Genomic DNA, 70,635 nt, shown 5'->3' with positions numbered 1-70,635 from the left:
TGAAGCTGCTGACTGTGTCTGCACTTCTTTGTGCAATGATCGCTCTGACCACTGCTGCCAGTGAGTATTGTAGTATAATATAGATAACGTATATATGTGTGGAATCAATAATACAAACAACACTTATAATATCAATATTATAAATGGAAATTTACCACTAAAATTTATCAAAATTATAACTTTTTGTCATGCTGAAGAGCACATCTATGTCCTCACTTGTATGCTTGTATGTAATGTATGTATTCAAATGTTATGTTTTACCAGTGAGAAAATAAAATATTTATAATTTATGTATACATTATATACATTATATATATATATATATATATATATATATATATATATATATATATGTGTGTGTGTGTGTGTGTGTGTGTGTGTGTGTGTGTGTGTGTGCTTGTGTGTGTGTGTGTGTGTGTAAACACATTTACACATGGTTTGAAAGACAATTTGTCACGGGAGTGGAACGGACTCAGGCGCAGACTGAGGTAGCACAGTTCAACGACACTTTATTAATCACACTGGTGCACTATATACACGTGAAGGGGGGGGAAACACCAGGGTCCCGGGGATCACTTGGCTGGGGAGACACACTTCTTCGCACTCGCTCTGCTCCTCGTCCAAACAGTCTCCACACAAGCAGCTCAGCTCACTCTCCTACTCACGGGGTCCAGGGGTCACAAAAGGGCTGATCCAGGCAAACCTGTTTACACAGACGAGGGTAAGTCGAAGGCAAACACGGGAACAGTAGAATCACAAGGAAGCCAGGCAATACTAACGAGAGTTACTCAATATTCCAGCGACGAACAGCTCAGAGCCCCAGCCTTAAGAGCCAGAGAACTGCAATCCGCTCGAGATCAGCTGCAGGTGCGTGGGCCAAGGGCAGGAGCCCAATCAGAGCTCCGCCCAGGCAGACAGGTAGGAGAGACAGAGTGAGAGAAAAACAACAAACACTTGTGGCCACACTGGGCTGGCCGGGGAGGCACAGGGACCATGACACAATTACTTTTTTGTAAATAGCAAAGATAATTGATGTTTGAGTATCTAAGTAGTCTTTGCTTGTCCTCAGGAGAGCATCTTGTTGAGAAGAGATCTCCATGTTTTAGGAGCCTCTGGGGTTGGACTAGATATGGAAACCGATACTATCACTTCTTTCCCAATCAACTGACTTGGGCTCAGGCGCAGGTAAGAACAGTGATTTCGATTTAGCATTTCTCTCTGCTTTAATACTTTTCATATCAAACTTGGTTTAAACTAGACCTTTTGTCCTATAGAGACACTGTCAGTCCCTGAATGCAAATCTGGCGTCTGTGCGCAACCTCGGAGAGTACCAAGCGATTCAGAGGGTCATACTTAATGGTGCTCGTAATCATGTCCCTACATGGATTGGAGGCTCAGATGCTCAAGAGGTACACTACTCAATATTAGACATTAGTTCTGACACTAGAGGATATGCCTGCCTATCGACATTATTCTCTGTTATTTTTTTGTGTTTTCTAGGAGTGTTATTGGTTTTGGATCGATGGAACCCGTTTCACATATGCAAACTGGTGTCATGGAGAGCCTAACAATGTCGGGGGCAGAGAGAACTGCCTGCATATGAATTGGACAGGTAAAATTTAAAAGAAAGTGTATGAATTCATTTTGAGGGGAACAAAAACTGTTACAGTATCCACATTTTCTCAAAAAATGCTTATCATTTGGTGTGATAAATAGCAGTGACTTACAGGAAAATAATATGAATTCTAAATTTTATTTTTAACAGAGACAAACTTTGTGTTTTACCATAATGAATAAAATAGATTGCTGTATTTCACGTCTTTAAATTTAAAGTAAATTTACATAGTGCTGTGAAAGTAGAGTCAAAAATGAATATTGACAGGTGCTCCTGCTATTATGCAAACTAAATATTTGTGTCAGTATAGACGTCCATGTGAGCATGGCTTCACTTAATGTTCATTTTTGGTGCTTACAGGAAACCTCTGTATGAATGACATACCCTGTGACGCCAGATACCCATTTGTCTGCGCCAGGAAAGTCAGACGATCTCTGGAAGGAAGGCTTGGTTCACCGGTCTTTAGAGCAAATAATCTCATAAATCCAGCTTAAAATGTTTCTCTTCTTACATCTTTACTTCTTTTTAGTTCACCGCAACGCTACATAAGGAATGAGTTGAAAAATGATGCAACCTGTAGATGGATTGTCTCTTTTAATAAGAACAAACTGAGTGTGTAATGGAAAGAATGCTTTAAGCTTTCACTTTACTTCCCTGAATGAACATTATCTTCATTATTAAACCTTTAAGCATTGAATCAAACTGGTCTCTGAGTCTTTGTCACATTTTCATAGGAATGCTCCCAAAATTTCATCTTTTGTTTTTATGATGAGGTGATGGTAAAGGAAGAATTTGAAAAGAATAGATGTGTCATGGTGTACTGTGTGGCAGGCAGGATGGAGAACCCAAATGCAGGACTCTGAAACAGAAGGTTAAACTTAAAGCGGCAGCGTTTATTAGTGGGAGAATTTTCATAGAATTAAACCTCACAAAAAAACAAAACACAAAACCACAAACTGGAAAAATAGAAACCAAACACTCAGAAACTAACACAAGCACGACAGAAACACAAAGCATGAAGAGGATACAACACAACAGTGACTGAGAGAAACACAGGGCTTAAATACACTGAGGGAAAACGAGGTTTGAGACTCAGGAGGGAAGCACAGCTGGAAGAATCTAGACTTAATGAGACAAGGGTTATTAAAACTAGACTCAATGCACGTAGGACTGGGACTATCAAAATAAAACAGGAAACAAGAGACAAGTCACAAAGATGCAGACTTGACACAGAGAAACAGACTGAAAGAATGTGACACATGGAACACAAGGAAGACAGTGTCTGAAACTAGACGCCAGAAGAACAACTAATAATAATAAAGAGCACAAAACTGTGAATAACCAATAATCAAGAAAAAGAACTCAAACACAAAACACTGGTTAACACCCAGTTCCATGACAAGATGTAATATTTTATGAAGGGGTGCATTTTATTTAGGCCTTCATCAAGAGGCCTTTATTATTCATGGTGTTCAGTAACATTATTTAGTTATGTTTCCTTAGTTGTTGTTTTTTTGCCCATATAGAAAGTATTACACGTATTTTGGTCAAGTAACTAACAATTTCGAAATAATATGATGCCATATGATTCTTTTCTAGCAAATAGCTAAAAAAGAAAGTGCCACCACAACAATATAAAATGAGGTGGCCATGGTCTGATGTAATGCACTGCTTTTTATGCTAGGTGTGAGCCTGTTGTGTAAGAAGTGTGAAAAGCGTCTGGACTTCTTTAACTTGCTTGAAGACGTTTCACCTCTCATCCGAGAAGCTTCTTCAGTTCTAGGGTCAAATGGTGGCGAGTTCCAGATTTAAGCCCTGTGGGAGTTTCCCCAGAGAGAGACAATGGACCCCCTCATGATCCTCTACCTAATCACATGAGCTCATTGTGAAATTTAGCCCCACCCTATCATGTGATTTCCTGAGGTCAGATGGCCCAGGATGTGAGTGGGCGTTAAGGCGTCTGGGAAGGGATCTCAGAACTGGATTATAGATGGCAGACAGTTGGTGTCGTAAACCACCGCCTCTTTTCAAAGATGGTCGCTCACAGTGAACATAGATGGCTTATTTCACTCCTCTTTTAAACCATCTGTCTTCTCTGTCCAAAATTGGGAACATTGGGATCCTCAAAAGAGTGACCTTTGTCCTTTAGATGCCGATGGACCACTGAGTCTTGTGCCATTGAGCTGACTCTTCTATGTTGTACCATGTGCTTGTGAAGTGGCTTTTTGGTCTCTCCAATGTAGAGGAGTTCTGTCTTTGGGATGAACCATTTTTTTGTCTGAGTGTGTTGCTGGGTCCTTCACTGCTCACATTGACGCTGTGGATAAAAGCATCAAGTTCACCAGGGAAGACACAAAGGATAACAGCACGATGACCTGGATGACTAAGAGCCTTCACAGACACCTCATGTACATTGATGTCTTTTGTTTAGAAAACCTTAAGTTGTAAAACAGTTAGCTGCAGTCCATCTTACCAAAAAAGAGTAACCTCCCTGGCAGTTCACAGAGTTTTATATGAGCATCTATAAAACTTGTTGAAACTGGTGGGGAGAAGCTGCTTGTTTTGCAGGCCCTGAGCTAAGAGGTGGCCATGATGGATATCAGGCACCAGTTATCATATCTACTGCTGCTGCTGCACATTCCTTTATACTGATATATCTGAAGGTTTCTAAGTAATTATTCAATCAGTAAACTTAAGATTCTATTAATCCCAAATAAAAATAAAAGCCAACAAGCCCATCCAGACTGTAACCACCAGTCATTATCCCATATGTGAATCTTGGGTCAGCTGGAAGGAGATATTTACTTAATTTCCAGATGTGTAACAATGATATGTTAAGACCCTGTGGGTAAATCTTTAACTCTGTTCAACAGTTCAATTTAATTTTATTCATCAAGTGCCAAATCACAATTGTGCTGGGTTAAACTTTTAGATGTTTTTCTTGTGTGTTCACAGACTTTCCAAAAATATTTGCACTGAAGTATTTGGCCATATGATGGGGCTGTTGATGTCAAAATTATATACTCATCTGCACCACAACACAAAACATCCAATGCATGACACAATGATTACCACAATACTAGACATAAAAGTTTTAGTAACATTTGTCTACAAAGGTTTTCAGCTTTCAATGCTGCTTGTCACAGAATGAGAAGATAAATGGATTTGTAAATGTAGGTTTCTTTTTTTAAGTACAAAGACAAAAGGGTCGGAAAATTAGCAGTGATGGCGAAATGCATGAAGTGCCAAATAACTGAGGCTGAAACCACATGTCAGATGTAAAATTCACCAGTCATTGGGGCGACCGTGGCTCAGGGGGTTGCCGGTTTGATCCCTGGGTGCTCTGTCCTGGTCGTTGTGTCCTTGGGAAAGACACTTTACCCTACCGCCTACTGAGGGGCCGATGGCACGATGTGGCAGCCTTGCTTCTGTCAGTCGGCCCCAGGGCAGCTGTGGCTGCAACCGTAGCTTGCCTCCACCAGTGTGTGAGTGAATGAATAGTGGCATTGTAAAGCCCTTTGGGTGCCTTGAAAAGCGCTATATAAATCCAATCCATTATTATTATTTTTAGAGAGAATGTAGAAGTGAACGTTTACCACTTATCAAAGTGTTTGTACTGTGACTTGCTTGGCCTACTGGTACTCATCAACTGCCTGTCAAGTCCTACAAGCCAGTCAAGCTGTCTTCTTTTTCAGCTTGATGTCTCCCTTTGTATCTTTTTCCCACTGTTTGAGTTGACTCCATCCCCAATTGTGAGGTGTCATTTCATATCCCTAAAGCAAGTTTAACCATCAAGGGTTTGGAATGAATTAAAAAAACTGCACACAGTACAGTATGTGTCCATATGTGTTATTAGTGGGTGATCATGTGTCAGTGAGTGAAAGGGCTGTATCTGGGGCCTTACTGAGCTTTGGCCCCTGTGCTACATGGTCAAGAGGGTGGGGTACACTTCCTATTACTCTGCATGGACCCTGTTATCACTCCCTTGGATGTGGGTACTTGTTGGTTTGGGGAGTGTGGCTGGATGTTCTGGTGTGATCGTTGACCCCCTCTCTTGGGGGCCTCTTCTAAAATGTGTGCAGCTGTTATTGTTCTGAGAATTTATGGTAAATGTGATGTTATACACCCATGAAGAATGGATGGCATTGCAAAACTGGATTTGCTCTTATTCTGAATTCCCTCTTTATTCTGGTACAAAGATAACAGCACACAATTGTCATCAACTGCCTCGCCTCTGTCAGTGCGCCCCAGGGCGGCTGTGGCTGTAGCTTGCCATCACCAGTGTGTGAATGTGTGTGTGAATGGGTGGATGACAGGTTGTGTAAAGCGCTTTGGGGTCCTTAGGGACTAGAAAAGCGCTATACAAATACAGGCCATTTACCATTTACCATCAACAGTGTGTCATGCAACTGCTACATTCAGGTCTGTTAACTAGGATTAGAACACTTACAATCTAATGCAAAACATTAGAACTAGGGGCAACCAGAAAGCTAACCAAAAATGCTACTTGTGAGTGAAGTTACTGATCAACACATTCTCACTCCCAAATTTTAATATTTTATGCTAGGTGACAAATCGCCAACATATTACGCTTCCAACACCCTGAATGACGAGATTGGAAAAATTAGGAAACATGAGAACCCTTTGGGATCAATCTTCACATGTTCGTTCATTTTACTTAAATCGCTTTGAAAAACACTATTTAATGTCATCAAAGTGCTGGTTAAGGTTAAGGATAAGGTTATGGTCAGGGTTGGAAAACATGCCTGGAACACGCATTACCCTGGGACTGTAATTCCACTGGATTTCACCCATAACCCAGCGCGTAGCATAAGAACATGGAAGGTCACCTTTCACGTTCCTCAGGAACGCTGCGGGACGTGACAAATCGTCAAGATGGTACGCCTCGGGAGTGAGAACGGGCTGTACTGATAATGCACCAATATGCCTGTAACTTTCAGGGTACATGCCAGTACTGCTTGTAATAAAAAATACATATTAACAATTATGGCTCTCTTAAGATCTCACTGTTGGGTTACTCCTAAATTTTTATCTTGTTCAAAGAGAAGATATAAAACAAAGTTCTAAGCTAATCGACCTGTGTGTTCTCCTTTTTTAAAAACAAGAATTAATAGGAGAATCGATAAAGAATCGAATGGTTAAATAGAATTGAAAATGGAATCGGAATCGTGAAAATTTTATTAATTCCCATCCCTAGTCACAATGAGGCAGTTATTTTGGTGCTGGTTGAGAAATAAAAATGTGCAATGAATGTCTGGCTGACATAGGGCAGTCGATTTTTTTCAATGTCATTTCCTTAGTTTGAAATTTCAAAAACAGTATATAATCACTGATCTAGGAGCTGTTCAGCACCTTCTCACTGGAAGGCTAAAGCTAGTTTGTGCTGAAAATAAATAAAACAAGATATTCTGCAAAAGGTGGGCTTCAAGCTCAGATTATCTTCTGCCCTTTCTTTAATGAACTACATGTCACTTTGGGTCTTTTGTTTTTCACAGATACTAGACATCACCGTGAAGTTGCTAACTGTGTTTGCACTACTTTGTGCAATGCTGGGTCTGACCACTGCTGCTGGTGAGTATTGCAGTATGTATACTTTTAGTAATTGCAAATGACTAAATATTGCAATATACAGCATGTGTGGAAACATAATAAATAGAAAATTAAGTATCTGCCAACATCTGATGTTTTAATTTGTCTGCCTCATCCAGAAAGGGGCAGCAACTATGGCGTTATTTTTGTGCCACTATTCTGAGCGCATGTAAAAAAAAATTGAGCGCATGTAAAAAAAATTGCAGGTGCAAGTGTTGCATTTTGAGGAGAAATTTATTTTGCGCAAAGAAAAGCTAAATTTGAGTGAACAAAATGCATTGCTGCGTGTAAAAAATGTATTTCAGTGTTTGCTATTATCCACACACACGCACAATAGCAGCCCCTTTCGCTCAGTTTTTGAATTTGTGCTTGCTCGCAATGTGTTGCTCGCGCTCTCAACATTTCTGCCTGTGCGCGCTCAACTCTTTCTCTACACCGTCATATTTGTGCCACAAAACCAGCCAATCACAGACTTAGATGCAAAAAAAAATCTGATTGGCTGTTTTGGTTTCCAATCAGCTCGAAATGATGAAATGCAATATCCCAGAATCCATTTCGTCCAAAACTCAAACGAGGCAGTGGCGGAAGAACACAGAGTGGCGGAGTTTGAAATATTACTCTTTCTGGGTCACAAAATAAACTTTTAAGATATTTTCATGCGAGAATGGTGCTGTGTAAACTTCTAATATCTAATAAACTTCATCAAGACATCACATATTTGCATAAGTGCTCTAACGTTTTCGCAGATGCCTGTTACCCACCAGCTGACCGGGTGGTCACTCGGGTTAAACATAATATATAATGCTGAACTGACAAAAAAATCGTCCGACTACACCACCAGGTATTATAGGAAAAATCATAAAGCCTTTGAACTACAACAAACGCTGTTGTGACAGTGATGTACACTGTCTTGTTGGTATATATACAGGGAGTGCAGAATTATTAGGCAAATGAGTATTTTGTCCACATCATCCTCTCCATGCATGTTGTCTTACTCCAAGCTGTATAGGCTCGAAAGCCTACTACCAATTAAGCATATTAGGTGATGTGCATCTCTGTAATGAGAAGGGGTGTGGTCTAATGACATCAACACCCTATATCAGGTGTGCATAATTATTAGGCAACATCCTTTCCTTTGGCAAAATGGGTCAAAAGAAGGACTTGACAGGCTCAGAAAAGTCAAAAATAGTGAAATATCTTGCAGAGGGATGCAGCAGTCTCAAAATTGCAAAGCTTCTGAAGCGTGATCATCGAACAATCAAGCGTTTCATTCAAAATAGTCAACAGGCTCGCAAGAAGCGTGTGGAAAAACCAAGGCGCAAAATAACTGCCCATGAACTGAGAAAAGTCTAAGGTGCATTTAAAACCTAGGAGGGCTTGGAGCTACCTGCCAGAGAGCAGCAGGTAAGCGCATAGTCCCTCCTGCTAGCCCTCAATGTCTACGTGTATTTAAAATTGAGAGGTGGGCAACGACGCCAGGGGTGAGGTGTACACCCTGATGGTAACTTGGATTCCGTGTATCGTGCCCACCCCCAAGATCCTATATGTATGTGTAATGAGAGTGTGAGTAATGTGAATGTCCAAGTTGTGTGATAAAATTGAGGCAGAGGCAACCAGAAGGGGACGGGGGGGGGTAGCCTCCTCTGCACCCTGGTGACATACCCCTACTCCAAGGCCCTGCATGTGTGGGTGGTTGTGGTGGAGCGGGAAGAGGGAGGCAGCTGGAGATGGGGGGGGGGGAAGGAAGGGAGGGGCAAGTGACCCCTCCCTGGGGCCAGCTCCCCCGCTGACCCCAGTAGGCACCCCCATACTCCGCAACCCGCCAGGGAAAGGGGGCCCAGGCCCCTCCAGACCTCCAGATTTTTGCAAAGCTTTATGTGGAAGGAAACCGTGACCGAGGACAAGCTGATGGAATAAGATGTAAGTACAACTCCTCTGGTTTCATATGCAAAAAAAAAAATATTGCGCTAGCTTACACGGTTCAGGTTCTACAGGGATTTAAAAATAGTTACGCAAAACAGAGCGTGCTGCTCTGCCCGGCTTTAAAGGCTTAACAATAACAATGTGTTGAATAATGACTTTAAAAAATAATATAAAATAGTGTGCAAATACTGATAACAGTGCAAATGTTTGCAATATAAGAAATAAATGAAAAATGTAAACATCTATGTTTAGTGAACTTTGCAGTGTTGCTCTGTGGTGCAGCTACTACACCGTAGCAAAGTTTACACACTGTGTCTACTTGATCCACGTCTGACTCCGCAAACCCATAATGGAAGTTTTTTTTTTTTTTACCTCTTTTCAACCAACGGCAGTCACTCTCCTCTCTAAATAACATCTGCTTAGCTTTCCGAGCTTCCCTCGGGTCCTCTTAATTGTTGTGACGCGTGTTTGAAATGCAGAGAGGTGCGCTCGATTTGCTACACGGAGCAGCGCGAGAGTAAAGCATGAGGGAGGGGCTAATAATCGGCTCAGTCATTTTTAATGATCGTTGAAAGCCCAGATCTTAATCGTGATTAAAATTCGATTAATTGAGCAGCCCTACTTAAGGTTACATCAATTTGACGTCACTTTCATTGCATTGTTCGCTCTGGCTCTTTGTGTTTCAGCGCCCCAGGCAGTTCTGTCTGTACCTCCTAGTTTTCAGGTTACTCCACTGGCCAAAGTGTTACTTTTATTTAGGACTCATGGAAAACTGTTATTTTGGCTTGGGTGGTTTGAGTACAAGGTGACTACTGGGAAAGCAAGGATCTGTGAGACACTGTGATTTTTAAAGGTTTTGTGCCCAAATTGTATTGATGCTTCAAAACAAACTGAAACCCATGTCCACTGTGCCACCTTCTGGCTAATTTGGCTATTGCCACATCTTGATAGCTATTTCATAAAAAATGACAGATGTTTTGGGGAAATCCCAGAAAAGAAAAAAATCAATCAATCAACAAAAGAAAAATATTGAGACTGTTAAAGACCACAAAGCTTTGGCTGTCATGAAACGTGCTTCAGCGAAATGCACCCCTCTGTTAACATTCATGAGGTCCTTTGAGGCAACTCTTTAGTTGCTTCGTAACCCAGTGCAACACACAATAAACCAGTTTTGCAAAATACAATCTATTGAAAACAGACTGCTATCTTTATTGTGATAACCACACAAGTTCTCAGCTGTTTTTGGGCACAACCAGCTTTTTGCTTGCAGCTTTTGCCTGTCCTGGGGGAAAAGAGCCCTCAAAGTTCAAATGTGTTTTGTACATGGCAAGCTTCCTGGGAATTCGTGTCATCATGTTTATTCTACAAGCAAAACAAGAAGCTGGAGTAACTTAAGGTTTATCTTCATATAATTCAACAATAAATACATAAAATTAAAAAGGACTGAATCTGTGTCCCTTCTTTAAAAAAAAAAAAACATTTTCACACATCAGCACCTTTTTTAATTTATTACTAAATTTTTTATTGATAAAAAATAATAATAAAAATATCATGGATTTTATTTATTTATTTTTACAGTATGAAAACTGCTTCTGGCTGTGGCTTATGTAGCATTGGCATTATATAATGGTCTTGGGGGTCCAGGCTTCCCTTGTAAAGTCAGCATGCCCTGTCAGCTGAATTATACTGATACACTTCAATTACAAGTTGCACAAATTCATATACTTTGGTAATAAAAGAAACTTAAACAAGCATGTCACTGATAAGTTATTGGAGAATGAGCTCAGGTTCCCAGTAGTTTAACTTTCTTCTGCAGCAATTATGGTAACCGGAATGACTGATGAGCACAGTGACCTGATGGACCAGTGCAGGGCCATTGTTTCTTCAAAGGTCTGTGTGTGTCTTTGAAACTAAAAAAAGTTCATTTTAGTCCATCTGTGCAGTAAATTTTTAGCATGATGCTAATAGAAATTGCAAAACAAATGGAAAAAAGTGTTGAGGATTTGTACTTCGTCAGTCACCCTGGGAGTGGTGAGTTAAGTGATTAATTTCTGCATTGAGAGTAAATGTGTGTCCTGCTTTGACTCTGCTAATCTAATAACATAAAAATGGCTTCAACATTTTTATTTTAAGTAGGTTAATCATGATGCAATATTGATTCAGACATAAAGTTACAAAGTGTTGTATAACCCAAATAATAAAAATGAAGAATAATCAAATTGAAATGAAATAGAAAATTGAAAATAGTTAAAAACAATATAAGAATCAGTTCAAATACAGCATTAAAATATGAATAAAGAAAAACAAAATTTAAAACAGTTCATAAAAAGAATCTTAACGGAAAGCCTTATTAAACAAGAAAAGGTTTCAACTAAATGCTCAACCAATCAGAAATACCAAACTATGGTGTGGCTTCATTATGGAAAAACTAATTATATGGATTAAGTTTTTAGTTAACAGTAATGACTCTCAGCTGCCTATCTTAACATTAAGCTAGTGATATCAGTTAAGCTTACACCATTTAACACTGCCACCTTTAGCTGTGGTGGTTTCAAAGATGAAAGAAGTGTCACCAGGTTATTGTGTTAATGGTAGTTTCTATGAGTAATCTAATCAAATGACCAACAAAAGAACGCGCTCGCTGTTTAACATAATGAACCAACTACCCGTGCAGGTTTATTCACCCTGACTGGCCACTGCAGCAATTGTTCAGTTGTAAGGCTAATCTCAAAAGTGGAGAGGGTTTCTGTGAACTGGTGGCTGCTTCTACATTAAATCAAGGAATATGATGTCTGGGCACAAAATTGGAAATGCCAACAAATTCAAACAGGACAGCAGATAATAATAATAATAGGCTGTGTGTGAGAATATTGAAGTAACGTGGGAGGCTATCGGAAGCAACTTCAAATTATTGCTGCTAAAGGGGATTTTACAAGCTATTGAATCATGGCCTGAACTTTTTTTTTTTTTTTTTTCACAAACTTCATTTTGGCTTAGCCTTTGTTAACAAAATAATAATATGGTGTTATGTGTCATGCATTGTTGTTCATCTGAGGTTATATTTACCTCAGTTTAAGACTCAGTCCTGATACATAAAACCTTAGATATTAAAAAAAGGTGTACTTCTTTGCTTTTACCTGCGTCTTTAGGCCTTGTATGCCCAGTTTTCTTTCTCACACTCTTGTAATCATGATGAGTTTTAGGTTACATCACCTTCATTGCATTGTTTGCTGACACTCTTTGTGTTTCAGCTTCACAGCCACAGCCAGTTCTGTCTGGACCTTCTAAATTTCAGGTTACCCATAACTTCAACTTCAACTTCAAAAGCAATGTTTTTTAAAAAAAACAAAAAACAAAACTTTGTTAAAGCTCTTATTGTACAAATCTGGGTTGAAGATTCGTTGCATGGGTGGACAGGTGTGAACTATATCATGTTATCCTGCACAGTGTGGAATATTTTGTGCTTTTATCAAAATATCACACATAAAACTGAATCCCTCACCTGTTTTCCATACAACATTTTTGCATTGTTGTTGTTGTATTAATTACATCAGTATTGTTGCTAGTAGGTAGCTCCATGCCCTCCTGGGTTTTAAACGCACCTTAGAACACACATGCATCAACACTACATATGAGCGGGCGGAGGGAGGTTTAGAGTCTTCACACACCCCCGTTCTCTGCAGCCTGCTGGAGCGTGGGGGGGGGTCTGGGAGGAGGACTTGGCCATCTGATTGGGGTCTGGAGTGTGGGGCCTCCCTGCTGCTGCCGAGTCAGGGCAGTCTGCTTCTCTCCACCCCAGGGAAAAGGGTAACACTACCTGGGTCTGGGTGCAGTTTCCCCCTCCAGGGGCAAGGGTACCTAGACCTGGGGCTTAGAGTACGCTTGGGGAGTGTGATTGTGTGTACAGCGTCTCTTTGTGTCTGTCTCCACGTTGGGTGAGTGTTGAGTAATTGCATATGAGAGCATGAGGGTGGGAATGGATGTTTGTATCTGTGTGTTGTTTATTATGTTTCTCTTTTTTTTCCTTCTGCTTGTTTTCTCTTTTTTCTTTCTCAACAGGTGATCCTGTTGAGAAAAAAATATATGTATTTTTTTTTGTCTACTTATTTTGGTTTTTGCCTTTATCCCCGTCCCTCTTCCCCGCTGTTTTTCTTTCAGTCTTTCTTTCTCCCCTTTCTTTTCCCCAGTCAAATCTGTCCCATATTGGCAAAAAAAAAAAAGTATTGTTGCTAGTGAGGAACTGAGTCCACTCAGCTACAATTTTAAGTAAAACACAAATTAGGTTACGCTGAAATAAGAGTGATATAACAAAACTTTTTTTTTTTCATGGTGTTTAATAGCATTTATTGTGAAAAGATGTATTATACTGTGAAAAAACAGATTTGTTAGAATTAAATCTTTTTTCTCCCCAAATTTCAAGCCAGTTCTACCTTGAACCAAATACTACAGAATATTTTCAGGTACCAAAAACAGATACATGTGTAGCCTGGTCTCAAATATCTATTTTAGACCCTACAGGTTAAAAGGATATAAATATTGTCATGTAAAAACTTTATTGTAAATATTTCATATATGTGTTTAAAAAAACAAGAGTTCAAATGCATTAAAAACGTGTTTAAAATCACAATAAATGGAAGTCAATCATAATTTAAGTGTTCATGGAGTTAAAAGTTACAAGAAACCCAAAGGTTTGTTATCTAATGTGAAACAAGGAAAACTTTGTATTTGTTTCAAGTTGTTTTACAAGCTCATTTTGGGTTGTCAATCTTGTATTTGCTTTTATCCCATTGGTTGATGTAAACCTATTGTCCAATCAGACGTAAGGAAGGCGGGATCTGAGGCGAAAGGAAAAAAAAAAACTAAGCTAGTGAGAGTCTGAAGCAGCACGTTACTGGAGGAGGTTGTGTACCAGAGCTAACGGGAGAATAGTCAAAACAATAGCCGTGGATGCAGAGTCTACGTTCCTGTTATGGACTGTTTTACCCTGTGATGATGGACCGAGAGGAATTCTCTGGACCCTTCTGCTGTGGATAGGATTTCTGTGGGTTTGTCCCAGTGTACTCAGCAGCCCAAGTATGCCGCTAATTCCGACCACGTTGCCGAGTGGAGGCCGCATGGTCACAAACCGAGCCTGCCCCTCAGCTTGTCCTCGCACTTAGCCCAAAGGATTTGTGAGTAGCCATGAGCACGTGCGTTTTGTTTTCTGCTTGTTTATCAAGTGAAGCGGCCATTTGTGTGTTTTTCTGGCCCAACGAGCCCGAGCAACGATCAGGCCTGCAACAGTTTCAGTAAATGAGCTCTAAAAGGTTACAAATTTGAACTGAACTTAAAGGGGATATCCAAGATAAATGTGTTGTTTCTAAAACATTGACTGTGAATTGGGAAGAGGAAAAAAACATCCAATTGAATTGTAAAGAGACACTTCAGAACTTGGAATATTGTCTTTTTTGTATTTAAATCATACTTTGTTTTGACTAAATCTTACATTTTGAATTTAAAGTTGTGTTGTGTCATATTCATGATTTACAGAGTTTATAGGTGATAAGGGTTAGTAAAAAGGTAAGAGAGGTTTAACATGTTAGATAAATTCATTATTCTTAGTGAAGATTAAACAGAACTCATTATTTTCACTAAGTGGAGGCACCGCCAACATTAAGATTTCTAAGTACAAAGGTTAAAACTGGTTAGCTATTGTTTCTCCTGTTTACCAATAAAATAAGTAACGTACCCAGGGCCCCACTCAGAGCACTATCACCATCTTAACCGAGGGTTAATCCAGAGCTACTTGAGTTGGGTGCTACACATTAGAGGCACCGCTGGGATAGTTTTGTTGTATTATATAAATTTTAAGTTACCACTAAATCTGCTGTAACCTTAAAGTGACTAAGAGTCACACTGGTCCTAAAAAGTAATTTCAATTAATTTCTTGTCTTCCCCCTACAAAGTAACTTGTTAAAACTATGGCCACTAAAAGTAATGTTTCACAATCAAATCTTGCAAATTGGTGCAGAGGTGAAGGACTTGATCAGGCACATGGCATTCTAGTTCTTGGAGTGTCTGAAGAGGAGGAAATATCCACAGTAGAAGAAACACTCGAACAAGTAAAAACCTTAGGCAAGGTAAGAGTAAGAGGAAAAATGTTTGATGCCAATAATCAAACCCTGACCATGTTATGTGAATGCCGTCAAGAAGTCGATCCTACCAAAGTTCCACCAGAGGTGATTTCCTTTAAAGAAGGAAGTAAATGGAAAATAGTTGTTTCAAAACAAGAAAGAAACTCTGACCTATTCACAGAGAAGTTGGACAGATTTCTACATGATGAAGGGAAAACATTGGAGGATGTTAAAAGACTATGTGATCCTAGCACCTCATGGAACAGCAACCTTTGGAACCTCAGAATCCGGTGAGGAATTTTATCTCACATTCAGAGCTATGAATCAAAGACAAGGTGAGTGCTTGTCTAACTTCTTGCTGAGACTGGAAAGATTACTGAACAAAGTAGTGCAAAAAGGAGGCCTACAAATAGATGAAGCCAACAAAGCAAGACTTGAGCAACTCATTAAAGGTGCCACTGAATCAGACTTCATGCTGCTTCAGCTAGGTCTAAGAGATAAGCGAAGTGATCCCCGACATTTTTAAGCCTACTCAAAGAAATTCGAGAAGAAGAGGAGCGTGAAGCTGCAAGACAAAAACTCAAAAAACCAGCACAGAGACCGCATGTGCAAGTAGCAAGTGAAACAGACTCTAAAAGCTGTCAGCAACATGATTTTCAGTCCGAAATTCAAGAGCTAAAAGAAAAGCTGAAAGAGCTCAACAAGCAGTCTCATTCTACAGAGTCAAGCCACAAAAAGATGTCCAGAGAAAAGAAAAAAGAGAAATCAGACACAAGCAGCGAAGTGCAACAGTTAAGAAAAGAAGTCAAAGAGCTGAAAACACAGTTAAGGGTAATGTCAGTAAAGCCCCAACATTATGCAAAAGAGAGAGGCCATTATTCTAAGTCCAAAGGAGACTTTAGTCCAAAGTCATCTACCTTTAAGCCAAAGAGTAGTAAAGAGTCAGATAATTTCTGCTACAGATGTGGAGAAAATGGCCATTTTGCAAACAAATGTACAGCTCCGGAGAATGCTCAAAAGGTAATCAAAAAGCTTATTCATCAAGTGCATGGAAGCCCATATGGACAAAGTCAAAGTACAGATGCTCAAGATCAGTGTTGCCCGAGTTAATACTACCAATGTTCCAACTCAAAGTGTCAACATACCGGAAGGTCTTATCGGTCCATCATCCATAGCTCCTATTAAGGTCAATAACATCTCATGCCATGGTCTTATGGATTCAGGGTCAACAGTGACCATTATCTTTGAGGATTGGTATAGAGCCAACATACCAACAGTCCCTATACAGCCCATTTCCAATCTAGCCATCTGGGGCCTATCAGCTGAGTCCTATCCTTACCATGGGTATGTAGTAGTAGAGATAGTTTCTTGAGGATGTAGCAGGTGTCAAGGGTCCTCTTAACGTCCTCGCTCTCGTCTGTCCTGAGCCCCCACAAGGTCATGAAACCCCTGTAGTGGTTGGTACCAACGCTTTTCTGTTCAGCCGCCTATTTCAGCTGTGCAGAGATAGCGGTAGTGAGAACAAAGTCAGCTCCATGAGGATACAGGCAGTTTATGATAAAATCCAAACTCAGTCCCTAGGATCCCATGCAGCCGACGATCCCATAGGGCAAGTGAAATGGCAAGGTCCAGGGTCACTTACCATTGCTCCCGGGAAAAAATGTTATGCCACGTGTAAAGTAGAGCAGAAAAGAACTAAACCCCAAGATGTTGTTTTGGTTGAAGCACCTGCCATGCCCCAACTCCCATCCGGCGTGTTGGTCCAGCCAGGTGTTCTCCGTGAAAGTGACATGGATGAGAACAGTTTCATCGTTCTATTACAGAATGAGTCAGAAAAACCTACCTCTATCCAAGTCGGCACAGTTATTGCTGAGATGCATGCAGTGGACGTTGATAGGTTTGTAGCTTGAACCTATTTGCTGGAACGTTGAAGACAATATAATTACACAGCAAGCAAGACACGAAGTAGGCAAAGTTCTTCATGTTTCTCGTGCACGGGAGAGAACCGGACAAACGCCGTTCCTTCGCTTGACCCCAGTTGCTCTTGTCCGCTCCCCCGTAACACTGCTCTTTTATTGAGGTTACATGAATATGCATAGGTTCATTAACATACTACGTATACATACACACAAAGAGTACTGTGTGTGTGTGTGTGTGTGTGTGTGGCCCCATAAACAACTTCCCTTAACCTGCTGGTCTGGAAAATCCAACAGTTCATCTATATGTAAAAAAGCACTTAGACTAAACTGACAACTGACATAGCTACGTTAATCCTACCGTAAAACAATAAAACAAGGTACGACCTCTTCCCATGCTCCCAGGATGATCTTTAGCAAGCCTTTGCAGCTTGCTAAAGATCACACATCCTATCACTACACAATTGATTATACACCTCTAAGCATATATGACAATCAACAATACAAAACCTAACAGACGTAGTCACCGACCCTAAAGTTTTAGAACCTGAAGCTAGTACCGTAGCTCCCGAACTCTTTGATTTTGGTGACTTTCCTGCCCCTACAGAGTGGAAGAAAAGACTACAGCAAAAGCTAGCGCAGAGACGTAATGTTTTCTCTCTTGATGAATGGGATGTGGGGTTAGCTAAAGACGTAGAACATAACATCTGCCTTAGCAACTCTACCCCCTTCAGAGAGCGTTCACGTCGTTTAGCTCCGGCTGATATTAATGAGGTACGACAACACCTACAGCAGTTGTTAGCTCCAGGCATTATCAAAGAGTCTCGAAGCCCATTCGCATCACCTATTGTTGTAGTGCGAAAAAAGAATGGCTCCATCAGAATCTGCATTGACTACAGAACTTTGAACAGTCGTACTATCCCCGACCAGTATACCGTCCCTCGTATTGATGACGCCTTAGATTGTCTTACAGGCAGCAAATGGTTCTCAGTCCTCGATCTTAGGAGTGGGTACTACCAAATTGCCATGTCCGAGCAAGATAAGGAAAAGACTGCATTTATCTGCCCCCTGGGGTTCTATCAATTTGAACTAATGCCACAAGGCATCACAGGAGCCCCAGCCACTTTTCAGCGGCTCATGGAGAAGGCAGTGGGTGATATGCACCTTCTCCAAGTCCTAGTGTACCTTGACGACATAATCGTCTTTGGTAGAACACTCGAAGAGCATGAGCAACGTCTCCTCAAAGTCTTAGATCGCCTTGAGGAGTTTGGTCTGAAATTGTCGCTTGACAAATGTCAGTTCTGTCAGTCCCAAGTCAAATATGTTGGTCATATTGTCTCAAAAGATGGTATAGCCACCGATCCAGAAAAAGTAGAGGTTGCCAGGAACTGGCCAGAGCCAACAGATCTGAAAACCCCTCGCTCATTCCTTGGTTTCTGTAGGTATTATTGCAGATTTATTGCAAATTATTCAAGCATAGTCCACCCATTAACTGAGCTCACCAAAGGTTATCCACCTACTCAGAAAAACAAGTGAGCTCAAACCAAAGACCCAACCAAAACCTACCTCAAACCTTTTGAGCCATTCAAAGAGCGATGGGACCACTCTTGTCAAGCCGCATTCAGAAAAATCATTGAATGTCTGACCAATGCCCCTGTTTTGGCATTTGCAGACTCCACCAAACCTTATGTCCTACATGTGGATGCTAGCCTGAACGGGTTAGGTGCCGTGCTCAATCAAGAGTACCCTGAGGGCCTTAAGCCTGTTGCTTTTGCTAGCCGAAAGATCAGTGACTCAGAACGAAACTATCTGGTCCATCAACTGTAGTTCTTAGCACTAAAGTGGGCGGTCGTGGATAAATTTCATGACTATCTTTATGGAGCTAAGGTCACGGTTAGAACCAACAACAATCCCCTAACCTGCGTGTTGACCACGGCAAAGTTAAATGCTGTTGGACATCGTTGGCTTGCAGCTTTAGCCACGTACGATTTCAACATCCAATATCGTCCTGGTCGTCACAACATAGATGCAGATCTATTGTCCTGACAACACACCAATGACACTGAATGGACAGATGTTCCACAGTCTACAATAAAAGCCATCTGTAAAAAGGAATCTATCTATGAAGCTACCAAGTCCCCTGTCAGGCTAGTAGACCAACTGGGAGTTCCTACATCCGTGATTCCAGAAGCTTATGTCCTTCCAGTAAGCCTAAAAGCAACTTTGGAAGATCAATTGACTCCTACAGACTTACAAGTCACTCAAGATTTGGACCCAGTCATTGGACCAGTCAAACAAACCATCTAAATCCTTGTTCCAGGTAAAACTGGAACAAGGATCTGGATGTGTCAAAACTCTACACAGAGACCATCTGCTACCAATCAGTTATCTTGTCAGAATTGCAGATAACTCAGTTTCACCTGAAAGAGTAAGAACACCAGTTACTAGAAGACGTCATGCCAACAGACGTCAGATACAGGACCAAGAAGATCGATTACTTGACGTCTTGCCAGACTCCGAATCTGAGAATGAGTATGTCTACAAGTACCCCACCATTACCAGTGACCATATTCAGAGACATGAATTCAGGTCAGACAGACCTAACACAGAATCTCTTCCCTCTGATAATTCCCCCTCATCTGAGAGTGAACCGGAATTGGAGGAAGGACCTTCTGAAAGTTCTCATGAAGCGGAATGCCAGCCATCAAATGTGGAAGGGGATACCAGTGATACGGCTGCAGACACCGAAGTGGAGTTGAGGACTCCCGCAAGACCTAAAACCCGAAAGTCAATGCGAGAGGTGAAACCAGTAATCCATTTGACCTATGACAAACCTGGAACGCAGTCTGAGGAACCTGTGACTATTGTACACCAAGGCATGGTTATACAGTTGAACCTCAGTAGCACCAGAGATAAAAACCATCATATAAAACACTCTAAACACCCAAGGCAGTACTCTGAGCCCAAGTTTAAAATCCTGCGTTAGATGAGGACATCTAAATATTTTAGACGGGGAGGGTGTAGCCTGGTCTCAAATATCTATTTTAGACCCTACAGGTTAAAAGGATATAAATATTGTCATGTAAAAACTTTATTGTAAATATTTCATATATGTGTTTAAAAAAACAAAAAAGAGTACAAATGCATTAAAAACGTGTTTAAAATCACAATAAATAGAAGTCAATCATAATTTAAGTGTTCATGGAGTTAAAAGTTACAAGAAACCCAGAGGTTTGTTATCTAATGTGAAACAAGGAAAACTTGCTTCAAGTTGTTTTACAAGCTCATTTTGGGTTGTCAATCTTGTATTTGCTTTTATCCCATTGGTTGATGTAAACCTATTGTCCAATCAGACGTAAGGAAGGCAGGATCTAAGTGAGGCGAAAGAAAAAAAAAAACTAAGCTAGTGAGAGTCTGAAGCAGCACGTTACTGGAGGAGGTTGTGTACCAGAGCTAACGGGAGAATAGTCAAAACAATAGCCGTGGATGCAGAGTCTACGTTCCTGTTATGGACTGTTTTACCCTGTGATGATGGACCGAGAGGAATTCTCTGGACCCTTCTGCTGTGGATAGGATTTCTGTGGGTTTGTCCCAGTGTACTCAGCAGCCCATGTATGCCGCTAATTCCGACCACGTTGCCGAGTGGAGGCCGCATGGTCACAAACCGAGCCTGCCCCTCAGCTTGTCCTCGCACTTAGCCCAAAGGATTTGTGAGTAGCCATGAGCACGTGCGTTTTGTTTTCTGCTTGTTTATCAAGTGAAGCGGCCATTTGTGTGTTTTTCTGGCCCAACGAGCCCGAGCAACGATCAGGCCTGCAACAGTTTCAGTAAATGAGCTCTAAAAGGTTACAAATTTGAACTGAACTTAAAGGGGAATATCTTGGATAAATGTGTTATTTCTAAAACATTGACTGTGAATTGGGAAGAGGAAAAAAACATCCAATTGAATTGTAAAGAGACACTTCAGAACTTGGAATATTGTCTTTTTTTATTTAAATCATACTTTGTTTTGACTAAATCTTACATTTTGAATTTAAAGTTTTGTGTTGTGTCATATTCATGATTTACAGAGTTTATAGGTGATAAGGGTTACTAAAAAGGTAAAAGAGAGGTTTAACATGTTAGATAAATTCATTATTCTTAGTGAAGATTAAACAGAACTCATTATTTTCACTAAGTGGAGTGTGGGATTATAATATTATTTTATGCCATGTTGTACCCCTAATTAAAGATTGTGAATTATTATGTAGTTTTAATTTGCATTATTCTCCTGAATTAGAAGAAGGTGATAACTATTGCATTTGTAAACAAATTTTACCTGCCTGGACACACACTTTGGACACACATTTGGCAGGGGTAATTGTACTTTCATGTACAAAAAAAGTCTGTGCACCTGTTTTGGTAGGTGAAATTCTAGTATGTGTATGTTAAGGCAAGGCAAGTTTATTTGTATAGCACAATTCAACAACAAGGTGATTCAAAGTGCTTTACAGAGACATTAGAAACAAGAACAAATAAAAGGCATGATTTAAAATTGATTAAAACAAGCAAATAAACTAACTAATTAACAAACAAACAAACAAAACAGTATATAAAATCAAAACAGATAAAATCAGAACAATAGATAAAATCAGCAGTTAAATGTAAGTTTTGAAATTTAAGCTTAAAAGTGTGGATTTGGTGCTTTATTCAAATGCAGCTGAGAACAGGTGAGTCTTCAACCTGGATTTAAATAAACTGAGTGTTTCAGCTGATCTGAGGCTTTCTGGGAGTTTGTTCCAGATATAAGGAGCATAAAAGCTGAATGCAGCTTCTCCGTGTCTGGTTCTGACTCTGGGAACTGATAAAAGACCAGATCCAGATGACCTGAGGGATCTGGAAGGTTCATACTGGGTCAGGAGGTCATTGATGTATTTTGGTCCTAAACCATTCAGAGCTTTATAGACCAGCATCAGAACTTTAAAGTCTATCCTCTGACGGACAGGCAGCCAGTGTAAAGACCTCAGAGCTGGACTGATGTGGTCCACTTTTTTTGGTCTTAGTGAGGACTCGAGCAGCAGAGTTCTGAATGAGCTACGTTAGTAGCTATGAGCTATGTTACTGCAATATTGAACTGGTGTGTGTTACGACTGCGTCTGTCTTTTATACGCAGTGTGGTCAATCCTTAAAGGCTCAATCTGAAAAACGTCTAGCTTTAAGGGAAGAAACGGAATTTGTTTAAAAAAATGTGTGCTTACTTTTAGTAAATTCAATTTGTAGCAATAATTTAATGTGGTATCTGAGGACTTGTTTTGCCATTACTAAGTCCTCTCTCGTGGGTTGAGCTAGTGTTTGAGATAGTCTGCTAACAACCCAGCTTATATCTGGTCTTGTACACGTCATGGCATATATCAAACTGCCCACTATTTCTCTGTACTCTCTTGAGTTAAGTCTCATTTGCATCACTTCCTCCACATGTAGTAGTGTCCGTTTTTAGTTCACACGGTGTGGATCTGGGTTTGTATTCAGACATCCCAAAGCGTTCCAACACTCTTTGAATGTACCTCTTCTGATTCATCCTGATTTCACTCTCTTTTTGTATAAACTGTATCCCAAGAAAACTGGATATTTTCCCCAGGTCTTTCATGTTAAACTTTGACCTCATTGTTTCTTTGAATGTGTTTAACAAGTTAGTATTGCTAGCCGCAATGATCAAGTCATCTACCCAGATGATAACCAGTAGAGTTTCATGTTCAATGTCCTTTCTGTATACACAGTGATCAGAAAGGTTTCTTTCAAAGTCATTTATTTCAAGGTAGTCATTCAAGAGTTTGCATCAGTTTCTACCTGATTGTTTTAACCCGTAAAGGGATTTCTTTCATTTGTACACCAAGTTTTCTCCTGACTCTGTTTGCTCAAAACCTTCTGGTTGGTCCATGTATATTTCTTCCTCAATGGGAGCATGCAAATATGCAGTTTTAACATCCATTTGGGGGATAATAAGATCATTCTGGACTGCTATTTGCATTAAGGTTTGCACAGATATCATGTTTGCTGTTGGTGCAAATGTCTCTTGGTAGTCTATTCCTTGTGTCTGGTTGTAACCTTTTGCTACAAACCTGGCTTTGAATATTTGTCCTTGTTCATTTTCTTTGAGGGCGTAGACCCATTTTCCTCCAATGGTATTTCTACCAGTAGGTAAAGTAGTCAGTTTGAATGTGTCATTCTCTTTCAGAGAGTTGATTTCTTCTGTCATTGCCTGTTTCCACCTTGGTGCCTCTGGTGACATTAGCATCTCTTTATAGGTTTGGGGGATTCCGCAGGTTGCTCTGTAACAATAATCAACACTTACAGAAGTTACATTTGCTAAATCTTTGCAGTTAGATGTGTAATCCTCTAAATATTTAAGTTTCCTTTCTCTGTTAGGATAGCGCTCAGTTTGGTTTTGCTCATCACCCTCATTTCTTTCTATGTCAGGGTTTGGTTCACTTGTGTTGGTTTCCTCTTCTCTACGAGGTCTGTTCTCTGCTGCATTTTCATTTTGTTGTTCTGTACTTTCTTTTGAAGGCACTACATGCTCATAAGTCTGAATTTCTGTGTCATATTCATCAGTCTGTGTTTGTTGTTCAACAGTGTTCTTCTTGATAAATCTCACGAGTCTGTGTTTTGACACTTTTCCTGTGTGAGGGTTATAAACCAGGTATGCTGGGCTATTTTTACTATAACCCACAAATATTCCTTTTTCACATCTGGGATCAAGTTTCTTGTGATCATGTATGTATGCATAACAGTCTGACCCAAATATCCACAGTTTTGAGAGATCTGGTCTTTTCCCTGTTAACATCTGATATGGTGTACTTTTAGTCCTGTTACTGTAGCATCTGTTGTGGGTGTGTGCTGCATTTTGAATGGCGTAAGGCCATAATTCTTTTGGCAGCTCTTTTTCTAGTAAAGAGCTGCCAGAAAAGTGTGGTGTCATTTTTCTGTTTTAGAAAGTAAACTGACACTGCCCCTGAAAAATCATCCGTAAATAATATAGCGTATTTATGACCACTTTGGCCACTTGGTTCAATGGGGCCGGCTAGATCAGTGTGCACCAACTGTAATGGCTCACTCGCTTTTGGGTCGCTTTGTCTGTTTCTGTTGTTAGTGAATTTCCCTTCTGTGCACACATTACAATCTAACATACCACTGCCTGTGATTTTCATGCCATCTACAACATCAGGTAGCTTTAACACATCGCTAACATTACAATGTCCTAAAATTTCGTGCCATGTTTTCACATCACAAGCCAGATTAACAGTGTCACAGGACATCATGTCATTGTATGATGTTTCATTGTTTACCGTTTTCAAATAGTAGAGTCTGTTGTATTCTTCAATGGAGAAGACTGTCCCATCTTTGTTCACTAGTTCATTCTGTCCCTTCTTGAAGACCACCTGCGCTCCATAGGTTGTAGCTGCCTTCACTGAAAATATGCTCTGAGGGTAGGATGGGATGAACAGGGCATCTCTCAGTGTGATGGTGGTACAGTGTCCTTGTATGTCCCGTAGAGAGACGTTGGCATCTCCCCTCTTGAGTGCGACGTTGTTTGTCCTGGATCCATCAGCGAGCTCCATGTAGTGTTTCTCAGGATCAAAAGTCTCATCAAACTTTATGAACTTGTTCTTCTCTGTAATGATGTGTGAAGTAGCACCACAGTCCACCATTAGTCCTTCTCTTATTATGTCAGTAGGCAGAAGTCTTTGACTAACTTTAAATACAAAAGTCTGCTCTTCTTTCTTGTCCTCTTGTTTTACTACAGTTAGTTTCGCATCATCTCTGTACTTGGTTTTTCTTCTACATGTCTCATCACTATGTGTCGAGCTTCTATGGTAGGTACACCACTTAGGTGTTCCCTTTTGGCGACAATCTTTTACAAAATGTCCTCGGTTTCTGCATCCATGGCAGGTGATTGATGTTAAATCAACCTTCATCACATTATCCGCTTTTACTTTGTTGTCGAATTTCTCGGTTTCCTCATAACTTCGTAGGTTGCTTTTGAACTGTGTGGATGTTAAATCTTCACTGCTTTGAGTTGTGTGAATAGCAAATGCCTTGTAAGCTTCAGGAAGCCCCTTTAAAATCATAGCGATAATAAGTCCATCACTGATGACTTCTTTTGCATTTCTTAGGGAGGTCACTGCTTTTTCAGCTCGGATAATATAATCTGTCACTGTCTCATCTGGTTTCTTCTGTAAAGACGTCAGCTCTGTGTACAGTGCGATGATTCTGGGCTTGCCTTTACTATCGTAGTGGTCACGTAGTATTTTTAAAGCTTTTCTTCCGTCGTCAGTCGCATGTCTCATTACCAGTGAAAGGCTTTTATCATCAAGAAACTGTATTAGTTCAGCGTAGCATTCAGCATTCTTCTCTGCATCTGGGTTAGTGGCTGATAATATAGTGTCCTTTAGACCAATGATCCGCATGTGGCCGAGAAACTTTCCCTCCCAAAGTTCGTAACTGTTTTTGCTACAAACCTGGCTTTGAATATTTGTCCTTGTTCATTTTCTTTGAGGGCGTAGACCCATTTTCCTCCAATGGTATTTCTACCAGTAGGTAAAGTAGTCAGTTTGAATGTGGAAGTAATCCATAATCACCAAAATAAAATCCTTTCCAAAATAAAATGACAATCAGAAAACGTCTTTCACAACATAAGATAAATTAATATATTTACTCATGAGAACACAAATCTAACAAAAATAAAACGTAAGAGCTGACATAAGCAAACATTTTTTAGAATTGGAAGATGCTATGACCTGTTACTATGCAAAGAGAAGCAGAACTACACAAGCTAACATTAGCAATTAGCTAGCGCTAATTAGCGTCTAGGCTAGTATCAAATGAAGCACATCATTAGGAGAATTCACTTGCTCAAACTATCACAAGCAACTCACAGCAGTTAGTGCCAAACACACACTGGTAAAACACAACATTACTGCCAACTTACAGACTGTGTTGGCTTAAGAGGCAGCATAGGTAGGCACAGGAGTAGCTAACTGCCCTTTTCCTTTTAGACACAAAGCAGTGTCAGGTAGGATGTCAAAATAAAATGAACAGTGCCCCAGAAACAAATGAAGACTGCATGAACTTGTATAACACCACATAATATGTGGGGCGACTCTTAAGGAGTCAGAACAAAACTCATATAAGTAAATTCTTCTTAAATAATAAATAATTTGAAGAACAATTCCTCATAAAGAGGCAAACAAGATAGCAGGTAGCATTCAACTATTTTTTTCCCCATTTTCACACAACTTTTTCAATTACAAGAAACCAGGCATGTCTGTTACTGCAATATATATTAAAAAAAACATAATAATACAACAAGATTATATTAAACGGCAGTATGATCAGCAGGTTGCTTAATTAGATTGAAGTGGGATAATAAAAATGTATGATGCATTTCTAAGGTGTTTTATATTTACCTGCAAAAGCTGTCTGTAACCCAGATTAACACAATACAAGGTTGTAACTAAAGTTACCTGTGACCTAAACAGACTGTATGGGAACTCAAGACTCAATGAGTCTCTGTGAATACCAAGAAGGAAGTGATGTAACACAAAACTCATCATGACTTAACATTCTGAGAAAAGAATAAATACACTCACAATGGCTCATTTTCTGATACACAATGAGTAAAAAAAGGAGTAAGATGAAGTGCTGCATGATGAAAAGGGCAATTAATGCATCATGTGAAATTGTGATCCAGTGCTTCTGTGGGAAATCATATCATGACAAAGCAGAATCTGCAGAATAAAGGGAGAAGACACAGCAGACGCTTTCAAACCTGAATCAGCACTCCAGCTGACACTGAGCAGAGTGAGTACACTTTTTTTTCTTTTATGAAAATTAATATTAAAATTAAAATGCAAATGCTTATTGCATAAAAAAATCAACAAGTCAGATTTTTAAGTATCTGAAGACATTTGTAGTAATTCAAACAATAATTTTTGCAAACAAAAATTGAATTATAAATTATAAAAATCTCTCACAACTATGACAATTTTTTGAGAAAGAAGCATCTCGTGTGGATGAAATGTGGCTTTTCTTAATCTATTATTTATTTTTTGGAAACTGTATTGGGGGGAAGTAAAAAACCAAATGTGAAAATTAGATTATTTGTAAATTTTATTTTTTTGTTTATTTAACTCAAGTTTTCTTAACTGGGTTATCATTTTCCAAAGCCACTGTTTTAAATAAGAATATTTTCTTACAATGCTCCTACTTCTACTTGTTTTACCTAAGCCTAACCTTTCACTCTTTCTTTTGTCCATTTTTAAATTTCCTTCCTCACTTTTTCCTAAATCTAACTCTAAACTCTCTACTTGTTCTTCAGTCCTTGTTCCTTACATCCCTTTCCTCTGCTTTGATGTAAACATTGTCTTTCCTTATTTTTTTCTTTTACTTTATTCTCTTCTGCTCTCATTCCCTAAACCTTATCAAAACTCTCCCTCTGCCTTTGTTCCTTCTCCTTCATTTCACACTCCACCTCTACCCATCCCTTTTCTCAACCTTGGCTTAGCTATCTGTTATTTTATGTTATTTTATTTATACATCTTTATACATCTTTTGCATGGCAAAGAGGAATTTAGAGGTTCTATTCATTTTACATATTTTTTAGATTATTCCAGTATAGATCAAGTTAAAAAATATTTTAGAACCTATTAATGAATATAGGATACTATATTTACATCTAAATAATTGAAATACTGTACAAAAAAACATTATGGAAAAATTACAAGTGAACTTTGGATAAAACGTGGTATTAGTTATTCTAAAAAGAAGAAGAATATAAAAAAAAACTGTGTGCTCACTCTGACACAGATTAAACATATAAATGCATTTATAACAGCTGACTAAAAACAAAATAAGAAACAGATTTTTAATAAATGATTGTAAAAGTAGATTTTGTCACATATTTCAGCATTAGGGATGGGTACCGGTATTGGTTCTGACATAAACGGTAGTAACCAGACCGAAAAGCAGCGCACATTTCGGTGCTTTATTTCGGTGCTTTTTTTTTTTTCCCTGAGATGTCATACACTTTGGATTCCAGCCAATCATTTTACCTTTGCAAGCGTAGTAGGCGGGCCCAGGTACGCACGTTCTTTTAAAACAGAGCTACAGATTAAAAACGCCCAAGGCAAAGCGGTCAAAGTCTGGCTGTACTTCACAGCAAAAGATGCAAGCTCAGCAGCAAAACAAATGGTTTAAGGGGATACTGTGCAAAGGAGGTAACACCTCGAATCTGATGAAACACCTGGCGACGTATAGCATTTTGTTAAAAGCTGAGAAATGCACCGTATTTGATAGCTTGCTGCGAGACCTCACATCGAGCACATCTACTGCGGGTGTGGTGCCTCTTATCGGACCCGGAGTTAGCAACATCCCCCAAGAACCCAAAGAGGAGAGTCCTAGCCCTGCCAGTGTAGCAGAAATGATGATGGATGATGATGATGATGATGATGGCAGCAGCAGCCGTTCTTCTCTGCGTGAGTAGCTTAATGTTCTTCGTGTGTAATTTACGCTGAGTAGGCTAACCACGTTATTACATTAATGCATTTAAGGTGAACTAGCAAATACAGTCGTAGTTACATGCAGCTGTCTTGTTTGATGGCAGATACTCCCTTCACCCTGGCCAAAAAGGCTAAAATGACCAAAGAAAAAGTGGAAAACAGCTAAACGTGAGAGGTTTTTGGACAAGGTTTGTGTTTTTTCCATTGATTAAGCACTGCTTCCAGCCAAGAGTGATACCATATATGCCCTCTAGCTGCAGAAAAGGCTAACATTGTTGTCTTTTTACAAAAAAACAGCTGAACATGAGAGGTTTTTGGACCAATTTTGTGTTCTCCATTCTTTAAGCACCGGTTCGAGCACTGTTTAAGCACCGGCACAGTTTCAAAAGTACCGGTTTGGTACTGGTATCGGATAAAGCCTAAACGATACCCATCCCTAATCAGCATGCAACCTCTCTCTCATCCACCATTCACACTGCTCCGTCTCAGTCTGCTTTCCTTTTTCAGTCCTGAAACCTGTCTGATTGAGCTGCTCTACTCTTAATTTGTTCTGACTAGTTCTCCACACTTTGGACTCTGCTCACTTCAGCTCCGGTTTCCCTGTTGCTCCACGCAGCCAAACCCGCCCAGTTCTCCAGGTCTCTCTGTCACAGCTCAGTATTCCATCCTTGAACCGTTAAGCTGTCAATAATTATTTATCTTTTATCTATCCACAGTCCATTTGACTATTTGCTAATAGTTAAATGCCTAATGTTAGTTTTTGCACTCATCGGGTAAACATTAATAATTAAAATATATTAGCGTCTGTGAAACAGGAACTTTCACCACTGAAATTCCTCTTAAAGCCGTGCTGTGTGAAATTCTGTGTCAGCTAAAGAAGGAAACCAAGATGGCATTTTTGATATTGTTGCAGTATTTTACATGATATTAATTTTAGTATTGATTACTATCTGAATATCATTTTTTGACAACAGTAAGACTAGAAAGTGTTATACAATTTTGAATAAAATAAACAATAGAATTCATGCAAAACAAATAGATTACTTGTTCGTGACTGTTTTGTGTTTTGCCTATTTTATGTTTTTCGAGATCATGCTTAGCCCTCTAGTCACTTACTACAGTAAGGGGGGTGGGGGTGCACACAACCAGTCAGTTTTAACAGCTGTGAAATTAACATAAGAAACATTTTTCACCACCAAATTCAGTTCAGTGGGTGGGTCAATGTGCTGTTCAGTGGGCCATTCAGTGGGTTGTTCAGTAGGTTGTAAAAGCGGGTCTTTCAATTTGGGGGGGGGATTCCCATTCCTTTTTTTTTTTTTTTTTTTTTTTTTTGTGTGTGTCCCGTTTGGATCTTTAGCCATCAGAATTGTTGTCTTAAGGCCAAGAAAGATGCCAAGCGGATTTATTTTACCAAGTGGATCATCATGGCCTTGCCATATTGGTCCATTTGATTGACCTTTATTATAATTATGAATTTATTTTATTTTCAGTTGCTACAAACGGGACAGACATGACTGGGGGATAGGACAGGGAGAAAGAATGAAAGAAAGAGAGGGAGAGAGAGAAAGAAAACCAAAGGGGAGAAGAGACTGTGAGAAGGGGGGGAAGAAAGGAAAAAAACAAACAAAAAAAAACTCCTGGGTCACCTGTATGGAGAAAAAAAACATAAGAGAAAGCAAACAACAAAGAGCAACATAATAAAAAAAAACAGCACCATCACAATAAACTAGCTAGCAGTAGATATCAGTAGATACTAAATAATAAACGATATTGTGCAGCACGCAAGACAGCGCACAATGTGCTTTGAGGCAGCAGCCAAGAAAGGTGTAGTCCGCGTCTGTGAATACCCGTGTGTACACCTGTGTGCATACCTGTGTGGATCAGCATGCTTGCATTCCAAAGGTTTCTCCATGTAACGATCTGCCATTCATTTCCTATCGCGGTCAATTTTGAGTGGGAACACCACAGAACAAAGTTCATTAAAACACTCAAAAAGGGGCTCATCACTTTTATATGTTCAAGTGTGTGTCGTGTTTAGGAAATCGTAGGGCCTTGAGGCAATCAGATGTAAAACACAATATTTATTTATTTATTAATATTTTTAATTTGTAAATCAGTCGGATTTGACCCAAACACAACAGGAAGCTTGGTGATATAGTGCTAGAGTTAGGGTTTGGTTAACATCTGTTCTTTTTTAGAGAATTTTTGTAAGCCTGGAAACTTACAAAGTAAAATCTCTTAATAGGAAAAAAAAAGTAAAAATAGGCTTCACTTAAAATTCAGCATATTCCAATATTCAGCACATGGTTAAAACAAAATCCCCCTCAAGACTTTAACATTTTGATGTGTTGTCTGAAGGTCAACTTCCTCCATCATCATCTTCACGATCACCATGAAGATGCTTGCTGTGTCACTTACACTGTGCACTGTCCTGGCGATAAGCCAAGCCATTCCGATCAACCCCACCATGTCCTGGGATAAAGGCCATTGTTACCATGAAACAATGAATTGCTCAAACCTCATTGGATCATTCTGCCCTAAGTGTGATGACAATGGAAACTTCCTTCCAAGGCAGTGCTCCGGGTCTACCGGGTACTGTTGGTGCGTTGACATCATGACTGGAAAGAAGATACCGAATACAACAACACCACCTGATACCCCACCTGTTAACTGCAGTGAGTGGCTTTAGCAATGTGTACCCACATTACACTAAGTCATTCAAAAGGAGAAACCTGTACAAGACAAGTAAAAACATGTGCAATATAATGAACAGATCTAGCACACAAAATGTTAAAACATAAGTATAACTGTGCTTTTTTAAATTTTGTTGATTTGGACTTTGTTTTTTTTTGTTTTTTTAAGTGATAGGGGACTCAGACTGCCCAGACGGCTGGTCTCGATTCGGTGACCGGTGTTTCAACTATATCAGCACCCCAAAGACATGGACTGAAGCTCAGGTGAGCTATCATAGAGATGATGAATACAACATACTATTCATTCAGTTGTTCATATGTATTGTAATGAATACAAAATGGCTCCCACCAGATTTTTTGTCAGTTCGATGGCGGCAACCTGGCATCCATTCACAATTATGAGGAAAACCACTTTGTCCAGTCTTTGACCAGAGGGGACACCGACAACTTCCCAGAAACCTGGGCTGGTGCCACTAGCGCCGTCCATGTATGGATATATATATATATTTTTAAATCAGTGTTATAATCCATGCCTGTACACTTAGTCAGGATTGAAATCTGGCAGCTTCAGTGGAAATTAAATAGTTGCAAACTTAAACACTACCAAAATCCCACCTAAGATATAACTATGCAAGTTCACTATATGTATTTATGTATGTTTGTGTCTGTCCATAGCCTGGTTTTTGGATGTGGATTGATGGCTCCAAGTTTTACTATGAAGACTGGTGCGATGATGACGATCATGATGATACGAGTGAAGAAGACAGCCATGACAACACAAATGAAGACAGCCATGGCAAATCCAGTAAGAAGGACAGCCATGATGATACCAGTGAGCAGGACAGTGAAGATGACGATGATGATGACCATGACAACACCAAGAAGACAGCTAGCATCTGCATGAAGATAAATTGCCATTGTAATGCTATAAACACACACAAATACACAGACATGTACACATACCAACAAACTAATATGAGTACAGATAAAGTTAGCCTGCTGTTATTCTTACTTATGTTCTAAGTGGAGATAAAAATGTCAAGGTGGGTTTTACATTACTTTACAAACTACAGTTTACAAAAGAGTGTAACTAGATAAAGGTGTTCATTTAGTACTGCTATATTGGGGGAAAACTAGCCAGTAAGTACACATGCATTGCTGGGACAGTTAGCACACATATATTATAAGTAGACTAGTCAAAAAGCACATCTGTATTATAGTGACACGAGTTAGCACATCTGGTCAGTAAACATATCTGCATCTCAAATACACTGATCACTTAGAACATATACACAGCAAGGACAATATATGGATTGGCTTTACCATTAATATATTTTATTTACACACTTTCTGTACTTTAATATCCTAAAGGACAATCAAAGCCATTCACATCCTTTGAGTAGGTCTAAGGTTGAAAAATACTCTGCATTAGCTGATTACTAATGTTTGCTAGGTGCCTGACAGTGAGCTAGAATCTTAAGCATGCTCTTAAGACCTTCATGTTTTCCCCACACCTCATCCAAAGCAAAGTTTTTAGAAACATTTAGAAAATGGCTCTGTCAGATTCCCCTTTGCCAATGTATTGACATAAGAGCAGCCACATATTCAGTCACAAAGAATCTACAAAATGACCCTGACCGATAGTAAGATAAGCTAAAACACACAATTTATAATTCCAGTTTGAAATTCTTAAATTCACATGTGTTTTTCTTGTTTTTGCAGATAATCTGAAGTGGTGCACTGCAACCTGCAATGACGCCTTCCCATTTGTTTGTTCGAAAAGGATCTGAACTCAGACCAGATGATGAAAAAACCAAGAGTCTTGACTATACGCACTACACATGACAGCCCCACAAAATTTGTTTCTTACTCTTTTTTGTTTTGTTTTATGTTTTTAAATGTAATCAATAGGTATTAAAAACATCTTTAGGGGTAGTTTTTCTTGTTCAACCAGTTGTTTACTGAATTTGGTTCAGTTCTAGATATAAATCCAAATCATTTGTGCATGTGAACTTGGATCAAATTCTTCTAATAATCTATTTTTGTATAATCAAGCATGTTTCAATTACTCTAAGTATAAAAAACAGAATAAAAACAAAGCAACACAAATGAATTGTGTTTATTGTCACACAATAGAAATCGGGTCCAACTAAACCTAATGTCTTTGAAAACCTACATTTTAGGGACATACATTGATCAGAAAATCTGCACTGTGAGGACACTATTTGATTGACATTCCTACATCATACATACACTGATTACACCTATATTGTGTCAGAAAAAATCTTTTCATACAGTGATATGTTACCATATTTGTTTACTTGGTTAAGACACAAACCATTCAGTTAACACACTAACATCATGGAGATATCTATTAATTCCCAAGCCTACTGTGTGGGGATGCTGATCAGTCTCACCCAGCAGCTACTATAAAACCACCTGTTTAAAATAATAATAACTTTAAAATAACTTAGATTTCTATAGCACCTTTCAAGAAACCCAAGGATTCTTTGCACAAGAGTATCTAGTAGTTAAAAAGGCTCGAGGTTAAGTTTTGTTTTGATGAAGAGGTGAGTTTTGAGAAGTTTCTTGAACGACTCCAGTGAGTCTTCCAAGAAAGGTATTGTGACTCTTATATGGGAGAGTTGCAGTGGGTGGGGGCTGCCACACTTTAGTACAAAGTAACTACTACTAAAAATTAGGTTAAAGAACAAAGGTTTTTAATACATTATACTTTGTCCAGCAGCACACATTTGTGCACGCATGACTCTGTGTTGATTTTAGTGATTTCATAACATTGTACAATGTACCCTTTTGGATTTAAACAAATATCAGTTGTTTCAACATCCTAACCTCCAATCAATGCATGACTCACTGCAGGTTCTTCGGGAAAACCGTAAAACTGTTCTCACTGTACATTTTCTGCATTTTCCTAATGAAAACAACAAAAGTAAACAGGAATCAAGGAGCGCTGGAGACAGTTCCCAACACTAAACACTCTTCACACTTCAAAGAATACGTTATATAATTTCTCCTCTTTAATATTATGTTTTTGATATTAAAGGACAGTTAAGGCCACTACGTTTCTAACCAATCTGCCACTCCTGAAACTAAGAATTTCAAATGTTATTTTAAAGCAATGATGCTTTTGCTGCTATCATAACATTGTTCTGAAAAAGTTTCACTAGATAGAAACAGCTTTTTAAAAACACAAGTTACCACATTTTGTGGCATTCTGCCTTTCGGCCCCTTTGCCCTTTTGTTCATTGACATTCCCCAGACTTACCTAGTGTGGCAGTGACTAAGATTGGGTAAACTGTCCCAACAGTTACGGAACAGATCAATACAAGTGGGGGAGGACGCCTACGCATGTGCAGAGATGGAGGATAAATATGTGGTAAAATCAAATGTCTGGGAGAGAAAAGGCAGTTTGGACAGTGTGTGACAAGACTAACTTCATAAAGTACACCATGAAGATACTGCTGTTGGTTTATCTGTGTGTGTATGTCGCCTGGGCACAGGACCTTGAGTTTGATAACGAAGAGGATGATGACTTGGTGAGTATGTGTCTAAAGCGGAAACGTTTTTATATCACACATTTTTTTGATTAATTCCTTTGATGAAAGGACATAGTCAATAAAATATATTAAACTTACTTTCATGGTGTATCAGTTAGTTTTTAAAAGAGTGTACACTGTGTAAAGAACTATGTTTAAAATTTCAGCTGTGTTATTATCAAAATATCTACCTGTCTATCTGTTATGTTATTTTATGAAATACATTTCTTCACAGATTGGGTCTATTTTTACTGAGAAATGCTAGACTTGAAAAAAATGCATTGCTTGTTTTGTTTTATTTTTATTCATGTATCTATTTTGATTGGGTTTATCTTTTATTTGATTTGCACATATGAGAACTTCTCAATTCTAATTCTCAATGGACAAATGGTGCTAAAACATAGATTACACATAATTTTAAAAAAAATAAGATCTACGTTAGGAGCTAAATTTGTTTGGGAGAAATTGAAACATGTTTTTGAAATAATTTCAAGTTTTACTTTTTAAATACAGTTCTTACCAAATTTGTCTGACCACCACCGAATGTTTTGAGGTTTTATGCCAGTTCTGCCCTAAATTAAGAGTAGTAGTACTGGTAATTACCAGAATCAGAATTTTTATGTTTATCGTATGATTAATCCACCAGTATGCGTAAAATCTCTAATCAAAATTGTGTTGTTAATGCTAAGATATATATTTTTGGAAAACAATATTGTCGATAGTAATATTGACATCCATGAGTTTTCAAATTTACTGTTTTAGAAAACAAAATATAAGGCACACTGTTATTTTATGATCAAGGTGACAAGTTACATTTATATACTTACAATACTGAAAAGAGAGCACTCTATATGCCATAAAAAGAATGGCATAAACAAGTTTTTGATGTATTTATAAAATATTTTGGTCAGAGGGCCCGGTGGTGCCAGTGTCCAGCAGCCTCGCCTCTCTCAGTGCGCCCCAGGGCGACTGTAGCTACACTGTAGCTTGCCATCACCAGTGTGTGAATGTAGTAAAGCGTTATAAAAATACAGACCATTTTACAGACCATTTATTTGTGCTTCCTCATTTTTGTGACGTGGTCTAATAAATGTAGCATTTTTTTTAACATGATTTAATTAGCACGGTGGCACGGTGGTTAGCACTGTTGCCGCACAGCAAGAAGGTCCTGAGTTCAATTCCTCCATCAGGCCTGGGTCTTTCTGTGTGGAGTTTGTATGTTCTCCTCGTGTTTGCGTGGGTTCTCTCCGGGTACTCCGGCTTCCTCCCACCGTCCAAAGACATGCAGCTTGTGGGGATAGGTTAATTGATTAATCTAAATTGCCACTAGGTGTGAATGTGAGTGTGAATGGTTGTCTGTCCCTATGTGTTAGCCCTGCGACAGACTGGCGACCTGTCCAGGGTGTACCCCGCCTTTCGCCCTATGACAGCTGGGATAGGCTCCAGCGCCCCCCACGACCCTGAAAAGGATAAGCGGAAGCGAATGGATGGATGGTTTAATTAACCCAGATCTGTAACAATTTGAAATAAATAATCATATATGTTTATGGAATACATTGTTTCTTTAATTTTAATATTTTGGTTGTCCAGCATAGTTTTATAGTATTCTCACTGCCATGATTTAATTTGAAATATGTCTTTAAAACAACATTTATGAAATGAGAGGAAATTTGTTACTCACAGCAGTTTCTTAAAATCTTCCACAGGCAACACCGGAATCAAATGGAACAGCTGTAGATGCTCGTGGTCACCGCCCACTACAAAAAGGCAGGGAGACCTTCACTGGAAATAGATATGCCCCTCCTCCTGTCAGCAGTGGTAGCAGGTAAGGCTTTTTTTTTTTTTAATAAATGAAATAAAAACAGTGAAAAGAAACAAAATCTAACGCAGCCATCCTTATGATATAGATGAAATGAAATGAAATCTTATAGTATAAAATTGGCAATAAAATTTCGTTAATAATAAAATTTTGTGAAATACAGCAAAGTGGCATGATGTGGTCTGCGGTGCCACTGTAGGGGATACAAATAACAAATAATCGCCGGTATATTTGTGTGTGTTTTTTAAATTATTTTTTTCATTAAGGTATCGTGGGCGCCCCACTCCTGCTCCAGTTGGTGGCCGACAGATGCAGGAGAAAGTTGAGCAGCCCGAGGCAGGAGGATGTACACATGCTTCAGAGGAGATGGTAAAAAAAAAAAAAAAAAAAAAAAAGATAATAGTAACACACATACAATTAAATACAGGCCAGTGGTCTTAGGTGATGTCAGGACCAGAATACTTTCCAAGAGGAAATTATGTGGTCACAGTTGCTCCAGTACAGCAAGAAAAGTTCCTAACTAAACACAATTGATTAACACAATATATTGCGTAGTTACAAAATGTAACAAAATAGGTTTAATGGATACAAATAGCTCTAATATGAATATCCCAGTATATTGCACAACTATATAGACATTAAATCAAATCAAATTCAAATTTTATTTGTCACGTACACAGTCATACACAGTACGATATGTAGTGAAATGCTTGGACAACTGCTCGTGACCTAAAGAAAACAAAAAAGGAAAGGCTATGAATAAGATAGGAAATAAATATGAAAAATTAAAAAGGGTAAATTAAAAAGGGTAAATAAGGTGCCCTTATTATTTTACTGTCATACTGTACTTTGATATTTTCTCTGTAGAGGATGTGCAGATAGTGAGGATATGCAACTATTTGGTCCAACTAGTTACTACAATGAAAAGTAAAATGAAAAGTAAAAAGTGCAAATTTTAGTGTTCAGTTTATTATGAATGTACAAATAAAATGCAAAGTCTGCCACAATTAGTTGATCAATGTTTGCTTCCATGCAAGCTATGGGATAACCGCAGAAAGAAAGCACCATATGCCTATTTGTGACCAGGTTCACCTAGCTGAAAACAAGCAGTTTCCATCAAAATCAATTGGTCTGTGACTGGGGTGTTCTTGGGAAACCTTTAATTGCTGATGTTAACTGTAGTTTTTTATTGTCTTTAAGTTACATTAATAAGCTACTTTGAAGTCAGAAAATTAGAACAAAGTCAAAGAACATGTATTTTAGTGACACAAGATAAGTTAGCTTAACTTGTTTTGCTTTTGTCCATCAGGGTGTTTTGTGTCCCACTGGCTGCGATCTAAAGACCACGTTGCTGAAGCAAGAGAGAAATGTCAAGAGGGTAAATCAAACTTGTGCAATCATTTAAAGGGCGGTAGTCGTCATCTTTGAGATCTTTCCAAGCAAACATTAGCAAAAATGTTTGCTGCTATGATTAGCAGAATAAGGTTTGGTTTGGATATGAGTTTAAACCAACTATGGGAAATCATTACTTTGTGAAAAGACTAAGTTCAACCTCCTGTATTTGTTTTATTTTTTGCAACTGTTTTATACAGAGCATTGACGAACTCAAGCCTCAGGTGAATGATTTGTCCCAGTCCTCCAACACTGTCTTCAACTACGTCAATGGCATTTCCAACTCGCTGAGGGAGAGGCAAAGACTATCCAACGGTGCGAAAGAAATTTGCAATATAACACTGAAAATGTAAAAAAAAAAACAACCCAAAGATTATTTATAACTATGGCCTGATTAAATTTATTTGTACTGACATTACAATATATCAATTATAACTAATTGCCAGTAATTCTGTGAGTGTTACAAGTTAATAAATAAAACAAATACAATGAAATACAGTGAATCACATCTAATTAAATACAAAATTTTTAGAAAGCAAGCAAAAAAAGTTTCTATGGTAACCATTAAACACTGTTGGTTTATAATAGTTGTTTCATTAAAAACGCCTGCCTTAAAATAATATCTGAAAATGTGAAATGCTGAACATGTTTTTTCTGTTTTCTTGTGCTCTTAGACAACAGTAGGGTAGTTAGTCAGTACACCGACCGAGTGGAGGAGCAGCACACCTACATCAAAGAGATAGTGGATACTGTGTTCCCTTCCAATATCAGATTATTGCAGGTAAATACAAAGTGACATAGTAGTATACATATAATAGTATAATTATAATGATACAGTGTGTCTTTCAAGTTTAGGAACCATGTAGAATTTATATGATAGAAAATGAGAACAAAAACAGTACAATCAGCCTTGTTCTAATTTATAACATGTCATGACTCCAGGGGGTCCTGGACAAGATCAAGCTGAAGATACAGAAGCTGGAGAAGGCCATCCAGGCCCAGAGGGATGAGTGCAAGACGCCATGCAAGACTAAATGTCCCATACCAGTAGTTTCTGGTAAGAAATGACAAAAAAAGCTAGAGAGAGGCTACTTGCTGTGAACTCAAACACTTAAGACTATCATGACCTGAATGACTTAGAAGCTCCACAGATGTTAAAGCTTTTTCTTTTGTTTGTTTTAGGTAAAGAGTGTGAGGACATCTTCCGTCGGGGAGGAGTAGATTCCCAGATGTATATGATCCAGCCTGATGCCTTTTACCCTCCATACAAGGTTTTCTGTGATCAGGCCTCCCAGAATGGAGGTGAGACTTTTCTTTGATCATTACTGTCATTTAATGGTTTTCAGTTAAGGTTTGTCTTTTTTACATTTCCTTTTTAAATTTGTTCCCAGGATGGCTTCTTATCCAGAATAGGCTTGATGGCAGTGTTGACTTTGGTCGACGCTGGGACGAATATCGCCGTGGATTTGGAAATATTGCCTTTGATTCTGGCAAGGGTCACTGTGCGACTCCTGGTAAGAGAGTTAAAACACAAGACAAAAATGTACTGTAACCCTTTCTTAATGGTTACACTTATTTCTGGTCAGCTACTGTAATATACCTTCTTACATGCCTACAGGTGAATACTGGCTGGGTAATGACCGTATCAGTCAGCTGACTAAGATGGGCCCAACTGAGGTTCTCATCGAGATGGAGGACTGGACAGGAGCCAAGGTGAGTTTTTAAAGGGATTGGCAGGTCCAAGAAATTATCATAGGACTAGTGAAAAAGTTTAAGCTTGATAATTGTAGACTCCTGTGAATTTTAAATGTAGAAATTTGTTTATTTGATAATAAAGCAAATTGTGTACAGTTTTGAATAGTTGATCTAAAAAAAAGAAGCAATTTCAAAAAAAGTTTTTTTGAATTTAGGAAATTGTAATTTGCATTAATGGTTAGGGTCTAATAGTTAATTATCAGGAAGACATGAATGCAATATTACAGTGTTTTCACCTACTCCTTCTAATGACTATGTCAGTTAGGAATTCAATTAAAACTGGTTTCTGCTTTTAATCAGGTCCATGCCCAGTACAACCAGTTCACTGTCCAATCAGAGACATCCAACTACGTGCTTGCTGTTGGTGGTTATTCTGGTAATGCTGGCAACTGTTTCCTGGAAGGATCTCTTGAGCTCTTTGGTGAAAACCGTACTATGACCATTCACAATGGCATGATGTTCAGTACCTACGACAGAGACAACGACAACTGGTAGGTATCCTAAAAAAAGTAAATAATAAATTATTACTTAAAATATAAATACTAGAATACTAGCTGTAACAGCTAATTATCATGTTACTAAAATGTAAAGAAATCAAGCCCATCTTAGCATTTTGGATGACCCACAAGTTTACTCAGTCTGTTAAATATGTTCAAAAGGATTTTGACTTTGGCTTTAACACCCCTCTATAAACTAAATGTGGCAGTAGTTAATACATCTACCAGCATCTAAATGTAATGTTATGTAATAAATGTAAATGGTAATAACTCAGATTTAGAATTTTTCAGAAATTTCACATTTTAACTTTACTCTTCTTGTCCGTACCAATCAGGACCCCTGGTAATCCCACCAAACAGTGCTCCAAGGAGGATGGAGGTGGCTGGTGGTACAATCGCTGCCACTCAGCCAATCCCAATGGGCGGTACTACATTGGAGGAGCCTACACACGACAGATGGCCAAGCATGGCACAGATGATGGTGTGGTGTGGATGAACTGGAAGGGCAGCTGGTACTCGCTCAAGGCTATTAGCATGAAGATCAGGCCTTACTTTGCCTCCAGATAATCCAAGAGTGTCGATGCACATAACATATAAAAGAAGGTGCCAAACTAAATGGTATATGACATGCAGATTTACAAATAACTAACACTAAGTGTCAACAAACTGTAACGAGAACTAAAAAACAAGGCTAAAGTAATGCAGGAGCAATGCAAGTATTAAAAATATGTTGGGGATGTCAGATAAACTTGTTACCAACAAAAGTAAGAGAAAAAAACCTAATTAGTTGTGAGTAAATATGCTGCGATCTGTCCTTTTTTGTTATGTGTGACAACTATAAGGATGAGTTGATGCAAACTGTCCTCGACTACTCAATAAACACATTGAGGAACATATTATATTGTTTGTGTTGGTTATTTCACCTAAGAAACAAAAATGTCTTTGCTATTTAAATGTTCTTTTGCTTAAACACTATGAGCACTTCTGTGACATAAATAAGACAAATCTGGTACCACTGGAATCATCTGCTCATTTTTGCTGCATACCAAGAAAACTATTAAAGGATTTATGTGACAATGAATTAAATGTAAAAACATTGATTATTTAATTTTTTGCAAGTTTTGGAGTTTAAAGTTTTGATTATAATTGACAGGGATGATATCCAGTCATCCAGTAAACTCAAGTAAACATAAATATAAAACAAAATTGGTTATCAGAAACTATTTAATAAAACAGAATAAGGATACAATGGATAGCAACTTGTAACCATTCAGACAGCATTTTCACTTACACAAATAAAATTTAGTAAGTTGCATAAAGCAATGACTGCACAGCGAGGGTAAAGTAATAGTTTTATTGCCTAATCATGGAGTTTGTGAGGTAAATAACAGATGACCAAACAGGAGTGCATTGTCTGGATAATGAATGGAGGTAACAGGAGAATTTCTCAGGTGCATTGATAAGGCACAGAATTAGTAATACTGTCTACTCCCATCATCCTTTGAAAAAAGCACAGTCCACCTCTTCAATGTAATAACACAAGCTAGCTTTTGCTTGTGGGGTCTATTCTCTTGCCTGACAAAGCAGATGCTGTAAGGCAGTTCCACTGCCAAAAGTGGGAGTGTACTGTGGGTGTGTTTAGGGAGATGTCACAGTAACATCCACTAATACCTTGACTCAAAGTTTCCCAGCAGAACACAGACTGCATCATTAACGTTAGTAGTTTAACTATATTAAAATTCACCAAAAGGCTTTTTTCCCCTATTGTTTTTAATCAAAAATCCCCCTGGATTGAACTGTAAAACAGCATGTCATAAATCAGAGTTATTCTTCATGTTATCTCATCTATTCAAATGACATACCACCGAAAAATATGGAAAAGACTAGCCCACAAACTACTCACATTGCTGATCCAAATATAAACTGAAACGATAGCTAAACTTTGCAGATGAAACAAAATAATGGTTATTTAAGTAACAAGATTACAATGTGCTTCCTTGTTTTCTGTCAGCCCCATATTTAATTAAACCTTTCTACATGATTGTGATCATTTACATCCTGTCACTCCTCCAGTAGCTCCTCCAAAATGATCTGATTCTGTTCAATGTCCTCAAATTGGGTCAGTAGTTCTTTCTGGACTGTCGGGATCGTCTTGTATCCTTCAGCTGGTTCTGGGACTATGTCTATAGGCTGGAGCTTAATATGTGGGATGCCTGCAGGAGGTAAAGGTGCTTTGGCTCTTCTGTTTAGAGTCTTGTCCATGTCTTCCATGTGAGTTCGAAGGATGTGATAGTCGAGATGATCAATTTCAAATGGCAGCACAGACTGGCAAGACCCACGACAGGCTCGTAGCTTCATGTCAATGTCCACCTGGCAACAAAAACAAGTTGAATAAGCAGTTATTCAAGCAACAAACACCATAAAGAACAAAAAACAAAGTAAGAAAAAGTATTACAAAAAATATAAATGTATCATGTTGAACATAACTTGTCTGAAATGTGTTTCTTTGCAATAGAGGACAATAACGCCATTTATGAAATGGCATTCCATAAATACTAACTACACTGAGTTGTTTAACGTGTCAAATATAAAATAAAATGTTTTAGGGCATTAATTTAAAACATTGCAGCAATCAGTGTCAGAAGAATAAGGTAATCAACAAGTCTTAAATGTAAATACAGTCAAACAATTGCACAATCGACCAATCAATAGTATTTGTTTATGTCTTACCTCTGTTCGATATAGCTCCTCTGTCTGTTTCTGCAGTTTGCTAATCAGTTTTTTTATCTGTTGGGACAGACTGCTTGATCGTTTCTGTAGCGTTGTGAAATTTCTGCCCAATTCTTCTGCTTGTTCCATGAATTTCAGCTTAAACACTAGAGATGAAATTCTGCATTAGTAACTCAGCATTACTTTAGTAAGTATTTACGAATTATTTTATCCACAACCACAAATCCAAACATCCCCAAAGAGTCTTAACTGTATCTGTTGATGATGACTCGCCGGTTAAAGTTGTATATGTGAGTCATTGTAGTCATGGACTTCTCTGTTGCATCTTCATACATCTCTGCTGTTTTACACACCTCCCGCAGTTTTCTTTCCACTTTGTTTTCCATCTGTGAGATCAAACCTTGGAGTCTGCAGCCAGATGGGCATTTAGAAAACTTTGGAGAAGGACAAGAGAACAGGTCAGGTTGGCAGTGCATCATAGTAACAGGTCATTCTGAGTTATCATGCATCATAACAACAAAAAACCCATCTTATTTACACTTTGCGTTTTAGATTTTTCAGAGTAATGCTAGTAAAGTGGTAGCACGGTGCTGGGTTGAAATAATTCAAATAATTAGACAACTGCTAATTAAGCCATGTTGTAGGACTGTCCTTCATAACAATCAATTGTTATCAGTGGTGCCAGAGTATTCATGAATTATACTGATAACACTTAGTTCACGAGTAACTATTTATTTTAAGACAGATTACAAAGAAAAAATTGAAACGTTAAAGAAATCTTTCCAAATTCTTTACCAACTTTGAAATTTAGTCTACATCTTGCCAGCTGTTGGATGTGTGTCAGTGCATGGGTTACAGATAAAATAAACTGGAATTGATTGAAACAATTTCATTATTGACATTTTTCTCAAATTAACTGGCTTAATGGTTAATGTGGTTATGTCCTTTTTTGGGAAGAAGAGGGGGTGTTTTGTTTTTATTCTAGGATGTGTAACTGTAATGATAACCCCACTGATCTCAAACAGATGTAGTTACTGCTTAAACAGCTTAAACCTTTTGACTGATGTATTTTAGATTGCGATCCCTGACAAATAAAAGCAAGATAAAAAGTACTTTAGGTGTGCTAGTTTAAGTTTTCAAGCAATTGTGTAATAATACGTAAGTCGACTGAAAATGTTTAAATTCTACCAGTTATCAAGAGCAAATCCTGGATTCAATTCAAAGTTTTTGTAGATGTCATCTGTGCGCTTTGCACTTCAGCTAAAGGTGGCTGCTTGTGTAAGGTGATTTTCTGCCTATTGGTTTATGAGACTGAGCAAGTCAATAAATGCTGGTTTGCTGGTTTTCTAACATAGTGACCTCTTTCAGTATGGCTGGTCACCTTTGGCTAAAGCTGACGTGTGGTGGTCAAGAGTACTGGACACCAAAACCCAAGTGCCCTCTTCCTCTCAAAGAGAGCACTTAAGTTGGTTTCCCTCATGTTTTCTGTGAATTTCTTTTAATTTAAGCTCAAGAAACTCAAATTATTTTCACATCCTGATATTACAATGGTTTAAACTAGCAAATGATTTTCTTTATAGTACTCATCAATAGAGTTGTATTTATGTGCTTGTATGCTTCTTACCCAGTCATCATCTAAACACAGCGGGGTCTCTAGTTTTGCTTCACATTGCTGCTTCCTGTACATCTGGGTTGCACTGGGGGACGGTCGGCCGTCTTCATTCTGCTGTTTGAACCTGATACACACTGCAGAGAGGGAAAAAAAAGTCCACCTTCAACTGTGCTCTAATTCAAATAGGACAGTACAAACGAAATGTGATTTGCGTGCACTTTCTTGTGTTTATTTTGTGTCACTGATGGAACTTGTGGACTGTACAAAGATCAGTAACTTCGGGGTTGTTATTTAACATTTCCACATGAAAAACAAGCACAAAATCAATAATAGTTATGAAACTGTGAGGTGAAAATGGGCTCTATGGATAAAAAGCATAAAAGATAACTTTCCAATGTCCTTATCACCAGGCCAGAGATAAAAACAATGACCATAAAAACTTATTACATAAAAAACACAAGGATGTTACAGTTAAAATGTAATCTTTATGTAGATCCTGTTGTTATGTTGCATACTAATCTGCGCTAGACCACATTGGTGCTTTTATTTTTAATGCCCTCTATGGGTTATATACAGTATCACAGGTATTGCTAGTCACAGTTGGTATTTAAATAGTTGATTCTTATAGAGAGCTTTTCTACTCTCTTGGAGCACTCAAAGCATATTTTCATTTAAATCAATTCAAATAAATTGTATCCTAAGAGTGCCTTGGTAACTTTTACAGTTGTATGTCTCATTTAATTGTTATTTATAGGCAAATAAACTGAATGTGCCATTTTTATACTGAAATTTGAGCTTTCACACTGAACAAAAACGAATTAACTGACATTGAAGAACCATTTTTTTTTTTTTGTTCATGTTCGTAAGTAAAATAACTGCTATCTGGCATCTTAATCATAATCTAAAGATGCGCTTTATTATATGGTAAAAAATACATTTTAATAAATAATAAAATGCATTTTAAAAATGATGGATAATAATAGTTATATTTTAGCATTAGAAATATAATTTTGATTAGAGTTTGCACACACTGATGGATTAACCATTAAAGATTCTCGTTATTATAAATACTTTTAATTTAGGACAGCTTTACCTTACAATGTGAAGTGCCTTGAGGCAACTGCTGTGTTATTTGGTGTTATATATATATTATATATAAATAAAACTGAACTGAATTGAATTTAACAAAAAAAATACATTAAGTGACAGCCTAATAAATGTATTAGGTCATCTATATGTGAGATTTTTTGTTATTTCTTTTAAATGAAAACAACGATTTTGTTCCTTTAGAAATCTGAGGACTCTTAACTCAGTATTTTGAAGCACAGATCAAAGAATGTGATACTGTTATAAGTTTCAGGGTTTAAAACAAAGGGATACTCAGATCTCCTTTATAGAATGACTTGTGCATAACATTTTAATGCCTTCTGAATACTTTTTCTTATTTTCGGTAATAATACTTAATCACTATCTTGTTTTCATGTTTTCACATTCATGTTTTTTAATCTTGTAATCTTTATGTAGTTCCTGTTGTTTTGATGCCTAAATTCAGCAATGCACATATAAATTTTTAAAGTTTTGAATTATTATTACCATTAGTAGTAGTAGTATTTCTTGCACTATATCATATTGTGTAAGAACTTTTTGTCACCAGTTCCTTGTGTACACACATTCGACAATACTTGCTTTGGCTACTTCTTGCGCGGAGTTCAATTTGCATGTTATGTGTGCTAACACGTCATCATCAACCCAGCAACTCTAAGAAGGAAGGAAGACAACATAACAATAAATACAATTCATCAAACACAGAATGACTTAGCATGGTTAACTGCTTTACTTTTCAGCGGCAATCTTTGACACTACAAACTAGATATACCCATTCAGAATATTTTAACATATATTTTGTATTACTCACATTATGAAATAATATATCCTTATATTGCGCTTTATTTTTAAAATATTAATAGCAAAGTGAGTGCCAGTTATACATACAGTCTATAAGACCATATAAATACTCCTAATACCCAGTTATTTTACATGTGGTTTATTACTCTGCAACCATGTGGTTTAATATTTTGATAGATTTTGTACATATTTTCTATCTTTAAGTTTCAATTCAAGTCAATAAGATTAAATTCAAGTTATTTATTTAGCGGGAAATGAGAACACAAACCACAGTGAGTAAAGTGAAGACTGAGTCTTTATTGATTGAGCAGAGTTCAGTGGTTGAGAAACACGAAAAACATTGGGTCACTGCAAGAACATTGGACTGGTAGTGCTAACAAAAGAATCAATACTGTTTACACAGCATGCTCACAAACAGAAAGTACTTATTGCACAGATAGATTGATTCTACCTTTGGTTTTTGTCCTCTGGTTGTTATCTATTCACCTGTTTTTTCAAGTTAAAAAGCAGTTGGTCGGATAAACATCCGAACAGTTTTCAGGCTGTAATTTGCTGGTTTGTATGTCACCCACACAACTCCATTCTCGGTTCCATGTGGGATGTTTGTTTTGGGGTCATATGTGCCTTTATAATAAATACCGTTTAAATTAGCTGACTGGCAGTTGTTGTACCACCACCCACCCCCATAAATCTCTGCACAATTATGCTCCGATCTATCGTTATCTTTGTCGAAGGTGCTGAATTTCATTCCGTTGTGGGATAAATCAGATGCTTTTGGCATTAATAGAGCATCCCCAGCATCCCCGCTGTATGTGGAGACATGCAGCGGGTACCCCTCCGCCTCTGATCCTACCCGTATAGTGTACTCTGCACTGGCTACAGCACCTTCCCAGTCCTCTAGTTCAACTTTCAGCATAGTCTCACTTTCATTACTTAGCAAGTGGAGGTTATGGTTGCCTAACCAAAACTCGCCTTTGCCCTGAGTGTCCACTGATCCAAACCCATTGCGGTATTCAACCCAGCTGTGGTTGAAGCTGAGTGCACCACTCTCTCGCTGCTGGACTAACAACCACCCTCCCATAATACCCTCCTGCTGGCAGTAAACATCCACTACTGCCTCAGAGTCGGTGCCGCCAGGTTTGATCTTAAACAGGCCATTTGTTTCCCCATTCAGATGGTTCTGGTAGATTTCAACGCAATCTGTAAACAGAGAGGGGCATACCGCAAACCGCGAGTTAGCGTGGACTGGCTAAAATGGACACTTCATCGACAAAAGCTAAACTTGCTGGCAGTCGATTCTTCGTCTCCTGGTCTCTATGTTAAACACTCTTTTGTGGCAAATAAGTCTGTGGCTAGCAGGACGGATGTGGGTGGTGATATTTGCAGGATTTTTGGAGAGTTTGGTTAATCGCTAATCAGGAATTTGTTGATTGGTAAACTATCAATGAGAAATATGTTTTTATCAAATGTATTATATGGGAAATCTTAAAATATTTAAACTCCAGAAACAAACAACAAAAAATGCTGTATTCACTTATCATTTTGGTACATAGGGCTAGCTAGCAAGCTATCTGATGCTAATGCATGCTATCTAGCTAATCATTTTCTTCTTGGCTTTGTATATTTTACTCCAGGTCAGTTTCAGTACCTTTTCCTACATAATCCGCCTGGCGTTCGATTCGTGATGTGACCTTCACACTCCTGGCGTGAAAATCAGGAACATCATCTTCTGTATTGTCAGTCAGAAACGCGCCAAGGTCGAGCCCGACATCAGAGTCGAATGGATCACTAAACCCAGTTTTGGTATTTCCAGAGACGCTGCCCTTAGTGCTGCTGAGATGTACGGTCTTGGTGGAGCCAGTAGAAGAGGATGAAGATGTATGGCTGAGAGAGGGGAACAAGGAGCTTATCCCACCCTTGGTGAAGTCTCCTGTCACCTGGCATCCGGGTCCTCCTTCTATCACCTCCTCTGTCCTTTCCACTGGCCCATCGCTTGTATGAACCACAGTTGTTCGGGTTCTCTTGGTGCAGGTGATGGTTTTGGTGGACACATGACTTGTACTGGGTTGGCCGAGGCTATGCGACCCTCCACCCAAACCAAACGTGTCCGCGTCGCCACGACCACTAATCTCAGTGATTGATCTAGATGATGTGGAAGAGGTGGACGATGAAGATGAGGAGGATGAGGATGTAGACGAAGAGAAGGAAGTACCTGGGACCTTGGAAACAGTTGCTGGGGATGAGCTAGAGCCTTCCTCTTCCAGGACCAAATGGACAGTCCTCACCTAGAAAAAGAAAAGAGAAAAAAACTCTTAAGGAATATTGGTTCAGTGAAAGTACTTTTTTATACAAATATAGAGCAATATTAACAGAATTTGATGAAATGATAGATCCTGCTCAAGAGGGAGAATGGTTTCCAACTTCCGGAAGGTCAGTAACTCAATAGCTGCTTCTTACTTGAGAAGTCCCTGACATTTTTTTCATGGTGCCATAACAATTCCCAATAAATGTTTGTGTAACATAAAAGCCTAAAGTTTCCAAACATACAGTACAGTTAACCAAATAAGAACCACAAACCAAAAGGAATCAAATTTTAGGGTATTTAAAATTAAATTGAATTGAACTAAATGCTGTCAAACGTTTTAAAAAGACTAAACTGTCAATAACAAATGTCAGTTGATATCAAAATTTGATATGTCTGCTTCCTCTGGGTCTTAGAACTCCACTAGTGGGCAATCCAAGGGGACAAAAAGTGCTCCAAAGTAGCATAAAACAATCAAACACTAGCTCACTGGTGCAAGATGTAAACAATGGGAAGCATTTACTTAAGATTTTCATCAATCACTGCATTACCGCTTAGAGTTAAGATTAACATTTTAGCCACATGGTAAAGATGCATAGTTTTAGAAATGAGGCGCTTAGCTTTCAGGAGAATGTCAACTAAAGGCAATTTTGGCCTTATCTCTCTCCTATTGTAAGATTTCCATTTGAAGTACATGAAAACGCCATAATAATAGTTATTTTTGAATATACCTCTAAACCTGAAAAGTTACCAGCAACGTAATGCTTGTTAAGAGATGAAATCTAAATGTGACGGCTCTCTTACATCAGGGAACTTGTCTGCAGTCTGCTGTCCTGCTGCTCCTTCAACGGCCCCGGATTTGAAGTTGCTATCCACAACCATATCCCTTAGCGGCCTGCTCTTCATCACGTACAGCGTCCCCACAGTCTCGACATTCTGGGGTGCCTGGGAGTCTAACTGCTGGACCTGGAAAGACAGACAGAAAGAGAAGTTCACAACCTAATGTTGGGAAAAATTCAATTGTCAGAAGAATGACAAACACAAATCTTACACAAAAATATCTTTTTATTAATTCTGAAAAAATTGAATATAAAAATGGTCACAACTAAATATTTTGACTTTTTAACAAATATAACTTTTTCTGTATCTTTGAATTTATTACCTTTCAAAAAACAGCCAATAAAAACTTTCTTTTTGGTTGTTTTATTTCCAATGTTATCTTAAAATAGTGTATTTCTCACTATTTATTCTCATGTTTTGGCTTGGTGGGATGAGCAGGTGACCAAATCCTGTATGATTAGAGTGGCCGACCCGAGTTTGAGTCCGACCCGCAACCCTTTAAACTTTAAACCACTTTTAACAGATGTAAAGTAATAACTTTATTTTGGTGACAAAAGTAATGGCAAACTGCAAATGGGTGAAAACTGTGAAGACTCATTGACAGTTATAGCAAATTATTTAAGTTCTTCATGTCAAGGGTGGCACAAGTTATTAAGTTTTGGGGGCAATTACAGTTCTGCATAGAGCCATGTAGGTTTGGGTAGCTTTTAAAAATACTTCTTTTTCCATTTAAAAATAGGAAAAAGAAGTTTTTTCCAAGGTTATCTCTAGTGGTCAATAAAATGGGACAGATATGCAAAAACCTAAGAAATTGTGAGAGGTGAAATTACTTGGACTTAAAATGTATTTAAAACAGCAGATTACTCGAGATAGCTGGTGTTTCACTGTATGCAAACCCCACAATTAGTTATTTATTGACTCACTCTGCTGATTGGCAATTTAATGAGCTTGTTTTTAATTTATTCACCCTTAACTGGGTGGATAGATGTGGTCGCTTGAATTCTCACCTGTTTATTCAAGGTGACATAGCTTTCCGTGTCCACTTGGTACTCAGAGTAGCCTCCACAGGATCCTTTGCAGGAACGAAGCTTAATATCAATATCCACCTGAAAGAGGAGATCAAGTTTTTAAAAAAAATGTGAAACCCAAGAGTAAAAAAAATTGTAAAAGTAACTTGTAAAAAAAGTGGTAGTTTTAAATATATGCGAACAAATTCACTCTGCCATTGTAACATATCTTTACAATAAAAAACAATATTTTACTGCTTCTCACTGTTACACAGGTGCCATAAAAAGATTTTACTTTAGTTAATCGGACCTTTTGATTAATTAATATTCAGAGTTTTGTCAGAAGTTGAGCTACATTCGCAGTACAAATCTGAATATATCCATGTGTAGATATTTATTATACTGATTTATGTTGATTTATTGTGTCCTGCCTTCTTTCCCTCACCCCCAACTGGTCACGGCAGATGGATGTCCCTCCCTGAACTTGGTTCTGCTGTTTCTTCCTGTTAAAAGGGAGTTCTTCCTTCCTACTGTCGCCAAGGGCTTGCTTTAAGGGTTCAACGGATTGTTGGAGTTTTCTCTGTATTATTCTAAGGTCTTTACCTTACAGCATAAAGCAACTAGAGGTGACTGTTGTTGTGATTTGGCGCTGGCTAAGTGCTTTTTAAAATGTTCTTATTTTCTTTCTTCTAGACTTCTGAAACCTGTGGCTTCACTACTGTTGGTTACAGGCATTTCAATATTTTTGCATAGTCAACTATCCTCAGTACTTTAAATTCTTTCTTCTCTAGTGCATTTGTAAATACTTTTAAGGATGTTCTTGTCATGTTTTTTATGCAAACATGTATTTTTGACTGTGCTGGCTTGGTATACCTCCAGTCTCTGCATCTCTGTGACCTGGTCTTTGACCTGATCCCTCAGGGCTGCCAGGACAGTCATCTGTTTGTCGATTTTAATCTTCATGTCTGTGATCCTCTGACGAAGAGTCTGAGCCAATTCAAGGTAGTTGTTGTCGCCACCTAGTAGAAGAAAACAGGAAACGTTTAGTTTAATAAATGGATGGATTGATTCTTACTTTTGTTTAAATGCATTTTGTCAGCTGTCCGGAGATGGGAGGGTTCTGCTGGATATAAATAATTGAGATAATATTGGGAATAAAACCACATGATGGCTTCCACAAACTGGTGCGCACTCCCATGTCCCATTTCTTTCCGCTAAATATCTTTTAAATATGACTGTGTACACCTTTAAAGCTGCTTGTTAGGGTTGCACTTTTGATCAGTTTATGCAGATATTTATTTAACTGTGAAACAACTTCCAGGTGTCCTGTAACCACCTAGACTGGGTTCCTGTAACCATTAAACTCTTGACTGGGAAACAGAAGAAGTGCACAAAGCCACACTAACCAGCGTCAGTGGTTAGCTTTTCTTTCAAGTAGGTGTAGGTCTGTTTCGACACCGTATCAGCGGAGCGATGTTTGGCCTTGTTTTGATCCAGCAGGCTGCGGATTTTCTCGATCTTCTTCAGCATATTGTGATCGTATTTCTCCATCAGACCCTGGATCCTGCAGCCTGATGGACATTTAGGGCCCTAATGGATGACCAAAGAGAAGACATAATTATTCCTTATTTCTGTGTCACATGAAAATCAGAGTCATTTAAATATAGAACAACAGGTTATTCTAATAATTGGCAGTACAACCAGAGGCACAAAAGCTCCAGTCTGGCCCGGATTGTACATTCTGTAGTGTATTTTCACAAGTTTAACCATTTTTCCTACCCATAAAGACCTCCCTCATGGTCATTCACAATATAACATTTATTATAGATTTCTGTCAATTTAAGCATTAATTATTGCAATCGGCTCGTGCTGACAGATTTCCTTCCCTTATTATAGCAGCATCTCTTTACCATATATAAACACTAAGACATAATTTTGAAATCTTATCGATTAAGTACATAGTTAGACTTTTGCACTGACAGAAACTGGAATTTCACCAGTCCAGCTTTCTTGTAAACATTGAATCTTAAAATTGCACACATTAATTGAGGTCAATAAGAACTTTGCCTAGCTTGAGCTCTGAGAGACAACAGAGAATCTGCATACCCATTCAACGTCTGTGCAGAAAGGCCATTCCTTCTCAGTGGCACATTTTTCACTTCTGGTGCCCTGCTCCACTGGACGAGCTCCCCTGGGATCAACCTGGGCCTAGACGAAGACAAGAAAGTCAACATTGTTTTAGTTAGGGCAGAAAACATAGCTATTGTCTCTGGTTGTTCTTGGTGTACAATGGATTTTTGAGGGGTGACTATGCACATATAGTTGCAAGCAAAGAGTCTTTGTGACAGAGCAGCTATTTTAGTCCATTTGGTCTACAACAAGGACTTTTACAATGAAACCCTACTTAAACAAAACCCTGGTTAAAGGCTTGGTGATACATTCTGAACTTCTTTGATAAAACTAACTAAAAATCTTAAAAACAGATGCTGCACATCAGACATGTACATTATAACACGTATAACCAATTTCAATTGAACTGCTCAAATTAGGAGGTGTTTCTTTGGAATAATATTACTGACTAAAAATATTTAAATTGTTTGCTTCTTACCCACAAATAAAGATTTTATTAATAATTTTTATAAAGTAAAATCCACAATTACAATAATTATATAAGCAGAAATACTTTTCAAATTTATTTATTGCAAATTTATTTTGAAATGTACTCAATTTTATACTGTTATTAGTACATAATTATTTTTCTTATCATCCTCCTAGGACCCTGGGGTGGCTGTGGCTCAGGTGGTAGAGCAGATCAACTACTGATTGGAAGGTTGGTGGTTTGATTCCTGGCTGCCCCAGTCTGCATGCCAAATATCCTTGGGCAAGATACTAACCCCAAGTTGCCCTCCGATGCGTTCATCGGAGTGTGAATGTGTGCGAATGCTTATTAGTTGCACTTGAGTTTAGAAGCGCTTGTATGAATGGGTGAATGAGGCATGTTGTATACAGCGCTTTGAGTACTCTGGGAGAGTAGAAAAGCGCCATATAAGAATCAGTCCATTTACCTGACGTCCACATATGTGGACATCACATTTTGGGTTATTTAGACCAAAATACTCAATTTTGCTCTACATGGGCCTGATATTCACTTATGAGGACATTAAACTGCTACTGTTCTGTCGAAATATTAAATGAATATCCTCATATGTGGCTATAATTTTTTTAAGAGAAAAAAATCAGGTAAAAAAATAATAATCAGGTAATTCTTTGTTTTTACATTCATCTGGCCCCAATATGCTCAAATATCAAAGAGAAATTAAAAATGCATGCCGTGGAAAAGTTTGGGTCTTAGGAGGTTAAATGTTGCATACGAAAATTTTAGGTCAGTGGTAGTTAATCAGTCTGCAGTATTTAAATAACTGGCTTTAAATAATATATATAAAAACTGTAAGTATAAATGAAGCTCTGTTTTGTTAGGTCTGCTAAGTTACACATCCTTTATTTGAATTCTTAAAACAGCTAAAGATAGTGACTGTTTCTTTGATTGATCAGTATTCAGCATTCTGCTCAAGCCGACGTCCACAACTGCTAAATCTTTTGTTACTATATTCATATAAATCAATAATAATAATAATAATAATTACCAGAAATATATCTAATAAACTTAGGTAGTAAAATAAAAGAGTAAATAATGGATAAGACAGTGTGCTCGACATCTTTATAAATAGAACAGCCAAATTCTATGTTCATGTATTCATATCAGTAAATAATAAACATATGTGTGATCAGTAAATACATAATTATTCTTGTTATTTATTAAACAACACATAGTATACAGTAAAATGACAAAGAAAAAAATTTCAGGGCCACATCTTTGTAAAATTATTTAAAAACATCAGAGAAACTCACCAGTGTTGAGGACACACATATCAGACACAAAAGGAAACAGAGTCGCTCCATCGTTCCTGTTTCTGTGCGAAGAGTTGTTCCTGAATGATTTTCTAACGCTGCTCTCTGATCATTTGAAGCCTTCAGGTTCAGTTTCACAAACCGGTGAGTCATCAGCAAACACTGGTCAGGTCAGATCAGAGTTGAGCAACAGCTTCTAATCGATGTGTTTGTTGTACTGTGTGTATCTTTACTCAAAAATAATGCATTCAAACACACACACACACACACACACACACACACACACACACACACACACACTAAAGTCAAACATGCTGCCTACTCAGTTCAGTTGCAGCAGGATTTCCTGTCAGTTCCTGTACATTTTACACCAACCAAATAGTGACAAACACCAACGACACTAACATTGACTCAACTGAACTCAATCAGAAAAGGGCAACAAAAACATTCGAGGATTTTAAAATGATAGAATAGAGTTTCTATTTACTCCCATTTTACAGCATTACCGCGGGTTTTGTTAAAATATAAATGAATCTCTCCATATTAATATTACATGCGTCAGAAAAATGTCATTTATTTACCACCTTTCAATACAAAGATCACAAAGTGCTTCACAAAGAAATACCAGAGAATAAAAAAGTTAACGACACACAGGTAAAAAAAAATGCAATGATAAAATGTATAACATTTTTAAATAACAATAATGATTTAGCTTCTCAAGTTAAGGTGTATGTTAACACCAAATATAAAAGAGAAATACAGGCCAGAAGGTAAAATATTGTTGTAGAAGTTAATGAATAAAGGAGCGCATAAAAAGTACCACACAGCAGGCCACGATATTAAAAAACACACCAACAGAGTGGACAGGACCAGTTAAATGACTAGAACTAGGGGATGAGAGCTAGCAACTACCAGCTAGGCTGCTGTGGGGTGTGCACAGCAAGATTTATCATTTATTTCAAAGGCTTTATTTGACTGATTGTTAAGCAGGACACTAATTTATTGATCCAGTACAAAAGTAATAGTAAAAATGAGAAACTGCAGTTTCATAGTGCCAATACAGTATTTTGGGAGATACACTAAGCCAACTACTTGCAGTTTTATAAACACGTGAACGCTTTCGATATTATTTCTCTTAACAGGAAAGGAAATAAACCGAATCACAATTATCTTCCCATTAAAATTGTCCTTCTAAAATTCTCATTAGTCTTTTGCTATAACCGTTTCTGTGAACAGATGTACATAAATATGTAAATATGAGGAGAATCACACACTGTTAAATACACACCAGGAACATGGTTATTTATCAAATCAAAAACAAAGTGATGCAGTAATGTTGTGGGTATGGAGCTGGATTCCCTTAAGGTGGTGTCGGAGAGGCGGATGTTGTCCAAGATAAAGACAATGTTGGGTAATACCTCCCACCCACTCATGACATGCTGGCTTGTCACAGGGGAGACTGAGATTACCAAAAAGCACCACTGAATCACACAGGAAATCATTCCTGCCTGTGGCCATCTCCCTGTACAACTCCTCCATCAAACACACTGTAAACACTGCAATAGCTACGCACGTTTTACACACGCTCTTTTCTACTCTGTAATGTTGCTGTCAATATTCTTAATATTTATTTATAACTACACCTGTCAACCCGGGATATTTATTATTTGGTGATTTGTATATATTGTGCTATTCCTTATATCTTAACATATTGTATTGTTAAATAGTCTGCTTTTGTTAATGTTACTGTACTGGAGCAACTATAACCCACATAATTTCCCTGGGGATTAATGAAGTATTCTGATTCTGATAAATGTATAGACAGACTAAATTACTACAGGAAATATCTTTTCTTTCTTGTCTACCAGTGAGGAGAATAATGAAGCAACACCGCCATCTACTGGAACAAACAAAGAATCACTCATGAGTTTAAGGCTGCTTAAAGAGCAGCACAGACCAAACAAAATGGCACGACTGATTAATAGTAACATATGAAGTGTATTGATATCAGCAGCAGCAATAAGTCTCAGCCAATCTTTCTGATCTGGGTCTGTAGAAGATTAAAGCTTATACTTAGACAAAGAAACAAACAATATGCATGCTTTTATTTTCAGGAAAAGTAAAAGTGGATTGACAAATTAGTGATAGGAAACAATTTAGGATTGAATGTCTCACAAAGACACATAAAACTCTTTAAATCAGTGCAGACAAAGATACAGATTTTAACCATATACAGAACCCTATTAGCAGAATGTAAGTTCTTCACTAAGTGCAGAAGTACATTATCATCTTCATCTCAACTTTTTACCACACAGACAAGAAACTGTTTTACACACTGTGTTGCTTCACTTCTCATTTACTATCAGTTAAATACCATCGACTTCTTTTGTAAAACCATAAGTAAATCCTGCAAAAACATCAAACACTGGAGAGCCAGAGCCAGCGTGATACATCGAAGTGTGTTAGGTCGCTACTTTTCCTGCTTTATTTCCACCCTCTAATATGTTTTCAATGCTTTGCTTTGTGGCATAATTACAGATCAAGTGGATGATTATTGGATTTAATGACTTAATTTAATGACTCAAATAATCATCAGCAGCCTGCCCTCTCTTCTCTGTCTCAATGATACATGTAGGATCCATTTGTTTCACTTCCCCTGCTGGGTGTCCAATGATGCAGGCTTTACCATTGGGAGGCAGTGGAGCCCCAGTGGTACCTTGTTCTTTGCTCTTGTTTTGCCTTTGAGCTTTCAGGGTTACCTGGATGATTGAGCATGCATCAAGATGTTTCAGGGTTGAGCTCCAGAACTGCATAATCTAGCTCAGCGTCAAAGTCTATGAATGTATTCTCTGCTGTAAAGCAGTAGAAATTTGTTTCTGGCTCAGTCTTAGTCAAATATAGCAAACACTTCTGGATCCTGCTGGAGCGCCTTTCCTTTAAAGGAGCTGCAGATAAATTTGCCTTCATTACTGGAACTGATAATTTCACTGCTATCATGTGCACTGGGTGAAGAGTTTGTGTGACTAGAACTCGTCCCATCAGAACATTGAACAAAGACCAACACAAACTACTCTCAGATTAAAAATGTGATTAAATTTAGCGATAGTTAACGGTATAGAGTAAGCACTTACCTTAACTTTGATGTTTTTCTCAGCCATGTTCAGCGATTCAGATTTATTATGAAAAGAAATACTCATGTTTCCAAAGTCATATTTTCATCTTTCTCTCATATAGTTGTTTTCAGTGTGATGAAATGGGACACTTTGGGGAGCTAGTGGTGTCTCTGAAACCACCTCAAGAAGAAAAGAACCAACTCCTCAGTTATATTAGCTATTTTATCTGCTTTGCTTCCTTCATGAACTTTTACAACTACAGCCAGAATCACCAATTAACCTAACATGGAAGTTCATTGATACTAAAATTAATAATTACACACCAACCTAGAAGATGGTCAAAATGCAGTGTATTTGAATGTCAGGAGTTTAACAACCATCTGCATGTCCTTGTACTAAGATAAGTGCTAAGCTATTACTGAGGTCATAGGTGTTGTTGTTTTTGTACCAGACATTAAAAACCTAAAGCTTCACACTGAACAGCTCAGTCATGTCTTACACACAAAAACAATTCAGGACCAAGTTCAAGGCATAGTAAGAAATGACGAAATACGTGTTGACGCATTATGAGTTACCACTTTGGCTTAAAAATTCACAACATTGGCAGTGCAGATTAAAGGTTTACACTTTTACAAGATTCTTGGATTGTAAACTCATGTATAATGGTCTGCTCTGACTTGCAGAGTAGTATGTGGGGAGGGTGTGAATCCCTGGAGAGAGACTGCCAAAAATATCCAAATAGATGAGCGGGAATGGGTTAATAAGTCGAACCCATTGAGGCACAAATATGTTGACCACAGCGAAGAGCGAGAATTCAAGAGGGTAAAAAAAAAAAAGTCCCTGAATTTTATTTAGTTCCATTATCACTGTCACTTCATTAAAAAATTGAAATTACATAAAGGCTCACAATCTCAAGGTAAACAGATAAAACACCCAGCACAAGTTTGAATGCTGGTAACTAGGGCTGCCACGATTTGTCGACTAGTCACGATTACGTCGACTATCAAAATCGTCGACGACTGATTTAATAGTCGACGTGTCGTTTGAAGCTTTGTAAGATCGCAAAAGACGCAGGAATAATAGCAGGATTTAAGAGTGTAATAACGGACTGAAACAGAAGATGGCAGCACTGCATGTACAAGGATGCCAGCTGCCGTTAAACCCCGAAGAAGAAGAAGCAGCTGTGTCCCAGAATTCATAGCGCAGCCCAGCGCAGTTGTCAACAATGGCGGTAGCTAGTTAGTTTTAATATTACTCTTATTATTCTTTCTGGGTCACAAAATAAACGTTTAACATATTTTCAGGCGAGAATGTAGCTGTGTAAACCTCAAATATCGGCTCAGTTTATTATTATTACATTATTATTGTACTTTATTGAGCCCCGTGGGGAAATTGCTCTCTGCATTTAACCCATTCACTCAGTGAAGCAGTGGGCAGCCATTGGGCGCCCGGGGAGCAGTGTGTAGGGACGGTACCTTGCTCAGGGGTACCTCAGGGTAGCTGTTACACATATTTTCAAAAGCGCTCCGACGTTTTCGGAGACGTCTGTTACCCACTAGCTCGATAGCTAGCCGGGGGCTAGGTCACTAGCGCCGTGAGAACACCGGACTCCCGGCAAATTGTTTTCAAACCCACCGCCGTCTTTCGCGACTCAGGTTAAATATATATGAGTCACTTAGATAAATTAAAAATGTTGTTGTTTGGCCTTTTTTTTTTTTTTTTAAGTATTTTATTTGTTCCTGAGTAAATCGGTTTGGCTGAGATTAAAGTTATAGTTTTTACACAGCTGAATAAACGTCAAGCAGACAGCTGATTATCAGAAGTGTGAGATGCTGGAGAATATACTCCGGTGTCCTGTTATATTTTCGATAGCAAGGAGTTTATTAAACTTTACCAAAACAATCTGCAAATTTCATTAAAATTGAATAAACTATCATCTTGTCTTTATTTTTAGTTAGCACCTTAAAAGCTTAAAGCTGTAAGCTAATGATAGTTATATAAGAGCAGATGCTGCTGGTGCAATTAAGCTGTAGTTTTACGTCCAGTGGATGATGATCTGATTAGTCGACTAATCGCATAAATAATCGGTGACTAGTCGACTATCAAAATAATCGTTTGTGGCAGCCCTACTGGTAACAGTGTTGGCCACTTGCGTAGGTTGACACGTATCACGTTAAAAACGTGCACATTGCAAGAAATCCAGTGGCAGCACAGTTTGGGTTACAGCAGATATCACACTGGAGTAAAGGTAGGAAAGCATTGTCTCTGCAACTAGGAGAAGAATAAATTTATAAAGATAGGTGACCAATAGTTGCATTGAATTACATCGCAAAGCCAACCATCTACAAGTAGTTGTGGCAACTCTCAGACAGATTGCAATCTGCAGTTATTTGGAAACCTCTGCCAATCAATCGGAGTCAGTCTGTGTCAATGAGCGCAATGAGTTTCCTTAATTAGAGATACATGACTTAAAACAGGGCAAAAAGTTGATGCCCATTTTGACCAACAGCAGTTTTTTCTTTTTAATTTTCTCTATTATCTATATTATTAATTACTCTGACAACTACAGTGAGGTAGACGTACTGAGAGTCTAGTGTGGTGAAAGTATGATTGTAACTCACTACTTGATGATCAATATCCAATCTGTATTTTACCAATGAAAACTATGACATCCAGACACAAGATAGTTTCTTAGTTCTTTGGTTTTAATATTGACTTTTATTCCCGAAATAGTTTCTTTTTTTGGCATTTCATTTTTTTCATCCTTTTCATTTTGGGACAAATCCCCAATTTAATATATTAATCTGTAAAAAAAATAAAATAAAAGAATACAAAACTGTCCCAAACTATAATTCTAAAAGCATTTTATCATTTAAAGACCAAGGCAGCGAGTTTCTCTCTAACATTCTTCCGTCTCATTTTACATGAAGAACAACTAAAAGAGCTACAGTTAAAGCTTAAAATGGGGTGAAGCTGAGTCAATGTAATCTCATCTCAGCAGTCATCCCTGTTTGTCCTCCTAATCTGCGGCTGCTTCCACTAAAACATCAGATTCAGTCTCTACTTTTTCTTGTTGTGAGTTAATCTGTGATTTGTGAGGTGCTGCAGGAGCCTGAAGCGCTTCTTGCAGAGTTCACACTCAAACGGCCTTTCATCGGTGTGGGTGCGCATGTGCTTTGTGAGATTCCCACTGTGGTTGAACTGCTTCCCACACTCCTTGCACGCGAAGGGTTTTTCCCCTGAGTGGATCATCTGGTGTTTCTTCATATTCATGATCTGGGAAAAGCACTTTCCACACTGAGAGCAGCGATGTGGTTTTTCTGCTGACTCAGCACACCCGTGATTGGCTAACTCCTCCTGATCTCTAAATTCCCGCCCGCACAGGGAACACCGTGGTGGTTTCTCCTCATGAGCGGACAGGTGTGTTTTCAACGTGGACGGGTGACAATAACCTTTCCCACATTTTTCACACTTGTATGGTTTCTCCCCTGTGTGGCCACGCTCATGGAATATCAGGTGCTGCTGCAGCCGGAAACTTTTGTCGCAGTGTGAGCAGTGAAAGCGCTTCTCCCCGGTGTGTATCATTTGGTGCTTCTTCAAGTTGCTCCTGATACTGAAGGCCTTGGGGCAGAGTCTGCACTTGAAGGGCTGCTCTCCAGTGTGGGTGTGGATGTGTGATGCCAGCGATTCCTGCAGTCTAAACTTCTTTGCGCAAAGCTGACATTGGTAGGGTTTCTCCCCTGTGTGGATTCGCTCGTGCTTCCTCAGTTTGAAAAGCTGTTTGAAGCTTTTGCCACAGTGGCTGCAGTTGTGAGGTCTCTCCTCAGAGTGGCTCAACATGTGTATTCTGAGGTCCCCGCGCCTGGCACAGGTCTTGCCGCACTGGTCGCATTTATATGGTTTCTCCCCTGTGTGGATCAGCATGTGCTCCTTCAGAGTTCCTTCCCTGCCAAACTGCTTCCCACAGACCTCACAGTGGTAAGATTTCTCCCCAGTGTGAGTGAGGAGATGCTGCCGCAGTGTGTACAGCATGTAGAAGCTCTTATTACATTGTGTGCAGGTGTGAGGCCTCTCTCGTTGAACCTCATTACTGTCTTTGCCCTCGTGACTTTCACCGTTCTCTTTGTGACAGAGCTCATGCAGCTTCAGCCCGCGTTTAGTGTCAAATGTTAGAATGCACCTGCTACATGAGAACGTCTCCTGCTCCAGCTGGTCTGAATCTTCTGTGGGTTTTGTTCTGCTGCAGTTGTGCCGCTGGTGTCGGAGGACGTTGCTCTTCCTTGCGAAGGACTTCCCACAGTGCTCACAGCGGTGGTGTCGGGGTTCAGACGCAGCATCCTGTTGGTTCTCTGTTTGGTTTTCATTGGTTGAAGACACGCAAGAAGGAGCTGCAAGGAAGAGGAAAGAAGAAAGTGATGATTACAAGTCACAATGCTCAAAATTATTCAATTAGCGTGTTGAAAATGATGTTTAGAAGAGAAGCTTGAAGGACGTAAAAAAATTGATGTTTTAATTACAATCAATCTGCTTTTATAACAAGACTAATGTCTGACCTTTTGACCTATGGCCTTGAAGCATTACATACTAAAATAGCATGTTTACCCATAAGATGAAATCTTTGGGTTCTATAAGCTATAAAAACTTGAAATTTGAAGGTATTTTCATGCTGTTTGCAATTTGCGAACCTTTATGCCATCTTTGTGACATCGTAAGGCATTGTGTTGAAAAAGTGCTTTGTACAGTGCTCTCCATGCCCTTTTATAATACATATATATACTTAATATGGTTTCTTTAAATCTTTTTTCAAGGTCAACTTTGATGTTGAGGGTACTAAGTTTGTGGATGATCCAGAAAAAATTGTGGGTAAGCAAAGCTTTTACTGATTTTTACATTTGCTGTGACCTTGACATGATTTTCACCAAAATTGAATCAGCTCGAGCTATTGTTGGACCTGAGAACTCCTAGCAGATGCAACAGGGTCTTGCACTAAGTTTATAATACTCAAGCTAATACCAATACTACTCGTACTACTACAACTAATCATAATGATACTAATAACAATAACAACAACAAGTACGGCTGGGCAATATGAGAAAAATCTAATGTTCAAATCCCCCCCCCCCCCCCAAAACAAAACAAAACAAAACAAAAAAAAAAAACACTTTGGTGTAGTACAACATTCAAATCGACCATTCGGTGTTTTACTTCTACTTCAAATACAAAAAAATGACACTACTGTGGTAGTACATCTCTTTCTGTGTTCAACACCAGACATTTAACAAACAAAAGATCAGAACAAACAAAAGTACATCAAGCAATAATTCATGTGACAAAATAAACTAACTGAAATGAAAAAGGTGCTCTTTTGTGCTTATGATATATGAAAATTTTAAAACAAAAAATGGGATTATCTCAAATTACAGAAAGAAAAGTCTAAATAGTGACTATAAAAATGACTGACCAAGAACAGTCACAGGTATCACAGCTGGTTTAACATTTTCTTTGCTGTGTGAGGAGATGTTGACATGTGTCAATGGCTTAATATTGCCATAGCAATTTATACTCGATGGTCACGATAAAGCCATTTTAACCACCATACATGGAAAAACTTGCGATACCTGAAGTATATTCGATATATCGCCCACCCCTAATAATAAGGCCTTTTTCTAGAAGCTAAACATGCTCTGAAATTCATCAGGAGAATTGCAACTGGTGAAGATTTACTTTCACATCAGTTGAATGTGAACAGTTGGGCTTACTACAAATAAACCCAACTGATGTTTTTTTTTACATGCATATGTGAGATTGGTACACACATGTAACATCACAGGATGCACAAAAAACCCTACAAAAACCAAACCTTTTGTAGCCATGCTGTAAAGCTAACAATTTAGGAGGGTAGTGTGGAAATAATATCATTTAGAAATAATGACATTTCTAGGTTTTACGTTAAAGGTTTGATCTGATCAGCGTCATATTTACTCAGTCTAATGCAAAGACCTCACTGATGATAAATTGGAAAACTTTTGAGTTTTTATTGAAGAGCGTGTCTCTTGCTCCATGGGGAAATTTGTAACTCACACATATGTCGTCCAGTACGGCCCAAACTTCTCATGTTTGATGAAGACCTGAACATCTACTCAGCAGTATCTAATAGTCACAGTGCCACCAAGAGGCAACAGAGCAGTAGTGCAAAGCTAAAATATTGGCAGCAAAGCCTTAAAAAAAACTTTCTGGTGAAAATTTTAAGTTTTAATCAAATAATTAAAAAATTACTAAAACACTAGTTATTAAACATTCACCTCCAGACTCGGGCTCGGGGGTTTCTGCATCTTCAGCTTCCTCTGCTTCAGTGTCCTGCTGTGCCGTCTCTGCTCTGTCTGATAAAGCATCTTCTTCCTGACTTTGCTGTGACATTGCATCCATGTCCTCCTCTGAACTGGCGCCCAGTGCAGCTGTTTCGAGGGACTCTGATAGTTCGGAACACTGTATGAGCCACGCCATCCCTTTGGTGCCGCTGCCGTTCTCCTGAAACACTAACATTTTGCCATCAGTCCGAGCAAGCTCTTCAGGTTTGTTTTCCACCAAGATGTTGTTTTTATTTTCTTCTTCTTCTTTATACAAATGAATCTCTGCTCCGACTCCGCTGTCCTGCCAGACTGGGTGCAGCTCCAGCTTTGAGCCCTCGTACTCTCTCCCCAACTGCTCGTCCTCCTCTTTCAAGTTGAGCTGCAAGCTGCTGTGATTATCGTCACTGTTCAGCACTGGAGTTTTCATGCAGTCCACCAAAGAGACAGACAGCTCCCTCAGAGTGAGGACTGGAAGGTCACCAGACGGGGCTGAAAGGACGTTAAGAAGAGGAAGACACAGAAAACTGATGGATTATTTGCTGACCTCTTCAGGGTTTACTGTTTGAACTTTACTTTAAAAGGAGGCTGAAATAATTTGTTCACATACAGATATGAGCAGTGAGCAAAAACCTTAAACTGTTTTAAAATTCAGCCAATCGCCTGTTCACAGGGCTTTAAAATAGACTCCAGAATGGTGGCCAAGTTTTAAAACTTTTTATAAAACAGATAAAAATCTATGCATTACTTCACATTTTCCCAAAGTCTCTTCAGACTCTATTTCTCAGAAACAGCAGTTTGACAACAGGGCAACATTTGTTACATATGTAACCAGAGAAGACCTCTAAAGAATCATCAGCTATGCATGAAGCTTCAGGCTCATGTGAGTTCAGTCTCTCTCTCCGAGTGGTCATTGTATATGTAAATCTAGACAAAAAAAAGTTTAATTCATGTGAATGCGGATTTTAGCAGATGACTATGTTGCCATAAAAGAAAGAAAAGGCTGGTTTACATTAGTCTTTGTGGGCAGTGTCACAGTTATCTGCCCAAACAGTAAAATCCTGGTTTGCCTGTAACTGTGGAACATCACTATAGGAAATTAAGAACATCGGAGCAGGTCCTCAGGCATGCTGGTACTGATTTGTGGAGCTTGACAGCATGATAAAAATCATACTAGTGATAAAAGCAGTCAGCCCAGACACAAGAAAGGCTGCGTTAGAGCTACCAGCCGAGTGGAGGCCAGTAGCTGTGCAGTTTGTTTTTGGCATTACTAGTGAGTAGTTTGCTTTGTTGAACCATCTCATTGTTATTTTAGCATATTTCTGTTGGTTACTGACTTTCAGTTTAGCCATTTTTTGTTTTTTTGACTATAGCAATAAAAGCATATTATTTATAAAAACTACTGTGTTTGACTTGTTTCTTTTCCCAGCTCTAATTGTTGTTGACTCCCTCATTCCCTTGCCCTTGTTTGTATACTTGATGAGGGTATCTAAGCCTGTGACCAGCACTGTAAGATGTAGGAAGGATCCTGATCTTGTGTTTCTGAATGCTGCTCACCTTCAAGCTCTGCCCTCGGGACCCCCAGAGTCTTCATACAGTCCACCAGGCAGACAGTGAGCTGCTTGCGGCCCAGCATGGACAGACTGCTGACCGACTCCATGATCGCCCGTCAAGAGACCTGAAAGACAGTCAGGTTCAGCATGTTTTGAGCTTTTCTTGCATATAAATATTTTTTGGTGCAGGCCAAAGTTAATTTTGTCAGTGCCAAAAGAAAACCCACTAAAACCCAAATAAAAATATTTTAACTAGTAATTAATTATGTGGGGATTTGTTTACGCAAGTTTAAGTATGTGTCTGTTTATCAAATAGCCCAATAAAATTACCATTTAAGTGGAAATCTCTAACACAGATGCTTTGCCTTTATTGAATGGGACTAATTGTGCTTATGTGTGCAGTCAACCACCAAAAGCCCAAGACAGCAGTACCTTAAACAACCACTTGTTACATTTAAGCCTCTTTGCCACCGGTAGCTACTTGACCCCGGTTCCAAGTGAGCTGAGTTGAGCCAAAAATGTGATGTAACCAGGCTCCATGCCACTGATTGGATGAGTCATAAGAGTGACGCCTCCGGAAGAATCACACTCCTCATTTTTGAAACACAGAAACGAGGGAAATGGCTGCACACAAACCAACACTGTGGTCCAATGATGAGGTGCAGAGGTTTACCATCAGCTTAGCAGCAGGTATACCATCGCCTCGATGTCCTCAACATAACAATGTGTTGTGTTGCTTTGCATTGGTGTCCTATACAAATGACATCACAGGACTTTTGGGACGAATGCTATAACGAATCCTCCCACAGTGAGGTTTAACACCCAGTGTTAAAGGTAAACAACCGAAACCAAGCAGACTTCCTGCTGAAGCATAATTCAGGCTTAAGGCCATGTCATCCATTGTATTCAACATGGCAGCTTCCACAAACCACCAGCCACTGATATGCATTTCAAGTTTATGAGAATGCATCAGCAAGATTAATTAATGCATGTTTATGACTACAAAACTTTTTTTTCCCTATAAAACCAAAAAATAATCATTGACAGCTCCTTTACAATGTCAGTACAACAGGCACAAAAACCTGCAAATATTTAACATCTTCGTCAATAAGAAACGTAAAACATTAACAATCCATCAATAAATATTAATAATAATGACGGTGTTTCGGTGTCACAGTTTACACTGTTTTTATCTGTTTTAGCTTGAGGCACTGCTCTGCTTTAAGCTTCCCGAGTATCTTGGTATGGTTTACTTTACAATAGCCCCAGCTTTAGTTTCCAATTCAGTGCTTAACGTGGCTTTGCGAACTAATTTTCTCCCCTTTAGTTAGCAATTTGAGGCTAACTGTAGCCCAGCTCCTGTTTTACAGCACAGACTTAAACTTCATGTCTGATATCCTGCTCTCCTTACACCGAGCACAAGAGGAAATCCCCGAGCACACAGGGTGAACTCACCAGAAGGAGTTTAGTCCGCTTTCTCCCCCGGCCTAACTCCCGAGCTAAACCGCTCGTGCAGCCCGATTTCCGCTTCGTGTAAACATGAATAAACTTCCACCATCAATTTCTACTTCTGACATGCAGAGCTGCACTCTCCTCTGTTTATAATCTCATCAGGAAAAGAAACTGTGAAGAAGGACGCACAGAAACAACATGAGAAGAAGTCCGAAACGTGTGTTTGGTGTGTTTTTCCAGCTTTACGCGAAGAAGGGGATGTGCGACCAATGAGCTTTGGGGAAGGGAGGAGAAGGCGGGCTCTTGTGTAGAACTGTAGCCAATCACAGCATGGATGGAGTTCAAACAGAAGGGTCGCGGCTCAGGACAAAATTGATATGAACGCCTTTCTTTACACTGGTCCGTGACAGTGATTGGTCTGATAATTCAGATTATTTCAGGCGCTGTTCCTCTTATCAGATTTAATTTTACAATTTCGCATAATTTTCATCAGTGTTTCAGTCTAATTACCACAATAAATTCTTTTAATTAGTTTATTTGGGCTTTGTTTTCTTATTTCATATTTGTCACATTTCTTGTCTCAAGTGTTCTATTAAACAAAGATAATCCAAGTAAGTACAAAATGCAGATTTTAAAGGATTTAATTTATTAATGGGGAAAAGAATATCAAAACCTGATCCTATATGAAAAATTAGCTGAGTCCCCAAAACGTAATAACTGGTTTTGCCACACTTGGCAGCAAGAACTGCAATCAACTGTTTGTGATAACAAGCAAAGTGTCTTTTGCCTCACTGTGAAAAACCCGCCCACTTGAGATGCCAAACCATCTCCATTCATCCATATATTATCTTCTGCGAGAGGCACGGTTCACCCTGGACAGGTCGTCAGTCTGTTGCAGGGCTAACACAGAGAGACAGACAACCATCCACAGTGGCGGTTCTAGCCTGTTTGCCCCCCCCCCATATAAGGCAAAACACAGAGCCTGTTTCTTTGACATGGGAAAATCAAGAGATGTCAACCAAAACACCAGGAAAAGAACTGTGGAGCTCCATAAGTGTGGCTCAGTTTGAATACAATTTGGTGCCATTTGCAATTAAGAAATACAGATAGTTTCTCTCTTTACTCTTAAAGTTAACAAATATGTTTTTTATATTTATCAATCTAAAAAAAATAAACATTTAGTCTGATTTGATGTTACAATTAAAAAAGTGTTTGTGTTTTTATGTGAAGAGTACATAAATATCTGGTTTCAACTGTATATTTGATGATTGTCAGCACAGAGAGAGAGAGAGAGGAACAGAGAGGGAGATGGAGAATGAGGACAGAACAGAGATGAACAAGAGCAGGTGAGACACACATGTTAGTCAAATGGTTGTTTACCAAAAGTATCACCGTATCATAGGTACTCATGTATCTTCTAGTGTTTCTTTTTAGGTTTGTTATTTTTCAAATTCTGTATTTATTAAGTTATGCAGGCTTGTTTGCACAACAAGGCTAAATAATTATATAAACTTTTCTCAATCTAAATAGTGGACTTTGGTAGAATTAAAAAATAAGTGTAGTGCAGGTATATGATGATTTTTAGTGCTACTATCATCTAGTTCTGATTCTGGTTCTGTCTTGGTTAAATACCAAGTAGTCCTGATTTTGAACTGTTGTAGTCCTGTTTTAATTCCAGATCAGTTCTGGGTCTGGTTGAATTGGGGTTTAGTCCTCGTGTCTTGATACAGCCCCGACCTTGTTCTGCCTTGCTGCTTAATTAAAAAACTAGTTTAAGGTGTCCTGCACATGTGATATATATTTTTCCCTATATGAAGTCATTCTTTTTTGAACAAAACTCAAAACAGAGCCTATTAATCTTTCAGTCATTTCTACCCCCCCCCAAAAAAAAAAATAAATCCACAATCCACCAACCCGAGAATCACCACAACATAACCTAACAGAGCTACATCTTAGTTCACAGATTCACTTTGTCTAAGGTGTATTTCTGGGATTTCACACAACCCAGGATTCAAATCATGAATAGATAATGGGCTTGGATTTACAACATTATGAATGAAAACATTATGAATGAAATGTGCTCTATTTGGAGGCAGCAGGTCTCCCTCCCCTTTCCACGGGTTGTGTACTGCATGCAGTGGAGATGACAATAAAGTTTTACTTTGACTTCAGCAGCGAGCAGGCGCACCGAGGGCTCTCGCGCTCACTTTTCGCGTACAGAAAAACGTCGGTGCAAATTATAAGTCCCCCGCCGCCCCGCCCTCTCCTCCCTGTGCCGCAAGCAGAAGGCGCACTTCGCAAACGGAGAGCGCCCTTACTCCCAGCAAATGGGCGATAGAAAACCGATCGGTGCCTATGCCATTCCCAGTATGCGCTGGCTGATGTCGGGGCAGCATGAGTGCGAGCAATTTATTTATTTATTTATTTTTTTCCGATGCCCACGATGCCGCCCCCCACCACGATGCCGCCCCGGCAACCGCCCGTGTCGCCCGTATCAAAAACCGCTACTGACCATCCACACCCACCAACTAACCTGACCCACTTGCTGCATGTCTTTGGACCTTGGGAGGAAGCACAGACCCACACAGGAGAACATGCAAACTGTGGACTAGTGAAATTTCTCTTTCTGGTAGTTGAAAGAAGTTAAATAAATAACATATTTAATCACTAATTTATTTATTTATTTTTACAATGCATCTCAGTTTTTTTTACACGATAAACAAAAAGCTGCTTTGAGTTTAATTTTGCAGGAATAAAATACGCAAAATTACAGAAAAAATTCTAACAACTCATTGTGCAGCCTGTCCTATAATTTTGTTTGTTTGTTCTTTACTGTGAAACCACTGTAAAAAAATGTATATCTATATTTTACCCAGCTTAGATTATGGGATGGGAATTAACTGCAGATGCTAAACAAAGTGTGAAAAGTGCCATCATTACTCTGAATTTGTTTGACAGTATAAACTAATACTGTAACACACTGCGTTATGGATGGGCCTCGGGGTCCACGCCCACACAGTGAATTCACTGCGTTGAACTCTTCTGATACACTTAAGCTACAAGTTACACTAATTCACACAGATTAATAATAAAAACATTAAACAGTCATAGCACAGCTATTGGACTGTAAACTCAATTGAATTATTCTGTGCTGGTAAGCAGCATGACTGAAGACGACACTGAGCGATGACCCAGTGCAGAGCAGTCGTGTCTCTTTGTGTGTCTGTTTGTGTCTTTGAGACTAAAAAGAGTCAATTTCAGCTTCTACAGCCAGTTATAAAAAATGGCCCTTCTGGAAAATTTCAAAAAAGAGCAACGAGGATAATGTGCACAGTCCTACTGTGTGATGAGTTCACTGATCTGATTCTAAATCAGAGAAAATATCTCTCCTGTTACCTCCTCTGCTAGCACAGATATTTTCACAGTTTTATAACTGTT

General features: G+C 38.6%; 6 protein-coding genes across 6 annotated transcripts in view; 3 read left to right on the top strand and 3 right to left on the bottom strand.

Annotated features, from left to right (window-relative positions):
* The window catches only part of LOC146579018 (uncharacterized), a 2,460-nt gene extending 168 nt beyond the window's left edge, over positions 1–2,292 (top strand). The window contains exons 2-8 of the mRNA XM_085269464.1: positions 1–60; positions 546–721; positions 801–918; positions 1,070–1,185; positions 1,275–1,409; positions 1,501–1,612; positions 1,976–2,292. The exon at positions 1–60 is cut by the window's left edge and continues 18 nt beyond it. Of these exons, the coding sequence (XP_085125590.1) occupies positions 1–60; positions 546–721; positions 801–918; positions 1,070–1,185; positions 1,275–1,409; positions 1,501–1,612; positions 1,976–2,109 (851 nt within the window). The 3' untranslated portion in view covers positions 2,110–2,292. The remainder of the gene's footprint in view (positions 61–545; positions 722–800; positions 919–1,069; positions 1,186–1,274; positions 1,410–1,500; positions 1,613–1,975) is intronic.
* A 24,663-nt stretch (positions 2,293–26,955) lies between these two features.
* On the top strand, positions 26,956–33,505 carry LOC146579017 (uncharacterized). The gene is made up of 6 exons (XM_085269462.1): positions 26,956–27,017; positions 31,073–31,389; positions 31,577–31,671; positions 31,760–31,894; positions 32,083–32,326; positions 33,130–33,505. The coding sequence occupies exons 2-6, from the start codon at positions 31,107–31,109 to the stop codon at positions 33,195–33,197; spliced, it is 825 nt and encodes a 274-aa protein (XP_085125588.1). The 5' UTR covers positions 26,956–27,017; positions 31,073–31,106; the 3' UTR covers positions 33,198–33,505.
* Positions 33,506–34,799: 1,294 nt separating this feature from the next.
* Positions 34,800–41,323, top strand: fgb (fibrinogen beta chain). The gene is made up of 12 exons (XM_085260607.1): positions 34,800–34,964; positions 36,671–36,789; positions 37,050–37,152; positions 38,093–38,161; positions 38,376–38,490; positions 38,850–38,956; positions 39,118–39,232; positions 39,358–39,477; positions 39,567–39,689; positions 39,794–39,888; positions 40,231–40,421; positions 40,763–41,323. Exons 1-12 carry the CDS (start codon positions 34,815–34,817, stop codon positions 40,992–40,994), a joined length of 1,539 nt encoding a protein of 512 aa, XP_085116733.1. The 5' UTR covers positions 34,800–34,814; the 3' UTR covers positions 40,995–41,323.
* Positions 41,324–41,640: 317 nt separating this feature from the next.
* On the bottom strand, positions 41,641–46,799 carry LOC146579015 (fibrinogen alpha chain). Its single transcript, XM_085260600.1, has 5 exons — positions 46,440–46,799; positions 44,782–44,903; positions 43,408–43,591; positions 43,158–43,303; positions 41,641–42,797 (listed from the first exon to the last, which is right to left on the bottom strand). Exons 2-5 carry the CDS (start codon positions 44,842–44,844, stop codon positions 42,489–42,491), a joined length of 702 nt encoding a protein of 233 aa, XP_085116726.1. The 5' UTR covers positions 44,845–44,903; positions 46,440–46,799; the 3' UTR covers positions 41,641–42,488.
* A 152-nt stretch (positions 46,800–46,951) lies between these two features.
* fga (fibrinogen alpha chain) lies at positions 46,952–54,922 on the bottom strand. The gene is made up of 8 exons (XM_085260576.1): positions 54,733–54,922; positions 52,930–53,031; positions 52,230–52,413; positions 51,697–51,842; positions 50,824–50,922; positions 49,781–49,942; positions 48,323–48,959; positions 46,952–47,874 (listed from the first exon to the last, which is right to left on the bottom strand). The coding sequence occupies exons 1-8, from the start codon at positions 54,883–54,885 to the stop codon at positions 47,174–47,176; spliced, it is 2,184 nt and encodes a 727-aa protein (XP_085116702.1). The 5' UTR covers positions 54,886–54,922; the 3' UTR covers positions 46,952–47,173.
* A 5,316-nt stretch (positions 54,923–60,238) lies between these two features.
* LOC146579013 (uncharacterized) lies at positions 60,239–67,440 on the bottom strand. Its single transcript, XM_085260587.1, has 4 exons — positions 67,201–67,440; positions 65,750–65,870; positions 64,148–64,684; positions 60,239–62,233 (listed from the first exon to the last, which is right to left on the bottom strand). The coding sequence occupies exons 2-4, from the start codon at positions 65,850–65,852 to the stop codon at positions 60,906–60,908; spliced, it is 1,968 nt and encodes a 655-aa protein (XP_085116713.1). The 5' UTR covers positions 65,853–65,870; positions 67,201–67,440; the 3' UTR covers positions 60,239–60,905.
* Positions 67,441–70,635: the final 3,195 nt, after the last annotated feature.

This window comes from Mchenga conophoros, linkage group LG3 (genome assembly GCF_057382185.1).
Source record: "Mchenga conophoros isolate Kocher_MC1m ecotype Shallow Benthic linkage group LG3, M_conophoros_male_GT1.1, whole genome shotgun sequence".
Classification (NCBI taxonomy): Eukaryota; Metazoa; Chordata; class Actinopteri; order Cichliformes; family Cichlidae; genus Mchenga; species Mchenga conophoros.
This window is presented reverse-complemented; position numbering and strand designations above follow the sequence as displayed.

Bases quoted from the DNA above. Each gene is read 5' to 3' on its own strand.
- fgb (XM_085260607.1), top strand. From the start codon at position 34,815: ATGTCTGGGAGAGAAAAGGCAGTTTGGACAGTGTGTGACAAGACTAAC. The intron at 39,233-39,357 runs GTAAGAAATGAC...TGTTTGTTTTAG, and splicing joins TCCCATACCAGTAGTTTCTG to GTAAAGAGTGTGAGGACATC. The intron at 39,478-39,566 runs GTGAGACTTTTC...ATTTGTTCCCAG, and splicing joins TCAGGCCTCCCAGAATGGAG to GATGGCTTCTTATCCAGAAT.
- LOC146579017 (XM_085269462.1), top strand. From the start codon at position 31,107: ATGAAGATGCTTGCTGTGTCACTTACACTGTGCACTGTCCTGGCGATA. The intron at 31,672-31,759 runs GTGAGCTATCAT...GGCTCCCACCAG, and splicing joins AGACATGGACTGAAGCTCAG to ATTTTTTGTCAGTTCGATGG. The intron at 31,895-32,082 runs GTATGGATATAT...GTCTGTCCATAG, and splicing joins GTGCCACTAGCGCCGTCCAT to CCTGGTTTTTGGATGTGGAT.
- LOC146579015 (XM_085260600.1), bottom strand. From the start codon at position 44,844: ATGTACAGGAAGCAGCAATGTGAAGCAAAACTAGAGACCCCGCTGTGT. The intron at 43,304-43,407 runs GTTAAGACTCTT...TTTCATCTCTAG, and splicing joins AGTCATCATCAACAGATACA to TGTTTAAGCTGAAATTCATG. The intron at 42,798-43,157 runs GTAAGACATAAA...TTTTGTTGCCAG, and splicing joins AGGAGCTATATCGAACAGAG to GTGGACATTGACATGAAGCT.
- fga (XM_085260576.1), bottom strand. From the start codon at position 54,885: ATGACTCACCGGTTTGTGAAACTGAACCTGAAGGCTTCAAATGATCAG. The intron at 49,943-50,823 runs GTGAGAATTCAA...CTGTCTTTCCAG, and splicing joins ATGTCACCTTGAATAAACAG to GTCCAGCAGTTAGACTCCCA. The intron at 47,875-48,322 runs GTACTGAAACTG...CTCTGTTTACAG, and splicing joins GGCGGATTATGTAGGAAAAG to ATTGCGTTGAAATCTACCAG.
- LOC146579013 (XM_085260587.1), bottom strand. From the start codon at position 65,852: ATGGAGTCGGTCAGCAGTCTGTCCATGCTGGGCCGCAAGCAGCTCACT. The intron at 64,685-65,749 runs GTGAGCAGCATT...ACGTCCTTTCAG, and splicing joins CCCGAGGGCAGAGCTTGAAG to CCCCGTCTGGTGACCTTCCA. The intron at 62,234-64,147 runs GTGAATGTTTAA...TCTTCCTTGCAG, and splicing joins CCCCGAGCCCGAGTCTGGAG to CTCCTTCTTGCGTGTCTTCA.